Source organism: Sitophilus oryzae, unplaced genomic scaffold, assembly GCF_002938485.1.
Source record: "Sitophilus oryzae breed Bouriz unplaced genomic scaffold, Soryzae_2.0 scaffold_1393_pilon_pilon, whole genome shotgun sequence".
NCBI lineage: Eukaryota > Metazoa > Arthropoda > Insecta > Coleoptera > Curculionidae > Sitophilus > Sitophilus oryzae.
In genome coordinates this window covers 3297304-3369392 of record NW_022146052.1, presented here as the reverse complement: position 1 = coordinate 3369392, position 72089 = coordinate 3297304, and the positions used below count along the sequence as shown (strand labels likewise).

Below are 72089 nucleotides of genomic sequence, written 5' to 3'. Positions count from 1 at the left end.
TCAAAGCCACCCAATGATTTTTCTCTCGTGTAGAAAAGAGTAGAAAAGCCATATGAAATAATACTGCGTGTATCTGCGAAACCATAAAAAATTTTGAAATACCTTAAATACAAAACATGTTTTTGTATTTAAGGTATTTCAAAATTTTTTAGAGTTAAAAAACATTTTTTAACTCTCCATTTAATAAATAAATAATATACAGTACGTCTGTCCGTTCTGTAGCTACGGGGTATCCGTGAGAGGGGAAACGATATTCTCTCGATGTTTTTCGTAAAAAATACATCAATAAAAACTCGACAAATTTGCCAGTAGCCAATAAAATGAGTGGGCGGAGCGATTCGCGGTGATGTACTCGTCAAGTCGACGTATAAAATATATTGCTGTTTATTTAAATGTTTTTTGTCCGCATTCCTTTCATAGACACAGATCCAGCAGACGTACTGTACACGGTGTTCCGTTTAAAAAAATAAAAAAAAAACATTTTATATTTCAGAGAGTTTGGCGTAGAATTTTGAACACCCTATATGATTTAATTCAGAGTATCATTTTCTATGAAATAAAGTAAAAATAAATCGAAGGTGCCATTGAAAAATCAAAAGTTGTAGTCATTTCAGGGTGAAACAGGAAGTGATCAAAAATAATTGAATATGTCAATCAATCCTAATTTTATGTCGTATGCTAACATATCAAATTTCGTTTTTTTATCTGAAAAAATAAAAAAGTTATAGGGGGTGAGCCACTTTTGAGACGCACCGGTATATATAAATATGGTAAATGTATAATAATGATATCTAAAATTAATATGTTATTAAGATAAGCAATTCATTCAGTCGCACTATACTTTAGGGTAAAATTAGTAGTTATTATAAAGTATCAATTGACAGTAGTATTTATTAATTATATTTGTACTTTTTTTCTAGTAAACCTAGAAATTATATCATTTAGTATAATGGCTACAATATAGATACAGATGACTTTATTTTATCGTTTTTTTCTTTATCTATATCTGTATATAAGTTGCCTAATACTGATTTAAATAATGTATGAGTTAAATTAAATAATTAAAAAATAGATAACTTTTTTACTTTTAATTGTCATAGATGCGAACATACGCGTCGATTTGGGAAGGGTGATTTATTCAAGAATATCTCAAAAAGACACCCTAGATCATATTTTATAAGATTATATTGACTTAAATCAAGACCTTAAATATAATATGTATTTTATAACTATTTATTAAAATAGCATTATTAATAATAATAATATAATTATTTTAATAATTCTTAAAGTATTTGGAAGAAGTTTGTGTTGAAATCTTGCTTTTTAAATAAATGCAAATATTTTCAGGGGTGGTATATAGACCCCAGGAACACGTCTATGAGGTTTTTTTCGCAAAAAAATATGTTAGAAATCGTGCATTTTCTTTTAAATTGCCCTGTATATTTTTCGAAGACTTTTTAGAACTGCCTGTTCACCGCAAATTTTCCCACGGTATAATTTCTTAATCTCTGATATTACCATAGTTACGGCTTTACTCTATAGGTCTGTTCTCAGAAGAATCCCTGACTAGTCAGCGCGTTTATTATTGGTTGAAATGAAAAATGAAAAAAAAATGTTTCTACGCATTTTAACCAATGAAAAACGTGCTGACTAGTCAGGGATTCTTCTGAGAACAGACCTTATGGTTACAGCACTAAAAGGGGTGCAATTACAGAAAGAATCCGGTGGCTCTCAAAATTTTTTCAAAAAAATATTTTTTTTTTAAATTTTCAAACTTAAATAACTCGGTTATTTTGGACTTATCTGAAAAATGGTAAGGAAAAAATATGTTTTATTTATCGAGATCTATACCAGCCCCGAAAATATTTGCACTTATTTAAGACTCACCCTGTATATGGTTGGATAGAGGATGGATGGCGCTATTCCGTGGTATTGTTTTACTTCTTAGTGCGTGGCCCCACATGAGGCGATCATACTGTATCGGTCCTTGAAAAAACAAGCTGCGAGAGCGCTGAAGTCGTGATTACTAAGTCCCGCTTAAGGTGGGCTGGGTATGTATGCAGGATGCAAGAAAACCGCCTACCGAAATCTCTTCTTTACTGTGAGCTAGTAGACGGTAAGAAGAAACCGGGTGGACAACTAAAAAAGTACGAGGATATTTTCCATGAAAATTTAAAGGGGATGAGCATGTAGAATCAGTTGGAGGAAGCAGAGCACAATAGAACGCAATGGAGAAGAATCTAAAACTCAGTTAATAACAACAACCAAAAAGTATAGAGGCAACAAACTAATGAGATGTTTGAATGTCCGGAGTGCTGAAGAGAGATAACCTCACGTATCGCGGTTTTCAGTCACAGAAAAGCTCCTGAAAGAAAGCGTCTTGCGTAACCATCTTCTAATGCGTGTCAAATACTCGTCAGCGGATAATGGCAGTGGGTAGAATGTAGAATAATGTTTAGGAGGGGAGTTAATCACCACGACCTTTCAGATCTATTGTGTATTCCCCTTTCTTGAGTTATAGCTCATCATACAGTCTCAGGGCTTTAACAAAAGCCAGTATCCGAGACGGCTCCACAGAGGCCAGCTCTCCATCCTCGACATCAGCCGTCCAAAGTTCATGGCACAGAACGGTCGTCGTCTCGGCGCACTCAGTGATAAGGTTTTCTGGTGTTTCCTCATTTTCCCCACAGAATCTGCATTCGCCGTTGTTTCTCAGCTCAGTTGTTTCTCAGAAGAGACAGTGTCCTGTTAGAAACCCCGCGACAATTCGAAGATTGTTTTTACTTAAATCAAGGAAAATCCTTGATTTTTCTCGGTCGTAAGTTCTGAGGAACTTTTTAGAGTGGCTTAGACCGTTGGAGGACACCCATTCCAGGTTACGGATGGACTCTTCCAGATTCTTCAGTTCCGCTTTCTTGGTTCCCGCTTGGAAAACAGAACGGTTCTGGTCCAGTTAGTGGGAGTGTTCGCTCCTTTTCTAGCTAGATCATTTGCTTTTTCACTGCTTTCTATCCCTTGGTGAGCAAGCACCCAGAGTAGGAGGACTTTATTTTCTTTGCCTAATTTGCTGAGCTTCTCTAGGCATTCTTTGACCAACTTCGAATTGATGGTTACTGACTTGCGTTTAGTGCTGCTTGACTATCGGATAGGATGGCAATTTCCTGTTTTCGGTAGTTCCTATCTAAGATAAATTGTACGCATCTTTCGATAGCGTAGATTTCATGACAGTCAGTAAGTTTGATATTTATTTAAGTAAAAAAATTATGGAGAATTCGAATTATGAAATGATTCGACGTCTATGGACAGTTTTATCAAAATTGCTTGTCTTTTAACAGTACTTTTCTTGTCAATTAATTAATATTGTTTAACGACAAAAAAATGCCGCGGAACAATTAGAGTGAAAGTTCAAAAGATTTGCAGTACCTAACCTAACCTACCGTTAATTTGAATTTAATAGTTCGTGCCGTGAGTAAAAAATGCTTAGTGCAAAAATTAGAAAAACGCGGAACTGTTTTGTTGGTATTGGTAATGCATTCTGTCCGCATGGAATAAGAGTTTTGCAATGGATAATGAGATATATTATCATAAAACATTGAGTAATCCTTATACTGAACAACTTACGTTTTTTTCACGAGTGGCATATTTCTGTGATTTTTAGGATTTATTAATTTTCATTTAAAAAACATATATATACCGGGTGTTCTAATATTCCGTGAACATGGAAGTTTTACGAGTTTCTGAAATCAAAATACGTTCATTGGACACAATCAATGACTAGAGAATACAAGGACATGTAACGGCCATATACGGGCTCCAGCAAAATTTGTGACCTTTAGACCTTTTTTTGGACATAACGAATGAATCATCAGCTGTTCATCAGCGACAATTTTAGCGATTTTTAATAGTTGGTTGTGTGTAGTGAACTTTGTATAAACTTTATTACAATGGCAATTTGTTCAGCTTTCAAGTGTAAAAGGCGCAATGATAAAAAAGATCCAGGAGTTACGTTCTATAGGGAAATAAACAGTCCACTACACCTTTTTGGCGTTTTTTTTTTTTATTGAATTCGATAATTATTTTTCTGATAATATATGTACTTGATATGTGCTATACGTCGATACTAGTTTTGTACCTTTTGTTAACATTTTAATACGTTTTTTCGTAATTAATTAGTATGATACCACAGGATACACCAGAGGCGTAGGGAAAATATTTACCAAAAATATAAATATCGCTTCAAGCGGCTATGTTAAGAAAAATATGTGCCACGGTACTGTTTGGAAGAATGGTCACAGTTTGGTCTCGGTTGCTATTTGTCCTTTATTCTTTAGTCATTGGACATAATTTACCTTTATACAGATGCCCCCTAACGGACAAACTAAGTACTTTTGTATATACAGGGTGTTTCAAAAAATATGTGCCATTTTTCGTGGGGAGATTCCCCACGTAAAAATAAGATTTAATAATATAAATAAATGAAATTTTGAGGGTAAAAGTTACTATAAGTGCTACATATTTTAATGCTTAAAAAGTGTCGATAAATTCAACATGGACGTGCATATGGGTTATCGCTGAAATATTTAAAAAAAAAACATGTGCGCCATTGACTTTTTGTCTTTTGATATCAAAATTGTATAGGCCGTTTAATGCCAGTTAAAAGTTATTTCTTGATATTTTGTCGAATTCGACCTTCTTAATGAGATAAACGCAATAATAGCAAATAAAATAAAAATAAAATTAATAAAATATATATTTTACCTAAGTTATTGTTAAATATTATTACTATTAGTTCAACCCACTGCAATTTCTAATAAAAAAAATAATGGTATTTGAGATAATTACAAAAAAACTTATTTTAAAAAGTTTTAACACCCTGTAACTCTAAAAGTATGCATTTCTATATCCATGTTTATAGGAATTCTTTGTCATATTTCTTGATAAGGTATCAATGAGTACTTATTTAAAACTTTTGCAAGTTAATAATACTAAATTTTTTAAAATTTCTATTCTATTTTCTTTGATCCATATCTCTAGATCAAAGCAAATTAATGAAATTGCGTTTATCTCATCAAGGAGGCCGAAATCGACAAAATATCAAGAGACAACTTTTAATCGGCATTAAACTGCTTACACTATTTCGCTATCAAAATAAAAGTCAGTAGCGTACATGCTTTTTTCAGAAAAAATATTCCAGTGTTTACCCATATGCACGTTCCTGGTGAATATGTCTACACTTTTTTAGCTTTAAAATATGTCACATTTATAGTATATATATATATACTCAAAATTTCATTCGAAACGCTAAAAGTACTTGGAAGAAAATTATAATAAATTGAAAAAATATTAAGACTTTAACACCCTGTAGCTGCGAAATAAAGCAGAATCGGACCTATGTTGATATGAAAAATAAATCTTATTTTTACGTGAGGAATCTGTCCACGAGAGATGGCACACGTTTTTTGAAACACTATGTTTAGAGGTAAATTGTGTGCAATTAACTTATTTTGATTCAAGAAACACGTAGTCGTTCTATGTCTATAGAATATTGGAACTCCCTCTATATTTTGCACGGGTGCTTTGTAAAAAAATCTCCAAATTTTTTTCTCAAAAACTATGCTATGATGTAGCGTTTTTTTTTACAAGAGACAAAAATGTAGTAAATATATATTTTAAGGAAAACAAATTGGCGCCGGGAGGCACGTATAGCCGCTCGTACTAAAATATGTTAATAAAAAGTTGGTAGGTAGTGTCCTCTAACGGATAAACAAAGTACTTTTGTCTGAAATGTAAAAATAATTAAGCATGTACAAAATATATTACTATGTTAAGCAAGTACAAAATTTCCACTCTTAAATTGCAACATCGTATATGAAAGGTTTTGAGATTGTTACTGTTACTTAAGATCATAAAGATTTAAAACAGAATTCAAATATTACAGATATTTTACGTGTTGGTATTTAATCTGTAATTATAATCATTGAGAAATTCTTGCATGAACCTTTGCAAAGGAAGCTATAAATGTTCGAATAGAGATAATATTGCCGGTAAAAATTAAACAAACTCGAAGCTATATGACGGAAACGCAAGACATTGTTCTACGCGAACAAAAACTCTACTTTCACGCAAAATACCTCGACGCTATTACATCAGGCTCGGTTTTTAGCAAACTGTCTATATGTACAGGGTGTCCCATTTTGGTTGAAAGCATACACGGCATCTCCGTTATTCGTGAAGATAGAAGGGTGCGGTTTGCAAACTAACCAAAATAACCTAACCAAACCTGTGCCACTTTTTTGTCAAACGGAAGATGCCGTAAACAAAATTTTCATAGCCCTCTTCGTTTCTGAGCTACAGGGTCTTTTTGAAAATTTTGCAATTTGGGACACCCCCTGTATCTCTGTTATTGTAAAAGGTATTGAAACGGTGAAAACTGTTTATTGTAGAACTCTTTACGTAGAATACAGTGGCGTAGTCTGTTATTCTACGAAAAGAATATTTTTAAAAATATGAACTAAAGTTAGGTTTTCTTAAATGGAACACTCTGTATATTTATAAATTATATGATCTGGCTTGCTATAAGCTTCTCAAAAATATATAACATTCTATATTTATTTTCACTATTTAATGCAATATTTTTAAAAAAAAATATTAAAATATCATATTTATTAGTAGGCTATTAGTGGTATTGATAATAAAAGAAACTAAAGAATTATTAAAAGTATACTGCTATCTGCCTCTTGTTCGATTTTGAAAGCCACTAGTAAATTCTTTATATATTAGGGAAACTTAAATCTCTACCGCTATCTGTAAATTTTGGAAGCTATCCTATTGGAACTTTTAAATATTCATTTAGCTAATTAACGTGAAATATATTTTCAACAAGATGAGGCTCCCCCTCACAACTTAACTTAACGAAAATATTAGAATTTTGTTAAATTATTATTTCTCAAATCATTGAATTGGAACCAATGTACCCATGTGATGGCATCCTTGATTCCCGGATTTGTCCGTTCTCCATTTCTGATTTTGGGAATTTTTGAAATATGAAATATATCGTGGCAAGTAATAAAAAAACATCCCGTTATAAAAAAAAGAAAAATATATTCAGGGATTAAGTGGTAACAGTTCAAAAGAAAAATATATCAAGTCCAAATAAAATTTTAATATGCGTATGACTATTTTAGTAAACACCATTTTGATTTTTTGTTATTTATCACGGCCTAATAATAAGAAAATGATATATTTTAAATATATCAGTAAATAGTGAAAATAAATATAGAGTGATATATATTTTTGAGAAGCTCATAGCAAGACGGTTTATATGACTTATAAATATACACGGTGTTTCATTTGAAAAAACATAACTTTAGTTCACATTTCCAAAAATATATTTTTAGTAGAAAAACAGACTACGCCACTGTATTCTACGTAAAAAGTTCTACAAGAATCAGTTTTTACGTTCTCGATATCATCCATAATAAGGGAGATACGGGGCCTGTCACAAATAGAAAAATTTTCGAAAAGACTTGTAGCTCAGAAACAAAGAGGGCTATGAATATTTTGTTTACGGCATCTTCCGTTTGACTAAAAAGTGGCACAGGTTTGTGCAAACCGCACCCTTCTATCTTTAATGCTTTTATAATAATGGATATACCGTATGATTTCAACCAAAATGGGACACCCTGTACAGGGTGTCTATCTTGTCCAATAATTTGCGAAACAATGATGTGCAAAATATCTCCAATCTAGATATTGTAGTTCTCTAGAAACTTTTAATGCCTTGTCAACCTGAAACAGTCTGTATATTTATTGATTAATTCTCTATGAATGATATGAATAAAATTAAAAGTACTAAAATCAAAAATCCCAAGTAACCAAGATAAGCTAGGATTGAGTGGACACGGTGGACTTGTTTTGATTAATAAATGCCACTTTCTTTTGCTGTCTTTTTTTATAGAAACAAATGTTTCTTCTCGTTTCAAATTTGATCAAGCAAATCGTACATACATACTTTGTCTTAAGTAGTTTATTATAATCTATAGTGTGCTAGGTGTAAAATTTTCCACACTTGCATATCAGAGAGCATTGACTTGGATTTAGTTTTTGTCAATATAAGTACTCAATACAAATACCAAACAATCGAAAAAAAATATCTTAAGCTTAGAAATATATCTAGTAAAACTGTATATGGCAACATAGGTAGTACATTAAATTTAAAACAAAGAAAACCCAGAAAATATCAAGTGGTTCTCAAAATTTAAGCAAAAAAATCATTTGTTTTTTTTTGTAAATTTTCAAAGTAAAATAACCCGTTTATTTTGGATTTATTTGAAAAATTGTAAAGAGAAAATATGTTTCTTTTATCGAGATCTACCAGCCCTGAAAATATTTATTTATGACTCACCCTGTATAGATCGGAGCTTTTTTGCTTATCATTGTTTCACAGTGAGATTTTTCGATTAAACGTTTTTCAAAATGGTGTCACTTTAAAACTTAGCTATAGAAACATGATATATTAAAAAACAGGAAATAAAAATAACTTTTATCCAACAACCACTACTTATACGGACATTACTGACATGTATACATGCATATAAAATAAATAACACACGCGTGAGTTTTTGAAGTTATAACAAACTAGTGTGTTATGAGTTGGTTAATAATTTCTTGCGGAAGATCTTCCTGAATCATTTTTCTTTAAAATCTGACTTGCTGGTTGATAATTCACTATTTTATCGTTAAAAAATCGGGATTTATCTAAATGACGTCTTAATGTCAGTGCTATTTATTATTAACAAAAAAAAAACGCACATCTATATTGCATAGTAACATAAACTCACCCTGATAATTTATTAATTCGCAACAATGAAAGTAGAACTGGTAGATCCTTTTAAATCAATTATTCTTTAGAGATTGGACATGAAACAGTTCTGCTTTTGGATAAAATTTTGTATGGCATTCACGTGTTTATAACATATAAGTTACTTGTGAAAATTAGTTAAACATTTCCCAGCGTGACTTATAACTAGTACCATAAATAACTATTTGCAAACAAAAAGTAAATTTTTATTAAAAAAAAACAAATAATTCTGATAGCTTTTCATGAATAATTAATTCAATGACAGATACAGCCAACGACATACAAATTTTTCGAAATTTTATTTTTGGGTCTGAAATTTTGAAATAATTTTCAAATTATAAAACAAAACAATTTTCAAGATCAATATGGCGATATCTCATGAATATTAGTAAATTTAGAAACCAATTTAGAAATAAGTAATCTGTCTGGCTTAAAGTGACGTAAAATCATAGTTATAAGTACTTGTTTTAAATTTCTATGAGCAAACATGACATAGCAAAAATGTGTTCTCCTGGCTCTTAAAAAACCCGCAAAAAATTATCTATATCACTTATTGTCGATTGTGCAAATATACACAAATACTTCAGAGATAAGTGAAAAAAAAATATGGAACACAATACATAGTATTGAAAAATTTAGTAGTATTGTTATACCATTTTTAAATCATTCAACATGCTTTGTTGAATGATTTAGTTGCCTTCGTCAAAACGAGTAAACAAAGTGCCCATTCAATAAACAAAAAAATAAATAGGCCTATTACTATGAAAGGATAAAATATAATATGCAATATTAATAGAATACTTATTTTTAATCAACTAGTGATTACATTTTTATGAACATCTAAAATTATAATTATGTACCTTTAAAAAGTTTTGTATAGCCTAAATAGCCCAAGTTATTTTCAAACTAGCAAATCCGGTACGTATAACTATGCTAACTACCGTAGTTAAACTTATCAAATAGTTTTATTAGCTTGAATAATACATTATAATACAATTTAGACCTTCTGAAGATATCAAAATATTTACTTTTTATTTTTATTTTTAGAATTTTTACAAATTATACTTCCTAATACTCGCTATTTAAACCCGTGTATTTATATATACTAGTTGTTTACGATATTCTCCGATGGTGGCAGCACCGGCGGAGAATGCACCAATCCTATACGAAAATAACGCACAAGTGCGGTGGTAATTCTCACAATTTGTGTCGGAGAATATTCAGATTGTACTGGTTCAAATTTAAACGAATCATTATTACAAATTGTAGCACTACTAACTATATTTTTCAACAGAATTTATACTATTTTAAACTGAGTTGGAGAAGAATAATAACTTAGCTAGGTAATACAACAATAATAATTGTGTATCATGTTTACCAGTGGCGGCTCGTGGTTATTATTGTAGGGAGGTCAATATCTAAAAATATTGCGTCGATTTTTCTAAAGACGCGACCAAATTTAATTGGTTTCTTACAAGGTACTTGTACGTTTGGTTAAAGGAAAATAAATCTAAAAATAAATACAAATTATTTTAAAATGAAACCTACCCTTACATATTTAAACAGGTGGTCTAGTGCCATTTCACTAAAAATCCAGTCAATGTTCTTTACGGTAGGATTTAAAAGACACTTAAATAATAATGTCACAAAAATATAAATACACATGTATATACAGATTTCTAAAAGTTTTATTTCACATTTTTTTTATATTTTAAGTCAATTCTTTCTCTAAACGTTTTTCGAAATTTAACCAATTGTTTTCTTTTAACCGCACGATTTTACAAACTAAATACCATAATGTTGTCTATTTGAAAATATCTATTCCAGAATCAGTCGACGAGAGTTCATCATTTATCCAGAACCAGAAAATTATGAATTATTATATGCATCTCAAACTCTCGGCTACGGCAAAGCTACGGCTACTAAAACTAATTTTTGTTTCTATATTAAAAAATTAAATATTGATTTATATTGACTAAACCAAACATTATACGCGATACGCGATAAACGATACAAAAACCTAGGTTGTTTTATAATTTGAGTTTTTATAAACACCCAAACTGCCCAAACAGCGTAGTTTTTCCAGTGATATGACTGAAATCCCGTAATATATTTATATAGAAATAATGGACTCGATATTTCTTAATTAACTATATTGATTCTCAACTAATAAACAATATTACAAATTACAATAATAACACGCTGGTTTCTAGACAAAGACAAAAACCGCACTTTTTATATCGTCTGTCAGTAAACTACCAAATACAAGTGTATATAAAGTTGCCTACCTACAAATCCTTTTATGAGTGACGCAGTCAATGGTCAATATAAACTATCAAAGATATTTAAACTTAAAACGAGTTTAAATATCTTTGTAAACTATATATTGTTGCGTTTTTTAATAAAACATTACGACTGCGAACGGCAGCTTTTCATCGGAGAGCAGTCGTGGATAAGGTATTTTACTAGAGGGAAAACTAATCAATAACAATAAACAAAAAAATATAGATATTGGGCGCCAGGCATGTACAGAGAAAGAAAACACATTTGTGTATTACTTAAAACTAATAACTATATTTATTCATAATGTTCTTTGCTGGTACATGACATTGTAGAGTTCTAGTAAATATAGTGGTTGTATGTCAAAGAAAGTGGTGTTAAGAATTGTACTAATTATCTATGAAAACAACTATGATAAAATACAAGACATGTAAAGTTAAAGAAAATATATGAAATGTAGCATTACTTTAATTAAGTTGATATATTTTATATGATGTTAAATCGAAGATGTTGCAACCCGTAGATTCTAGAATCTATGTTTGGTTATTCATCTGTTAAAATAGTGCAATAATAATATCTATGAAAGTAATACTATTAGAAGAAGTAATGTAATGAAACCTATGAACTACATCATATTTTCAATACTAAATTGACATGAAGGTTCTTGACGAACTAACCACTAAATATAGTCTGTACGATATTATTCAAGGTGTATGTTATTGTTTAAGACTTAAAATATGTTAAATGTTGAATGTAAACTAAAACTTAAATCTAAACTTAGCTGTTTGTTCTTAAAGCAATCCTGTTTCAAAGGGTAGCAGCGTGAGGTGGGCTCGCATCTCTGTACTCGGCTATCCAATACAACAAAAGGGGCCAGAATGAGGACACCTTGAATTAATACAGCCGTAACTACTGACTAGTTTATAGATGGGAACGAAGCAGCATGGGGCTCAAGCCACATCCACGCTGGGGCGCTCTATACATAAGGTAAACCATCCCTACATGGGACACTCGTCCACAGGACATCCGTACATAGGGCATCCAACTATAGGAAAACGGTACAGGGGCACACTACCCGTACACTGGAACACTACTAGGACCTTGGATAATGCCCGTACCTTGGACCATAACCTTGGAATCAATGCATATATATGGGACACCTGCCCATACCTTGGAAATAGTCCGTACCTTGGAATCAATACACATATATGGGACACCTGCCCATACCTTGGACATAGTCCGTCCATAAGACCCTAAAAATACGAAACTCTTGTTTAAAACCAAACAAGGTCTAATAAACACAATAAACCTACCTCGAATTACTTCCGAGGGCTCAATAATAAACAAAGAAACTGTCCTTTCTTCAATGTAACATTCTGGAGGACAACAACAAAAGTACACCAACGTGTCGGCAAAATACAAATACGAGTTAAGGTGGGCCAATCCAAAACTTTACCCTAAAAATACTCAATAATCTAATAAAGATAATAACTCATCTTTACCTGTAGTCGACTTGACAACGTTAGAACTACGCCAAGCGCCTCAACCAAATTATCCGGCCTGAACGAGACGGAATCGGGTGACGATACGCCAGACATCATATATTATATATCACACATATAACGAACTAAAAACGTTACAATATCTATCGCACCATATATTATATTATTATATTTTCTATCATCATTATATTATTATATTTTCTATACGTAGTATACCTTACCTTGTGGGCGTCACGAGCCGCGGTACTTGATGTTTAATACGTGTAAAACATAGCGGGAACGTAGGACAAAAGGAAATTTTGACCGGCAGTAGAGAAAATGGGTAAAATAAAATGTTTTCAAGAGAAAATTGGATAGATTGGGAATAGTTTTGAATATTTTAGGATGAAAAAAGGTAATTTACAAAAAGTGTAATATAAATAAGTTTTCTAATTTTCTCCTGATTTTTTTGGGGGGGTATTGACCATTTGGCCTGATGGTTAAGCCGCCACTGGATAATTGTATAATAAAACAATAAACAACAAGGGCTTTAAATGCTTAATATAATTTAGAGGGCAAGTAAAACAGGATAAAGATGTGCAAATGTTAAAACAGCAAATAACAATAGTAAATCATTCAATTTAATTCGAATGAATGGCAATAGACTAATTATTAGAATAATAAGGAAGTATTTTGTTAAACAAATTTGAGTGTGATGAAGACGTGCTTTTGTAGCGAATTGTTATCTAACTATCGATAATAATGATTCTTTCTGGTTTGGATTATCCCAAATTCAAATTAATTTAAGTAGAGCGATTCAAGTTTATTTTTCTGCATTATACACACATGGCCAAAATTATTGCAAATATTGTTTAAAAATATACGAAAAGGAATTTAAAGACTCTTTTTTTATACATAGCTTTGATAATCTGTAATAAACATTTTTTTGTTAAAATGGATATGGTATACAATGTTTATCGTTCAGACCCAATATTGTAGTAGTACCCAGACCCAGTATTGTAGTATTGTAGCTTTCTAGTAGCTATTAAAAATGAGTTAGCTCGCCTTGAAGGAGTAAATGTTTCAAGAAAGTCCATAGCAAGAAGACTCCATGACAGAGGATTACATTTAAGGAGGCCTCTGCGTGTTCCGAAGCTTAATTTACAGCACAAAATTACGCGACTACAATGGGCTGAGGAGATGAGAGCAAATGGACCTAATTGGATGGGAATGGAAATTTCGTCATGTTTAGTGATGAAACAAGAATAGGCCTAGTGTCAGACTCGCGACGAACTTTGGTCTGGAGAGCATCTGGAAGACGAGCACGCTTGATTCAGCTCAACCCCGTATCCCGTTTTAAGGGGGAAGCAGCATTATGGTATGGGCAGGTATAATGCACAGAGTTCGAACTCCTCTTCTGGCACAATGACAGGTGCCTCATATCTTAGAGACGTTTTAGTGCCTATTGTGCGTCCATTTCGAGGGGCAGTAGGGGATGAATTTGCTTACATGGACGATAATGCTCCTCCCCATCGCACTTTAGCGGTTCGCGAATTTTGTGAGGAAGAGGGTATAAGAAAACTGTGGTGGCCACCGATGTCTCCAGATATGAATGTGATCGAGCATGCTGGGGACATGCTAAAAGGCCATATTGCCAAAAGAAATGATCACCCCGTACCTTAAATGAATTGAAAATTGCTGCGCGCGAAAAATGGGAAGCCATTCCTAAACATCTTCTGGACAACTGAATTGAGAGCATGCCATGTCGTCTCACAGCTTGCATTGAGGCTCGAGGAGGCAATACAAAAAAATAGATATATTAGTTGTGAGAAATAATTAAAATTGTTTTCAATATTTTCTGTTTAAAATGAAATTTGTTTTTATTGATTATCACTCATTATGAAGTTATAAAGTTATAACAGCCTATAGTTGCACTTAGATCTTTAATTTTATATTAGTTAGTTGTGTAGTAAGCCAAGATGTCCAAAAATATAAAATAAAAAGAATCATATTAGGTCCAAAATAAAATAAAAATATCGTTATATGCAATAATTTGGCCATGTGTGTAGTTCCTTGTCAATTAGATTGCTTAAACCAAGCTGGTTATTTTCATTTTCGGTAGTTCCTGGAACTTTTCTGAATTCACTAACATGCGGAAAGCGAAATGTTTTTTGTTTTCAAAACAAAATGTATTATTTATCAAGGAGGTGAGTTTAGTACGCTTATATAAGGTACCTAAATGTGTATTGATGCCTGTTGTGCATTATATGGCTTCTCAAATCCAATTGCAAATAGTACCTAATACACTTCACTAGTAGAGATACGATTTTTTAAATCTGTAATTGTTTAGTCTTTTTTAATAATAATAATAATTGTTCTAGGAATACATTATGACAGAAAAAAAGGACAAATACCCGTCCACATTTACTATAGATAACTTTAGTTCCACGTAAGTACATTATGAATTATTATTAAATATGCTAATATTATATTTAAAATTAGTAAACCACTTTAAACGCAAATGATATAAATCTTTTAATTGGTGTTATTATAAATGTGCGTCCGCACTTCAAGATTATATACCGGGTGCGTCTCAAAAGTGGCCCACCTTTACAACTTTTTTATTTTTTCAGATAAAAAAACGAGATTTGGTATGTTAGTATAGGACATAAATTAGAATAACTAATGTATTCAATTGTTTTTGGTCACTTCCTGTTTCACCGGAAATGACTCGAACTTTTGATTTTTAAATGGCACCATCGGTATATTTCAACTTTATTCGATAGAAAATGACACTATGAGTAGAAGGACATATCATATGTCAACTTTTGACATTTTTGCTTTAAACGAATTGTATTTTAAATTTCAATCTAGAGTGCCATGGCTGTGTTAAAAACACTAATTTTTAATCAAGGAGCCTTGCAAAAATAGATTTGATCGTCTAATATTTTTCGTGTCTTGTCCTGGCCGGTTAAAAGAGCCCAAATTTTTAATCATCTGTCAATTTTTTCAAATGGAACGAGTCGTTAGCATATTTAGGAAAAGCGTTTTTTTACGTATAATTTGGTACCACACACTTGGTATTTCGAGTCAAATTGTCGTTATGAATCGCATGTTGCAATTTCAAATAAACGATATTCAAAAATGTTAAAAGTTGACATATAGTATGTCATTCTATTCAGAGTGTCATTTTCTATCGAATAAAGTAAAAAATATCGAGGGTTCCATTTAAAAATCAAAAGTTGTAGTCATTTCCGGTGAAACGGAAAGTGACCGAAAACAGTTGAATACGTCAATGACTCCTAATTTATATCATATACTAGCATGCCATATCTTGTTTACTTAACTAAAAAAAAATAAATAAAAAAGTTTTAGGGGTGAGCCACTTTTGGGACGCACCCGGTATATAAAAATATAATCAACTTTTGAATTTTTACGCACTTGATTATTTTCACCTTGTATTTAAAAGTAACTCAGTTGTTCATACGATTTAATTACGAAGAAATTAATTAGGTAGTTGTTTTTTAAGTTGTTTAAAAAACAGTTTTCATCATTTTTAGGGTTCCGTACCCAAAGGGTAAACCGGGAACCCTATTACTAAAGCTGCGTATAAATATGCCGAGACGAGTGCGAGAGACACCCGAGACGAGTCAACCTCAAGCGGATTTGAGGTTGACTCGTCATATTGGGACGGGGTCTGAGCTTCGAGCGGAGCCTATGCCCAGCCGGACGGCGTTGTCTGCGTTTTTTCCGGAGCCTTTGGCGAACCATCAAAAGGAGTGGGGCGTCTATTTAACCAGTGGCGTATACACCGCGGCTCCGCGGAATAATTGCCTCGAGTCTCAAGGGGCTCGGATTCCACATCCCATTTTTATATAAAAATAAATATTCTTTCCTTTATTTGTAATAATGTTAATAATGCATCCTAACTAGAAAGATGCAATTTTGTCTTCTCTAAAATAGTATAGGTAAGTTAGCCAAAGTAGGTAAATCTCATATACAAAGATTTATTAGTGATTTCTTTTATAAAAACATGAAAATTTTATGAAAAATGAATAAACGTAATGAACTTTTCGTCGAGTTATTAACGGCTCAAACGTAAATTATGCGGTATTTCTGCTGAACGGAATTAAAGATGTAAAACAAGCTTCTTTACATAGGATACATAGGATACATATAGGATACATAGAAGATAGGAGAGGCAAATCGAGTGTGTTGAAAAAGGTGGCCATGCTCTCAGAAGTTCCTTACGGTACTCTCAGAAATAAAGGGAATCGACAAAGAAAGGAACGATTCGATATAGAAAAATCCAGAAATTTGAACTATCCAGACTACTAAGAAACTTAATTTATGGCAAATATGAAAATAATAAATTTCCCACCATAGAAATAATTAAAAAAAAACTTTCCGAGCTTTAAAAAAACCCTGTTCAGAAAGCACATCACGGCGAAATTTTAAAAAACTGGGAATTAGATTTAAAATTATATACATAATAATATTTTAAAAATTATTAATAAGCGTTCTGCAATGATGGAAAGCCATAGAATAATAATGTGGCGAATTGTGTGTGTGAATACCTTGAAAAAATATACAACTTTAGAAATGAAGAAATGCAGATACTATATTATTTACAATATATGTTCCAGGTTAGTTATTGGCATTTAAATGTAGATTTTTAAATTAATAATTTAAATCTTAATTACTTAAATTTCTAATTTTTTAAATAAATAAAGTCGAATTAGGTCTTATCTTACAGCGCTTTCAAATGGAACGGAGCGTCCGCGACTTCGAGCAAGTACCATGAGCTTATATGAACAATTTCATCTGGGTCGCGTATGCTCCGTCCGGATGAGCTATCTTGAAAAAACATCCGTGCGGACACTCTGCGCGTACGGTCCGCTCCGGAAGCGCTGTTACTCTATTTAAAAATTTTATAGATATACAAACCACATACAAAATATATTATTGAATAAAATAATTAAAGACTCAAAAAAACGGCAGTGGCAGAAGGCTCCGCCGCCGCCGCTGCCGTGCCGTTATCTTCAGGTATCTCAGTCGGCGTTCTCCAGTTTTTTTTTAATGTAAACAGTCCGAATATAATTTAAATTTATCATGAATTCCTTTAATTTATCTAGCTTGTTTTTTTTACCTATTTTGAAATTAAACAAACATATACAGGGTGTTTCAAAAAACATGTTCCATCTCTCGTGGGAAGTTCCTCACGTAAAAATAAGATTTATTTTTATATCCAACCAATCCAATTCTGCTTTGATTCGTAGCTACAGGGGGTTAAAATAGGGTTCCCAACCGTCCTCTATTCCAGAAACAATCCTCTTTTTGATCCGATTGTCCTCTTTTTCTCTCACGTATTGAAAACTTTGTTACATACCAACTTCAAAATCTAAAAATATTCGTTTATCGCCACAATGCTTTAAAGAATTGTTAATCTGTGTCTTTTATGTAATTTTATGTTTATTTACTGTTAGTTTATGTCTTGAAAAAGTTTTTGTTGACAATGGTTTGCTTTATTTTAATAAGTTTTGAGTATAAATATTTTTGTGTATTTTAAATATTTATCGCATACCGTTTATATAACTTTTGGTAAATTCTCGACATTTGAGCGACGTTTCAAAAAATGTTTCGCCTATGCCTTTTTTTTATCCTCTCGCCCCTATTTTTTATTTTCAAATTTGCCAACCCTAGGTTATGTTTTATCATTTTCTTCCAAGTGCTTTTAGTAATTTGAGATCGTTTGATGACTGATTTAGTTCTGATCCGGGTAGTTTTTTGTATAAAACAGTGCCACCATCGTCGATTTTTTTCGTTAAATGCGAATAAGAAAATATCCTGATTATATTCTGGCCTTATCCCTTATTATTTTTATTTACAAGCGATCTTAAGTTTATAACATATACATATATTTTATTTAATTGTTAACATTAGGGTAGTTTTACCAATTGTGTATGTGTGGAATTCCACTGATATGTGTTTTAAGTTGTTTGTTAAATTTTTAAAATTTTTTGATTGTATTTTGCTCTCTTAACTTTGTAGTGTCCTGAACATGCAAATAAATTTTGCGAAACGTCGACAAATTTAAAACAAAGGACTTCTGTTGATTTCTTTCGATCCTAATCCAATTAAAAAACACAGTATACTTAAATTTATTAATTAATTTTTTAAAATATTGAATGGTATCGAATAATACTTTAATATATTTATCAATATTTTAAAGTATCGATACTTTATATTCAATACAACCGATACCAAAATATCGATACTGCCTCAGTATCGCATAGCCCTATGAGGAATTTTGTGGGTTCGCCAAAGGCTCCACTGACAATGGATAGCCGCGAGACAACGCCGTTCGACTGGGCAGGGACTCTGCTCGAGGCTAAATCGCTCGGCTCGAGGCTATAATATGACGAATTCCGCTTGAGGTTGACTCGTCTCGTCCTCGTCTCGGCATATTAGTATGCCTTTTGGAAAGAATTTGCTATAGCCTCGTTTCATACTCGTTTCGGGTTTGTCTCGTACTTGCCTCGGCATATTTATACGCGGCTTAAGACTTCGTCCGTCGTCCGTCCGTCCGTCACAAAGGTCTATCTTATAAACCGTTATAGCTAGACAGTTGAAATTTTTACAGATAATGTATATATTATGTTGCCGCTATAAGAACAAATATTAAAAACTGAATTAAATAAATGTTTATAAATAAAAAAGTACTTTTACTAGACAATATCTTTTAAGTAAGAATTTTAATTTAACATAGAATCTTTCAAGTCCTCTGTGGCCGCGTGGTTAAAGCGTTAGGACTTTACGCTGCTATGACGTTGGAGCCGTAGTAAGGCAGGTTCGAATCCTAGTCAAGGCGACTTCATTTTAATCATTTTTTTTTAGTTTTTACATATTTATTTTTACTTTTTACATATTTATTATTGATTAATACAATTTTTAGTAATGTGTTTCTTCATTTTTTTAAATTACTTATACGCGCATTCAAAATTTCAGCCAAATCGGAAAAAAAGATTATAATAATATAGTGTCTAATGTTGTATAGATAATGAATGGTACGGAACCCTTCGTGCGCGAGTCCGACTTGCACTTGACCAATTTTTATATTTCCAATGTCAATAAATAAGAAAAACAGAACAGTTATATCAAAGGTCGAGTAGCTATATAGTACCCTTGATTATAAATAACCTAGCTAAGACTATTGTCGTGAGAGGAATTTAAAAGATATTCCTATATTTTCAGAGCCACATTAGCCAACAATGACCAAATCAAAGTTCCTATTGAGAATGGAAACATTCAAAAAATGGACCACAAAGTTTATAATCCCTACGAGCATAGAACTATGGAACACGCTAACAGGTAATATAAAAATAAAAATAATTACTAATAAACTTTAATTAAAACTAGTTAAAATCTAAGCAAATCAAACGAGTTTTTAACAACCAGGAAAAGTCCCTTAGTTTCCCTTAAGTATTTCAGTGTGTATATTAATTTATAAGCGATATACCAATTAAACCTTTAGTTACGTAATCGAGGGCGCGATTTTTAAATTTATTGTTGCCAACTATGGACATATTCGTCGCTGGCCTGACTAACTGAAATTTAAATTTCCCGCTGGGGATTCAGGTGGTAGCTCTGCTGTAAAAACATTTATTTATTTACTTCCAGACATTGTCGTTCGTTTTGACACTTTAGTTTTGTATTACGAGTTTTTAGTTTAAATAAATTGTGTTGTGATATTTTAAGCTTAAAAATATTTACTAGCAGACCTTGCAGTCGAACATTATAGAACCTCTTTTAGTGCGAAGTATACAAGATAGCTTAATAGCCAATGCAAAAAACTCATTGCAACCTTCTTAGAATATTTTGAACGGGAAAGCGGTAGTAATGGCCCTTTATGTCTCTTAATAATCCAGTAAAATTGTATCGCCGTATAGAGAGTGAAAAAAGAAAATTCCGGGCAAACTGATTTTTTCAGAGTTTGTCAGCGACTGTCTTTTGAGTGTAAAATTAACAAAATCGGAAATTTTCCCCTTGCGGTTTTTGAGCAATAGGGGTGGATTTTTTTAAAGCTGTACTACAACATAATAATTAGACGCAAATTGTACATAAGAACATTCTCTATAAGTTCGCCTAATGAGTTTATTATTTCCAGACTTAGCGGCATGAGCCCTTTGGGGTGGTTTTCAAAAAGTTTGTTTTACAGCAAATTGACCCGTATGAAAGTTGTTCATAATCATGGACAAGCAACTTTTCCTCATAAATTTTTTTTTGTAGCTTCATTATTTTTGGAAATATATAGCGTCCAGTTCATGAACAAATTGGGGTAGTTTTCAATGTTACTCTTTTTTCAGCAAATTCACCCTAGGAAACTCGTTCAAAATAAGAGTACATATACCTTTGCCTTATAAACCTTGCCATATACCTTTGCCTTATTGCCTTGAACTGTTTTTGTAACTTGACTATTTTTGGAGATAGCGCCCAGATCATGAACAAGTGGTGGTAGCTTTAAATGTCTTTTTTTTCTCAGGAAATTCACAAGTGCTATTGGAAAATGGATTGTGAAACATGAATTCCATGCTTCGTTTTGGGGAAATAAATACATATCATAGGGAAGTTTGCATGTAATTTTAATATGAACACCTTTAAGTTGGTAAATTTGTAGAACTAAACAAAAATTATGAAACTACCCCAATTTGTTCATGAACTGGACGCTATCTCCAAAAATAATAAAGCTAAAAAAATCACGAGGAAAAGTTGCTTGTCCATTTATTGTGAACAACTTTCATACGGGTCAATTTGCTGTAAAACAAACTTTTTGAAAACCACCCCAAAGGGCTCATGAAACGGCCGCTAAGTCCGGAAATAATAAACTTAAAAAAATCATTAGGCGAACTTATAGAGAATGTTCTTATGTACAATTTGCGTCTAATTATTTTGTTGTAGTACAGTTTAAAAAAAACACCCGTATTGCTCAAAAACCGCAAGGGGAAAATTTCCGATTTTGTTTATTTTACACTCAGAAGACAGTCGCTGACAAACTCTGAAAAAACCAGCTTGCCCGTAATTTTTTTTTCCAATGACAATTTTATTGGATTATAAGTGCTGTTAAGGAGGTGAGTTTTGTTGATGTAAATAATACCTGTTTATATATTCATAATTAATTTATTTTTATTTTCTAAAATATTTTGATTGAAAGCAAATGTGTAAAAGTGGGCGATGCTGTGCTGGTCAAGCTTAATCACGTGACAAAAATAATTGGTTATACTAGGGTACTACATTTCTGGTCTTGGGTGCATATTTTTGTGTGTACGAAGAGTACGGTCAACACGCTTAGCAAAATAAGATGTACTGAATAAAGACAGAAGGCAAAGTATTTTCCCAAACGCATGTAATCTAGCGTCAGATTAAGTGGTCATGGAATAAATAATTCGTATTTTTGCTCTCTCCGACTTACTAGATTGCCATAGCGATTCACTCCTATACATGTAAACGCCGACCCAAGGTTTCGCTTGCCAGCATGGTATAGTGTAAACGCGTCTTTATACCAAGCCATCATAGTTGAAGGTCTTGTTTTAAGAAATTTCAATAAAAACCTTTTTTTATCTATTGCTACTCTAGGCTATGTAAATACACCGATACTACACCGTCTTTTGTTTATTGATCAAGATAAGTGACTTTGTAATTTTGGTTCCTACTTAATACATAATAGTTTTTTTTCCTTCTCAAAAAATAAGGATTTTCGACCTTGCAAGAGTCGTAATTATGTCTCATATAAGTTGTTATTTCATTCTATAATTTTGTTTATAATTTTGTACTTTTCTATACCTTCCTATTTCAGAATAATTCATGTAAGTTCCTACAGAAAATAAGCAGAAAAAACTTGCCCACTATAGACTCAGTCTACTAAAATGTTCTAAATCATTTTTGGCGCGCACATTAGTGGAAAATTTTAGTTTCAAGTTTGATTATTTTGACTGTCTGACTAGACCATGTTATTGTTTTAAATTCGGTTTAACTGAGTAATAGCGGAGATATTAAGACTTAAATTGAAGAAAATAAAAATGCAAATGATGGTTATCTTATACCCAGACTTAGTAAATTGGCCTTCATCTTATTATTGGTTAAATGGACAATTTTGAAGATTGGGACATTTAAGATGGGGTGCTTATATAACAGAGTATAATTAAGTTTTGGTGGAGATATAATCTCGGACTTAATCGAAATGAATTTAATATCCAATAAATTTTGTAGTTTTTTCCATAGCAACTGTTAAAATTGCCTTATATATATCAAAAATAGTACTTTAACCGCAAGGGTAGATTAAATGATACTTTAACAGCGAGGATAGGTTAAAAACTTTATTTCTTCTCGCACGTTTTTTAATTGCTTCCATTTTTGAAAATTTTTGTATTCCTTTTCATAAGTTATTCGGGATTTAAATGGAAGTAGTTTGGATATGGCGTTTGTCGCCTCAGGCTGAATATCTGTTGGTAATTTACTTATTTCGTTTTGAGCCATTCCTGGCTGCAATTCAATCAGCAATTGATACGAAAGAGAATTAAAAAATTGAGTCAATATTTTTTAATTCTCTTAGCTGACAACTAAAGAGACAGCTCTATTTATTTGTCAAATTACATAGAAACCAACGCCAACCCAGCACAATATTTTTTCTACTCGTAATAAATTCCTTGAAATAATAATTTCTGAATATTTTTTAAAACGTAACTGGCTATGGAAAAATATTGCTTATATTATCGACGATAAAATTGCATTATCAGGTGTCCCGACATTAATTCACTCAGCGATTTCATCGCTGCCGAATTATCGTCGGGACACGATATGCAATTTTATCGTCGTATAAAATATCTATTTTTTGCTTAAACCAAAATTAACCGAGATAGGATAGCCTGAAGATAGGGATGATAGTAGAAATTAAAAAAGTTGTTGAAAATTCATATACACATGTATTTAACATTTTTTATTCAATTTGCTTGGAACATTATAAATTTCAATTAAGATTTTTTAAATTCAACCGCGAGAGGGGGTGAAAAATATAAATAAGCTGCTTTTTTAGAACTCACCTTAGAATTTTTATTGTCTACTAGCGTGTACCAGCGACTTCGTTCGCGTCGAATTAATCATTTGTAATGGGGATGGTAAAGCAAAGCAAGAATTTCCATTAACATAATAAACTGGATAAAATTTTCTCACATTTATGTCAGCATGACAAAAACAATATGGCGATATTATTATATACCGAGTGATCGAGAAAAAACGGCGTCAGTGATGGCTATGGAATGAAGATCGCTGTCATTTTTATGTAAATTTATATGGGAAATGTCGGTGATGTTCATTTCCCAGCCAACTGACGCCGTTTTTTTTCGATCATACGGTATATATATATATATATATATATATATATATATATATATATATATATATATATATATATATATATATATATATAGCAGTTAAACGATATATATATATATATATATATATATATACATATATATATATATTATTAGATAGTAGTGTTAGTTCAGCCATATAATGGAGCTTATTATATATATATATAGGGCAGAAAGATAGTTATATATATATATAGCATATATATGTATATATATATATATATATATATATATATAATAGCTTCTGCATATAAAGCGTTTAACGCATTGGGAGTAAGGTACAGCTTGCTATACTAGAGTCGTTCGGTATACAAGGAAGGTAATGTGGCTAGCACTACGCTTCAACCGCCTATTACCTCAGGATTGTGAATCCCAAGTACTCATTTAAGGCTGAGTCGACCTAGGTACCCAAACTATTTTTATTTTAATAAAAATAGTCGGCTGATGAAATGCCGGGTGTGGGAATCGAACCCACACCTTGAGATTGGTAGACGAGAGCCTGTACCTCTACGCCACCGGACACCTTGATATTATTATATAACTTGGTAATATTTGAGGGGTAGTTTCATCTTGTTGGAATATGACTTTCGAAAAATCCGTTTGCCAAAAATAAGGTTTTCACGTCAAGCAGTTTAAGCAGAATCGTGGTTAAGAAATTACCCAACTTTTTGGAACACCCTGTATGTTTTTTTTAAAAAAGTTCAAAATATGTAAAAAACCAAATAAATTATGCTTGTCCAACCGTTTTCCCGAAAGACTAACCGTTTATTAAATAACAAATATTGTAATATTTGAGGGGCGTTTTCACCCTCTTGGAATTTGAGATTCGAGAAACCCCTCCTTATCGAATCTCTACACTCCACAGTCAATCCGTTTGCCTAAAATCAGCTTTAAACGTCAAGCAGAAGTAGAATCGTGATTACTCAATGGTGATATTTTAGGAAACACCTTGTATAAATTTATAAAAAATCTTAAAATATGTAAAACAACAAAATAAAATATACGTGTTTAAGAGTTTTTTCCGAAAAACTCACCTGTTTTTAAATAAAAAACATTTTAATATTTGAGGGATAGTTTCACCCTCTTAGAATTCGAGTTTCGAAAAATCCCTTCTTATCGAAACTCTACACCTTAAAGTCAATCTGTTTTCCAAAAATCAGCTTTTTACGTCAAGCGCTTTAAGCAGGATCGTGATTAATCAATGACCAGATTTTTCGAAACACCCTGTATACATTTTTAAAAAATATTAAAATATGTAAAAAAACAAAATAAAATATACGTGTTTAAGCGTTTTTCCGGAAACTTGACCGTTTTTTAAATAAAAAATATTGTAATATTTGAGGGGTGGTTTCACCCTCTAGGAACTGGAATTTCGAAAAATCCCTTCATATCGAACCTCTACACCCTAGAATCAACCTGTATGCCAAAATTGAGCTTCTTACGTTGAATGATTTGAGCAGGATCGTGATTAATCAGTATGTCAGTCACTTAAGGATTTTATATACAGGGTGGCCCATCGAAAACGTTCCGCAAGGCATAACGGCGAGGGTATTTATTTTTTCAAAAAATCCAAAAACACGTCAATTTTGTTTGTGAGGGGGACAACTTTTGCGGATTATAGTACAAGCCGACCAAGCCAAGGCTTGTAGCGCCAAATCTGAAAGGGCGCCACATTTCCCAGTCAAAAGACAAAGTGCACCTCAGTTATTTACGGCCATTATAGGAAAATTAAAAGAATTACAAATTGATGTAATGGATTGTAGAGGACAAAGTTAACGACAATGCTGCTAACATGTCTGGCTGCTATACAAGCAAAAATTAAAGAAATCAATCCATTGGCGACGTACGTTCCATGTGCAGCCCATTTCACTGAATCTAGTAGGTATATCCTCAGTTGACTTTTGTGTAACTCCTGATTATTTTTGGCGTGAAACGGGAATTATACAACTTTTTTTCGGTATCAACACTAAGATGGTCTTTCCTTGAGTCCAAGTTTTCTATTAAAATTTCAGTCACCCGCTGGAGTGCACGAGCAGATGCTAGTAAAGCTTTATACATCATACCATAAAATATCTGAGGTTTTGCTTATCAATAGCTGAGATGAACTTCAAAAATCTTCGACAAGATCGGAAGCAAAAAAATTTAAGAGATAAATTAATGCGATTTGAAGTTGCAATAATGACTTGTTTTTGGCATAAAATATTGGAAAGATTTAATCAAACAAGCAAAGCTCTTTAAGCAGTTGACATTGATTTATTAAATTAGTGCTTGGATTATATGAATTCTTTACAAGGGTATTTTAACTAATATACGAGAATTTAACTAATACGAGATCAGTATGAATCTTTTCTGACTGAAGCTGCTACTTTATTCTAAAATAGTATTTTCCAATATGATATATCCAGGAAACGAAAAAGAAAAGTACCTTTTAACGAAGCAAAAAGTGACACAGATTTTACAGAGGGAAAAACAAAATTTCCAATAACTGTATTTTTTCCCTTAATAGATTTTATATACAGGGTGGCCCATCGAAAACGTTCCGCAAGGCATAACGGCGAGGGTATTTATTTTTTCAAAAAATCCATAAACACGTCAATTTTGTTTGTGAGGGGGACAACTTTTGCTCCAAAAATGATTGCAAAATATTCAACCCTCTAAGCGGGGGTGTCATCCCCCCAAGTTTTTTTCAAATGGAAAGGGGGGTCAAGGTGGCACCGCAATCGAAGCTTTCTATTCTCTATTTCCCAGCTTCGTTTTTTGAAAATCGCTCGAGTCATTGAGAAAATATGAAGGATTGAAGTTTAAAAAGTTTATTTAAGCATTTATCAGAGTAAATGATAATTAAGGATAAATTCGACCAATTTGCTGTTTTTTCTTATTATTTCTAGATGTTTACGCATTTTTTCACTTGCCACAACGTTGAACGATCAGGTGCGGTAGTTGCTAGATAGCTGTTCTGTGACTTGTACGTTGAAGTTCTTCTCAATATCGTTAAACTGACACACAATAGAATTTCCAAAAATACCAGCCCACACGTTCAATTTCTGAGGGTTTTATGTGTGCACCTCGTGAAAAACCCTGGGGTTGTCCTCAGCCCAGTACCGACCGTTGTGCCGATTAACTACACCGTTCAAAAAGAAAGTACACTCATCCGAAAAACACACATTAAATAGGAAATTATTATCATTCGCCACTCGTTCACCATAGCTTCACAAAATTGTGGGGCAACGATCAAAATCGCTTCGTTGAGTTCTTGTACCAACTGAATTTTTGAACAGGGTGGAACTTGTTTTTTAATATCCTTTGGAAACTTGTACGATTCCACGCCGGTCTCATTCGCTAATTTTCTTGTACTCAGAATACTGTCATTGGCAACTTGGCCCAATACGAATACTCCATAGCTTCATTTACTACAGGATTTTTCCTCTGCCTTTTTATTCATAACGGAACCAGATTCGCAAAAATTTTGCTACTAGCTGGCGAACAATTTTTGCCATAAAGGTGTTTGTCAGGATGGCGTTCATTGAATATCTGCGCAAACCGATTGCAACACATCTAGAAATAATAAGAAAAACAGCAAATTGGTCGAAGGAATTTATCCTTATCATTTACTCTGATAAATGTTTAAAAAACTTTTCAAATTTCAATCCTTCATATTTTCCCAACGACTCGACCGATCTTCAAAAACGAAGCAGGAAAGTATAGAGAATAGAAAGCCCTTTTCATTCCGGTACCCCTTGACCATCCTTTGATTGACCCCCCTCGGATGACACCCCCGCTTAGAGGGTTGAAGATTTTGCAATAATTTTTGGGGCAAAAGTTGTCCCTCTCACAAACAAAATTAACGTGTTTTTGAATTTTCTGAAAAAAAATTACCCTGGCCGTTATGCCTTGCGGAACGTTTTCGATGGGCCACCCTGTATTAGTATAGATCAGTGAGTCACAGTGAGAAATTAAAGAAATTTGACAAGCGATAATTCATAAACTACGAGGTGTAACTACTATATATATTGGCAATATAGTCTCTTGATTAGTAAAAATTAATATTCTTGCTTTATCCACAACGAAATTACAGGGTGCTCATAAAAATTCTTTAGCAAACCGACAAAACGATATTTAACTATACTTTGCATTGTTTCATCTTTTCTGTTAAGTAGTTTATTAATATTTTATTAATTAATATTGATTGTTTTTTCAGTTTCTCCGGAGCGCTTACACATCTGTTAAAAAGTTCTCTTGGCACGGGAATTTTAGCCATTCCACGAGCATTTAGAAACGCTGGTCTTCTAGTTGGTCTATTCGGAACCTTACTCATAGGATTTCTATGTACTCACACCATACATATATTGGTAAGTTCTACATTATACAGGGTGTCCCAGGAATAAGTGCAAGTATTTTAACTGGGAGTATAGTTCAACCCCAGAAATACGCCTATAACGTTTTTTTCTCGAAAAAAAAATTTGAAAATTCGAAATTTTTGAAAAAAAATTTTTTTTTAGTTTTTAGTTAAAAAAACATAATTTCTTGATAATATGGCAATATAGGTAGTAGATTAAATTGACAAGAAAAAAAATCCAGAAAAGATCCAGTGGTTCTCAAAATTTTAGCAAAAAAATATATTTTTTTTTAATTTTTCAAAGTAAAATAACTCCGTTATTTTGGACTTATTTGAAAAACGACAAAGAGAAAATATGTTTCTTTTTTCGAGATCTACAACCCCTTAAAATACTTGCACTTATTTCTGGGACACCCTGTATATACTATAAGAGAGAATTCTATTCTTTTAATTTTTTTTAATCTTATGTCCCCGGATCGTGGTTATAAGAGGAACAATTTTTTATTATTAACATTTTGAGAAAAATGCATTCTTTATAAAAAAAAATGTGTGCACTATGTGCGCATATTCAGAAGCGGATTATAGTACAAGCCGACCAAGCCAAGGCTTGTAGCGCCAAATCTGAAAGGGCGCCACATTTCCCAGTCAAAAGACAAAGTGCACCTCAGTTATTTACGGCCATTATAGGAAAATTAAAAGAATTACAAATTGATGTAATGGATTGTAGAGGACAAAGTTAACGACAATGCTGCTAACATGTCTGGCTGCTATACAAGCAAAAATTAAAGAAATCAATCCATTGGCGACGTACGTTCCATGTGCAGCCCATTCACTGAATCTAGTAGGTATATCCTCAGTTGACTTTTGTGTAACTCCGATTATTTTTTGGCGTGAAACGGGAATTATACAACTTTTTTTCGGTATCAACACTAAGATGGTCTTTCCTTGAGTCCAAGTTTTCTATTAAAAATTTATCAGTCACCCGCTGGAGTGCACGAGCAGATGCTAGTAAAGCTTTATACACGTCATACCATAAAATATCTGAGGTTTTGCTATCAATAGCTGAGGATGAACTTCAAAAATCTTCGACAAGATCGGAAGCAAAAAATTTAAGAGATAAATTAATGCGATTTGAAGTTGCAATAATGACTTGTTTTTGGCATAAAATATTGGAAAGATTTAATCAAACAAGCAAAGCTCTTTAAGCAGTTGACATTGATTTACAATTAGTGCTTGGATTATATGAATCTTTACAAGGGTATTTAACTAATATACGAGAATTTAACTAATACGAGATCAGTATGAATCTTTTCTGACTGAAGCTGCTACTTTATTCTAAAATAGTATTTTCCAATATGATATATCCAGGAAACGAAAAAGAAAAGTACCTTTTAACGAAGCAAAAAGTGACACAGATTTTACAGAGGGAAAAACAAAATTTCCAATAACTGTATTTTTTCCCTTAATAGATAAATTAATAAATGAACTCATAAAAAGGAAAGATGCGTACCAAGAAGTAGAGAAAGAGTTTGGTTTTCTTACCAATCTAGCCTGCTTAAGTGATGAAGATCTTAAGCAAGGTTGCTTGAAATTGACCAATACCTATAAAAATGATCTGGATATAGCTACTGAAAACGAAATCCTCCAAGTTAAACATATTTCGAATCATCCGCTGGACCCAAGAAACTTACTAAAATCACTTAAGAAAGAAAATCTAGCTGGAATATTACCAAACATAACAATAGCATTAAGGCTGTTTATATCCAAGGCAGAACCAATTGATCAGGAGAGAGATCGTTTTGGACTCTTAAGAGGGTTAAGAATTATTTGAGATCCAAGTTAGGTCATTCTAAACTTAGTGACCTTAATGTCCATAGAATCAGATTTACTTAAAAATTTGGACGCAATAGAAATAATACAGGTTTTTGCAGAAAATAAATCCAGAAAAAAATTTTTTTTATAAGATTATTTTGTTTTTTAATACTTATACATAGCTTAGTATTTACGTTATTAGGGTAAGAAAAAGCATGTTTTTTAGATTTTACACGTTTATTTTTTTATATTTATGTTTATCTAGAATAGATAATATCTAAACTCGATCCTTTCTTGTCGTTGAGAAATAAAATGTTTTTTGTTGTTTGAGAATAAAATGTTTTGCACTTTTACTTTTTCATATTAGGGTCATTTGAATAATGAAAAAAAATAGATAGGGGCGCCAAAACATTCCAGGGCTTCGGGCGGTTTCAAGTATTAATACGCCTCTGCGCATATTTGAAGTGAAACTTCTCACTAATAGTTATTACATTGAAGGACATGTTTGAAAAGGTGTAACTTGAAATGTCCAAACAGTAACAAATTTAAACATATAGTTTTTACACGTAAAAAATAGCTTTTTTGAGTGTAACAAATAGTTTTTTACGTGTAGAATGTAGAATGTAGCATGTTTAGGAGGGGAGTTAATCACCGCGATCTTATAGATCTATTGTGTGTTCCCCTTTCTTGAGTTATAACGAGTTATATCTCATCATACAGTCTCAGGGCTTTAACAAAAGCCAGTATCTGAGACGGCTCCTCAGAGGCCAGCTCTCCATCCTCGAGATCAGACGTACCAAAGTTCATGGCACGAATGGTCGTCGTCTCGGCGCACTCAGCGATAAGGTGTTCTGGTATTTCCCCATTTTCCCTACAGAATCTGCATTCGCCGTTGTTTCTCAGCTTTAGCCTACTGAGGTGTTCGTTGAGGAGACAGTGTCCTGTTAGAAACCCCGTGACAATCCGAAGATTGTTTTTACTTAAATCAAGGAAAACCTTTGATTTTTCTCGGTCGTAAGTTCTGAGGAACTTTTTCGAATTTCTTGTCGTTGGAGGACACCCATTCCAAGTTACGGATGTAGTCTTCCAGATTCTTCAGTTCCGCTTTCAGTTGGTACCCATTTGGAAAACAGAACGGTTCTGGTCTAGTTAGTGGAGAGTTATCTCCTTTCCTAGCTAGATCATTTGCTTTTTCACTGCTTTCTATCCCTTGGTGAGCAGGCACCCAGAGTAGGAGGACTTTATTTTCTTTGCCTAATTTCTTGAGCTTCTCTAGGCATTCTTTGACCAACTTCGAATTGATGGTTACTGAGTTGATCGCGCTAAGTGCGGCGTGACTATCGGATAGGATGGCAATTTCCTGTTTCGATAGTTCCTATCTAAGATAAATTGTACGCATCTTTGGATAGCGTAAATTTCTGCCTGAAGGATACTGGGGTAGGTGCCCATAGGTTCGGAGTATTTAGTTTTCAGCCCAAATACTCCTATCCCTGTCCTTGCTTTGGTTTTGGAAGCATCAGTATACCACGTGATGGTATGGTCTTTTATATGCTGAGTAAGCGTTTCTTTCTTCCAATCCTTTTTATTACTCAATTCTACAGTGAGGTGTTTCTCAAAGTTGTAAATTCTTGGTATGTCATCCATTGGGAGTTGGAGAAGTGGAATTTTCTTTTTGAGGGTGTTCCAAGCCCCTGACCTGAAAATTCTCCCAGCACTGTTTCAGTTAATGATCATTCTAATCATTGTCGCATTGGCATAACTACCAACGACAAGGTTGTTAGGTCTAGAATGACCTCCATTGCTGCTGTTGGACATGTTCTCATGGCACCTGTGATGCAGTACATGCCAGTCTCTATACTTTGCACAGGTTTTGCCTTCCTGTACGTTGCTCTAGTTTTGTATACCAAGCAACTGCTCCATAAGTAATCATGGGCTTACTATCATGGTATACATTCAGCGCAAAATGTTAGGGGCGCAGCCCCACCTATTTCCCGCCGGTTTTCTGCATATCATGAGAGCCTTTTTACGTGCAACAAATAGTTTAATCATTTTAGAACAAGCAAATCCTTTTATAAGAATGCTTGAATTTGTCTCAAAATGTTGATATTAAAAAAGTTTTTCCTCTTGTAAAGATGATTCGGGGACCAAGTGAATGTGTGTAATTATTAAAAAAAAACTATAGGAAGTTTTATATACTTCAAAAATAACTCATCATGAATTTAAAAAGTGTTTTTTAAAATTTCCTAGAATGTTCAGATATAATGCGGCATATCCAAGCTATATCTAATGTCTACTATTATTTTATTTTAGATACGCTAAAGGGATAATTGAATTGACCGGTAAATTTTTAGAACATTTAAAATGAAATAATACATTTAACTGAAAAACTACTCGCGGTAATAATTAGATTTTTATGGTTCAAAAATTATGTCAAGGATGCAAACATTCTTTGGTACAGATGAGTTTCAAACGAGATCTAAGTTTAACAAAATAAAATTATATTATTAAATAGTAGAATATAATTAAATTGTTTTATTTGTTTTTTATATTCTAATTTATAATTTAACAGGGTATGTGGAGATATATTTTTAAAATAAATAGGAAAACATTCAATAGAATTATAGTACCTTATTTTTCTAGAAGCTGAAATGAGAATTTTGATATAATATCTTAAGTCATCTCTTTAATAGCAAAATAAAACACTAAATCACCACAATACACCAAAAAACATTTACTTTTTACACTGACGCGTTTCGCTAACCATGTTAGCATCATCAGCAGATTATAAACAGTACAATCTACAAGTTGAGCGTCAATATACTCGAGCACCGAGTGGGCGTGGCAAAATCTAGCCAACCGAGTCAGAGCCCACTTAGCGTAACAGTTAGATTTCCGCCACTAGAGTTGTAGGAACAAAGAACTTGAAGGAATTCGACCGTTGTCTCTGTTCATACTATCTTTACATTTATTAATTCTGATGCTTTCATATGCATCTAATTGCCTGTAATTTGAGACTTGTTTAATTAATTTTTGAGACTTGTTAAAATTAATTAAACAAGTCTCAAATTACAGGCAATTAGATGCATATGAAAGCATCAGAATTAATAAATGTAAAGATAGTATGAACAGAGACAACGGTCCAATTCCTTCAAGTTCTTTGTTCCTACTACTCTAGTGGCGAAAATCTAACTGTTACGCTCAGTGGGCTCTGACTCGGTTGGCTAGATTTTGCCACGCCCGCTCGGTGCCCACTGATCGAGTATATAAACGCTCAACTTGTAGATTGTACTTTAATTTATAATCATCTGCTGATGATGCTAACATGGTTAGCGAAACGCGCGTCCAGTGTAAAAGTGAAAGTGTTTTGGTGTATTGTGGTGATTTAGTGTTTTTATTTTGCTGTGTAACACCAAAGGTTCCAACCCTCAACTGTAATTTTCTTTAATAACTTAAGTCATTTTACAAAAGACTTAAATCTTTTAAAATATTTAAGTTTTTATAAATTTTATAATTTGCAACAAAATTTGTAATAACATCAAAATCAGTCAAAGTCGCAGTTTTTGAGAAAATGTGGAGAACTCCAAACTCCCATCGGACGCGACCCCAGGTGGTGGATAGGGGAAATAACCGCGGACCAAAATTGGAAAAATTGCTTTACTTTGAAACTTAAAGAACTGCCTACCAACTTTTTATTAACATATTTTAGTATGGGCGGCTATACGTGCCACCCGGTGGCATTTAAGCAAAATGTACCATTATATAGTCCATAATGTGATTTTCCCTGCTCTCATTGGTTGAGCCTAACGCTGGTGCGTTTTGCCAACCGTGACTAAAACGTGGTACGTTCTGTCATACTCTGTTCAGCAGATTACACACAAACATGTTATAAACGCCATTATTAAAATCTCTGATTTTTAGGAATGACCACAGAATTATCCTATTTAATATTTGATCGTCTTTTTAGGACCAGCGTGAAATGTTAAGAAAACGCCTATTTTATAAAAATATTAGTCTGACCCTTCTGAAAAATTGTTTGTTTGATTTCCGTGTGTCGTGGCATCTCTGTAACACAGACAGGCAGGGTTCGGAAAACTACATGTTACTTTTAAAAACTACATAATCTACATTACATGTAGTTAATGTAGTTTATGTAACCTATGTATGTAACTTTCAAATATCAAAGGTTTGAGGTGAGGTTATAATAAGTTGAAGCTTTAAAAACACATAATGTATTTAAGAAAACAGAAGAAATATGGCTTTAAATATAATATTTACATCATATTATCTCTATTACCCCTCATACAAAGGAAAATTATTCATAATATCAATACATAGTTTATTAACGTAGTTTTCATGTAGTTAATTAACGGGAAAAGACGTAGTTTTTGAAGAAAAACTACACATAGTTAATCACGTAAATTACGTCTTAATTAACTACTTCCGAACCCTGCAGACAGGTACATGTGGGAAGTAATGTACATAATTTAAAATTATTTTGAAATGTACAAGGTGTGTTAGAACTAAGATCCATACCAAAGTTATATTTTTTTCTTATGGAACACCAGGTATTTTATTTCATTTTTGGATTTTTGAACATAAAATAAGGCATTTATTATAAGGGTTTAATATGTTTAAATGATTTGGGTTTTGAGATATTTAAAGATATTTAAATAAGCATACTATGATAAAAAAGTTTGTCAACACCTTGTATATTACTTTTCAGAATTAATTCTTGTGCTGACTTTCAAGCCAGAGAAATAAACCTTTAAAAACATTTGATTGCTTCCTTAAATGTATACAGAGGTATCAAAAATTGCGTCATACATAGAAATAACGAAGTTTTTATGTAAAATAAATATTTAAAATAGACCAGCAATTTTTGATACCCTTGTATACATTTAAGAAAGCAATACATTGTTTTAGTAAAGTTAATTTCCCTGGCTTCAAAGTCACCACAAGAATAAACTCTGAAAGGTAATGTACAGGGTGTTGACAAACTTTTTTTATTAGAGCATGCATATTTAAATGTCTTTAAATATCTCAAAAACCAAAGCATCTAAACATATTAAACCTTATGCCTTATTTTATGCCCAAGAATCCAAAAATGAAATAAAATACCGGGTGTTACATAAGAAAAAAACTTTGGTATGGATCTTAGTACTAACACACCCTGTACATTTCAAAATAATTTTAAATTATGCTGTTGTAATGACTACAAGTGTCTACATCTTTCCGTTTAACCAATCGAGGCGAATGAGGTGCGCTACCCTGTATAATAATGGTCGATCTTCTTTGAAAACTGCGTGATTTTTGTCCCAAAGCCATCCAAGCCAAAGCCCAAATCTCCATATAGCCTATCCAATACGGAAAGAACAAAATAAAAGTTCGCCGTACAATCCAGGCAACTGAATTTAGTCGCGAAAATTCTGAAATCCATGCGTCGCAATCTTCTGCTGTTTTTAGTTCAGCATAAATAATGATACCTTAAGAGTCCATTTGCGCTACACCGCTCGGGTCGGTCTCAGGGGTCGGGTAGAGCGGGTGTGCTGTGGAAGGCGGTCCGTTCACGATCCCCCACCGCCTGATTTTTGGTCGGACGCATTCAGTGTAAATCACATCTGAATATTTCCCATATTGAGAGCAGCGTATAACGGCGGCGTGTTTTGGCGAAGTTGTCATATCAATCCGTCAATTCTTTTTTATTTTTCTCAGGGCAATTGAAAAGGTTAATGCCATTCGATCTCAGGCATAATACACCACGTTTTAGTAAAGTTTAGCAACATGTACCTACGTTTGGAATGCGTCACGCTAACGTGGCAAAATGTATCGCATTTTAGTCATGTTTGGCAAAACGCACCAGCGTTTAGTCTCGACCAATGAGAGCAGGGAAAATCACATTATAGACTAAATAATGGAACATTTTGCTTAAATGCCTCCCGGTGCCAATTTTTGTGCTTCCAAAGACGAGAAGAGACTTCGAAAAACGTTTTGCATTGTTTTTCCGGTAGTGAAAGTTGTTTATTAGAAAATCACTGCTGACAAGTTGGTCTCCGTTGGATTAACGCAGTAGTGGTTACAAAAAATAACTATTTTATTTTGTAAATTTTTAGTGTACAAGTGGCGAAACACCCATAGGACTTTTTTGTCGAGATGAATCCGCCATAGAGATATCTATAGACATTTTGTCTACAGATGACTAAAAACGTATTTTTTAACATACAACACAATGTATATTTTTCTATCATTACAAGTAATAGATCAACGTTATCATTATAACTAATCTTTTACTGTAGTATTTTTCACTTTATTTTGGTTCGAAACGCACGATATAATTCATGAATTAATTAAAATTGCTGTTCTTGTCACGGTTTTCAAGTTGAAAGCAGATCAAGGTTTCAGTATTATTTTAATTTATGTATTTGTACAAACCCACGCGGTATGGACCTTAATAATTCAAATAAAACATTTTTCTGATATATCCTCTAAAGTTTAAACCCAAATGAACATCGAGAAAGGATTTCATTTTGCGACCTTCAGATGAGTCACATATTTGATGCCCATTACTTGGTGCGTTTATTTTCTTATGGAAATAGAAACACCTGGTCTTTAAGATATTTGAATAAATTATATAATGTGTAAATGCCCAGAGGGGTAATTTTAGCGTTTCCTTTTATTCTCATAATTCTCATTATGTTGAACAAGAGTTGGATGCTATTCTTTTTAGATACTGTGCTTGTATGTATTTAACAGTATTACTTTTTTAATAATAAAATATGAAATTAAATACACACATGGCCGAAATTATTGCATATATCGCTTAAAAATATACGGAAACGAATTTAAAGAATCTTTTTTCTACATAGCTTTGATAATCTGTAATAAACATTTTTTTGTTAAAATGGATATGGTAAACAATGTTTATCGTTCAGACCCAATATTATTACAGATTCTTGCACATTTCGATTTATGGTGTCTTGGGTTTCAGAAGAAATTTTACCATTGTTTTTGCCTTAAAATGCCTATATAGAAACAATATTTCACAGTTTAATAGAGTCAGAATAGTCACACTGTCTCAACAGTACAAGTTGCAATAGCTGAAATTGTAGGAGTTAACCAAAGCGATGTTTCGCGAATATTAAAAAAAATCAGGGAAACAAACGAGGTTACAGACCGGCCTGGAAGAGGTAGAAAGAGAGTTACTACTGCTGTACAAGACCGTCAAATATCCCTAATTGTACGACGTAATCCCCTGTTTTCTAGTACTGCTATTAAAAATGAGTTCGCCTTGAAGGAGTAAATGTTTTAAGAAAGACAATAGCAAGAAGACTTCATGACAGAGGATTAAATTTAAGGAGGCCTCTACGTGTTCCGAAGTTTAATTTACAGCACAAAATTGCGCGACTACAAACACAGAGCAAATGTACCTAACTGGAATTTCGTCATGTTTAGTGATGAAACAAGAATAGTCCTAGTGTCAGACTCGCGACCAACTTTGGTCTGGAGAGCATCTGGAAGACGAGCACGCTTGAGCATCGCAGCTCAACCCCGTGTCAAGGGGGAAGCATTATGGTATAGGCAGGTATAATGCACGGAGCTCGAACTCCTCTTGTTTTTATTGATGGCACAATGACAGGTGCCTCATATCTTAGAGACGTTTTAGAGTCTATTGTGCGTTCATTTCGAGGGGCAGTGGGGATGAATTTGTTTACATGGATGATAATGATCCTCTCCATCGCACTTTAGCGGTTCGCGAATTTTGTGAGGAAGAGGGTATAAGAAAACTGTGGTAGCCACCGATGTCTCCAGATATGAATGTGATCCAGCATGTTTGGGACATGCTAAAACGCCATGTTGTCAAATGGAATTATTCCCCCAGTACCTTAAATGAATTCAAAATTGCTGTGCGCGAAACCTGGGAAGCCCACCTGGGAAGCCATTCTTCAACATCTTCTGGAAAACTTAATTGAGAGCATGCCACGTCGTCTCACAGCTTGCATTGAGGCTCGAGGAGGCAATACAGACTATTAGTTGTGAGAAAAAATTAAAATTGTTTTCAATATTTTCTGTTTAAAATGAAATTTGTTTTTGTTGATTTTCACTCATTATGAAATAAAATTGTCCAAAAATATGTCCAAAAATATAAAAAGAATCATATTAGGTCCAAAATAAAATAAAAATATCGTTATATGCAATAATTTTGGCCATATGTGTATATCATAGATTGTGTGTTCAACAGAGAACAGTTTTCGGTATTTATTTTGTCAGCAAACACCCATAGAATTATTCGGTATGTTATTCTAAACAAATTTCATATACAGGGTGGTGTTCCTAAATGACATGCTAATATTTAAGGGCGTTGTTCTTGGACCTATTCCAAGAGAAAAGCTTCATATGGATGCCCTAAACATCTTAATTTCTGAGGTACAGGGTGGTAAATTTAAAAAAAAAACTTTTTTTCATAATAACTCTGATTTTATTAGGTACAGATATCTTTATGAAACTTGATACACGTCTTTTATGCATCAAAATACTTTTTTGGTGTACAAAAATTTTTATTTATCTCAATCAGTGCCGTAGATACGGGTTTTATATTGAGTATTTTTAGAGAAAAGTGGTACACCACTGACTTCTCTCAAAATAAAAATTATTTTCAAAATCTCCATTCATCTAAATATTTTTTACTTCTCGATTTTTTACTTCTCGTCCGACGCATAGTTTTTGCTTAAAAAATTTAAAGTCAGTTTATTTCAGTGTCAAATCGCTGAAAATAATGATGTGGTGACCAGTGGCGGATACAGAGGGGGGAGTCATGGGGCCCGGGCCCCCCCTAAAATCTGTAAATTATGTTAAATATTAGGCTTTTTTTGTTAAAAATGGCGTCCTAAAAGCATATTCTATATTACTTTTTATTTTGGGCCCCCCCTAAAATAAATTCCTGTATCCGCCCCTGGTGGTGACTGTTGTGTGGAAATCATTTCTGCATTGGCTGGAAGGAAATTAAGAAACAAAACAATTTTTTTGTATATCAAAATAAGCTATTTTGATGCATGGAAGACGTGTATCAAATATACCATCAGAGGTACTTTGAAAAAAAAATTAGAAAATTTTGCCATCCTGTATCTTAAAAGTTAAGATGTTTAGGACATATATTTATACTAGCGTGTACCAGCGACTTCGTTCGCGTCGAATTAATAATTTGTAATGGTGATGATAAAGCAAAGCAAGAATTTCCATTAACTTACTACAAACTGGATAAAATTTTCTCACATTTATGGCAGCATGAGAAAAAACAATATGGCGATATTATTATATAACTTGGTAATATTTGGGGGGTAGTTTCATCTCGTTGAAATTTGACTTTCGAAAAATCCGTTTGCCAAAAATAAGCTTTTTACGTCCAGCAGTTTAAGCAGAATCGTGGTTAAGAAATTACCCAACTTTTTGGAACACCCTGTATGATTTTTTAAAAAATTTCAAAATATGTAAAAAAACCAAATAAATTATGCTGGTCCAAGCGTTTTCCCGAAAGACTAACTGTTTTTAAAATAACAAATATTGTAATACTTGAGGGGCGTTTCATCCTCTTGGAATTTGAGATTCGAGAAACCCCTCCTTACCGAACCTCTACACCCCACAGTTAATCTGTTTGTCAAAAATCAGCTTTAAATGTCCAGCAGTTTAAGCATAATCGTGATTAATCAATGGTCATATTTTATGAAACACCCTGTATAAATTTATAAAAAATCTTAAAATATGTAAAACAACAAAATAAAATATACGTGTTTAAGAGTTTTTCCGAAAAACTCACCGGTTTTTTAATAAAAAATATTTTAATATTTGAGGGATAGTTTCACCCCCGTAGAATTCGAGTTTCGAAAAATCCCTTCTTAGCGAACCTTTACACCCTAAAGTCAATCTGCTTTCCAAAAATCAGCTTTTTACGTCAAGCGCTTTAAGCAGGATCGTGATTAATCAATGACCAGATTTTTCGAAACACCCTGTATACATTTTTAAAAAATCTTAAAATATGTAAAAAAACAAAATTAAATATACGTGTTTAAGCGTTTTTTCGGAAACTTGACCATTTTTTAAATAAAAATATTGTAATATTTGAGGGGTAGTTTCACCCTCTTGGAACTGGAATTTCGAAAAATCCCTTCTTATCGAACCTCTACATCCTAGAATCAACCTGTATGCAAAAATTGAGCTTCTTACGTTGAGTGGTTTGAGCAGGATCGTGATTAATCAGTAGGTCAGTCACTTAAGGATTTTATGTAGTATAGATGAAGTTTTTCTCTTAGATAAGTCTAAGAATCACCTCCTTAAATATTAGCCATTAAGAAAGTCATTAAGGAACACCCTGTATACATATGTATGGGGGAGGATTTTCCGATGGATTGCAAATATACTGTAATGAAATGTCTGGCAGGTGAAAAATTGAATAAAAATTATTTAAACCATTGCCCTTATTTATGCAGTCCTAAAAAATTGTTTGACGATAGTTTATATTATAATTACACCTGTAAATGGTACTCTGGCTAATGTGCAACATCCCGAAAGCCTTGCCAGACTCGTCTAACGCTCGTTAGGCACGCTAAACTCAGAAACTACTCATTTAACTACCTGACTCGTGAGTCTGGCGGGGCTTTAGTGATTGTAAATGACAGCCAGACGTGTATTTTCTATGGCCGTGATTCTTAAAGTTAAATAAATTAATATGTTGAAATTTCAATTCTTACAATATTTTCGAATCAAGAGAAAATAGTAACTTTAATATAATGTGCAGGGAATTAATCTGCTGTTAATATTCCGTATATGGTTTAAACAAGAATTTCGTTTTACAATTTGAAATCGTTGTTATAGGTCAAGGCTTCTCACAAAGTATGCACAAGAGGTAAAATTCCTAGTTTAGGATTTGCAGACACAGCGGAAGAAGCATTCAAACAAGGACCTAAACCTTTAAGGCCGTGGGCTAGATTTGCCAAGTAAGTAGACTATATAGTGATGTATTAAGAGTCCATTTCATTAGTCCGAAAAAGTAGCAAAATAAGCGTTCGGCATTTAATAAAATAATAAAACTGGCTAGGTATTTTTACACAAATGAAGAAGGAAATTAAAGATAAAGGATGATACTATATCCGTGTTGTAGCACATTTTTCGACAACTTCTTTATTTTTAAGATTTTTGATGGTCAAACATCAACAAAATATTCCTTGGGTTTGGACTACATTTTCTCGAAAATAAAGACATAATTTAAAATTCTGTTACAATACGGAAAGAAATTGAAGTTTTGTGATTACAGTGATATATAATTTATATGGTTTTGTAACAAATTGATCGCTATTTTATGGCAAATGCCGAAGCTCTGCAAACCTTAATCAAAGCACGTGTATTCCGAATTTGGGGTGTGGCTTGGACACGACAGGATCGGGCTAAGCCTTAGGCAGATTTCTGAAATAAAATATATATTTCCTTCGGCCACACACCCGCTTTACCCGACTCCTGAAAGCGACCCGAAAGTACCCGGCGCCAAATAAGTCCATGGTTGGCAACAATATATTTAAAAATCACGCTTTGTTTGCTTCACAATTTTCTTTCATTGTAAACTCTTTTTGAGAAGGAAAATCCCATAGAAATATTCCAAATTATGTAACTTTTTTTCTAAGAATTTAGCTTAAATACAATAATATATCAATTTATAGTAAACAAAAATAATTTCTAGGTTAATGACATGTCTAAAACTAGATACTTAGACTAAAAACATTACATGATGTAAAAGTAACCGCTAATCCTTTGAACTAAACTAGTATTAATATCATTTTAATTGTGTCAATTAACAAAACGTTTGTGGGTGTGTGTGTGTGTGTGTGCCTTTTAGTTTTAGCATTCATTTTCCGCTGTTAAATCTACTAAAACTAGAACTACGGGATATTAGTCACACCTGTTGGAGTATCTTAAGAGTCTATTACGCTGTACTTACGGGTCGCTCTCAGGGGTCGGGTAAAGCGGGTGTGTGGCTGAAGGAGATATATATTTCAGAAATCTGCCTAAGGGCTTAGCCCGATCCTGTCGTGTTAAGCCACACCCAAAATTCCAAACACACGTGCTTTGATTAAGGCTTGATTAAGGTTTGCAGAGCTTCAGCATTTACCATAAAACAACGAGCAAGTTGTTACAAAACCATTTAATTATGTATCACTGTAATTTGAAAACTACAATCTATTTCTGTATTATAACGGAATTTTAAATTATGTCTTTATTTTCGAGAAAATTTAGTCCAAACATAAGGAATATTTTGTTGATGTTTGACCATCAAAGTCTTCAAAATAAAGAAGTTGTCTAAAAATGTGCTGGATAACACGGATATAGTATAAATCCTTGATCTTTAATTTCCTTCTTCGTTTGTGTAAAAATACCTAGCCAGTTTTACATAAAACCATAGTAGAAGGAAAAGAGTAGTTGCACTCTCCCAAATATTTTCTGCCAGTTTTTACAATCTGTTTAATATCGGCAGATTGCAGAGCGTTTCAGTTGAGTTTCGTCCGTCGACCTGTGAGTTTCGAGCGTTGCGTCCCAGCACAGAGACGGATTGACAAATAATGAGTTCCTTACTGTGTGTTGCTATTGGTTGTAGTAATTATTCAATAAATTGTGCTTTGAGTTTTTTTGAGAGTTATTTGTGATCATGTTTGTGTTCAGGTTAATTTTCTTATGACTGATTACTATTTAATAATTTGATATTATTTTCATTTAAACCTCAATTTTTATCGATTTTATTTTTGACAACCATCTCCTTGCTGTTTAACGAACTGCACCATAATTGAACAAAACTTTGCAAGTACCGAAAAAAAATTGGAAATCCCGGTTCCTTAGAGGCATGGTCCCGAAATTACCGGTTCCGAAAAACAGCTCTGGTTCCGGAAACGCTATAACGTACCATAACCGTGAATCGCCCTATACAGGGTAAAATAAGTGGAAATGTTTTTAGGGATAGTCTATTTTGCCCTGCAATATGAGGATTTTTCTGCGCATTTTTTTTTGAAAGTATTTTTTTAGTTTTTAGTTAAAAAACATAATTTCTTGATAATATGGTAACTAGGGTTCTGAACCGTAAATTCCCGGTTCTTTTGAGATATCAAAAAACCGGGACTCGAAATTATTAATTCCCGGTCCTTTCGATACCTTCGGGACTCGGTAACAATGAAAAAATTATTTTTTTATTACGTGAGAAAGTAGTCATGCTATTTCTCATTGTTCTTGCTTCTTTTCTCTTTTGAAATTTCTGTAATGCTTATTAGCAATTATTGAAGTTTAAATATGATATTTTAGTATTTAGTACAATGTTTCGTTGAATGTATTAGTTATCCAATGAAAATCACCTAACCAATATCTTACTATAAAACAAACACATTAATGTTAAAATTAAAGTTGTTTTAAATTTAAAAAAATGGTAGAAAATCTTTGAAATAAATAATAATATAAAAATATGTCATTATATATTTTTTCCGCATTTCTTCCCATCAGAAGATTATCAGATACAGAAGAATTGTTACTTACACGAAATGTGAAAATATTTCGTTTTCAAGCAAATTTTTACTCGATGATTTTTTTATTTAACTCATTTTTTTTATTTTATTTTATTGTGAACTCATATTTTCCTAAATACATCTCTGTGAATCTATGGCGAGTGCCACGACTATACTTTGTCTAGTTAGAGACCACGACTATACAGCTACGTCAGTGGTCACGGGACGCGAGAACAAGGTCATATATAGTGGCAGAAAAAGAACAAAGGATTTGACAAGGAGTAAAGCTACTAGTTTGCTTATACTATGATAAAACGTTAAATGCCGAACGCTTATTTTGCTACATTTTCGGACTAGTGAAATGGACTCTTAATAGGCATATTAATATCAAAAAAATCGCACGCATGGAAATGTTTCAGCACATATTAACATTTAGCGATATTAAGTGTCGACATTACAGACATTACAGTCTTAAGGAAGTAGCATACTATGCAACAGTTTGCATCATTGATTTACCTTTCACTATGCCCGGCATTAATTTTTATATCGCAATATTTCTTGTAGTACCTACGAGTACTTGTAAGTGATCGTTAAGCCGATATACAATTAATCGTACTATAAAAACTAATCTACTCCATTTTATTTTAATTTTATCTATACAAAACTTTGTAATTACTTTTTTAACGTTTATTTTCAAATTTTATTACGAGGTAGTACCTAATAAGTAAATACAGAGTGAGTCTTAAATAAGTGCAAATATTTTCAGGGCTGGTAGATCTCGTTAAAAGAAACATATTTCCTCTTTACCGTTTTTTAAATGAATCCAAAATAACCGAGTTATTTTACTTTGAAAATTTCCAAAAAAAAATGTTTTTTGATTAAATTTTGAGAACTACTGTTGTAAATTTAATCTACTACCGATGTTATACAGGGTGGTCCGAATTGTATTACGGAAACTTCGGCAGCATATTCTGCAGATAAAAATAAGTAAAAATGTTCGTATAAATGTATGTCCTAAAATGCTTAGTTTCGGAGATACAGGGTGTAGAAGTTTCATTTTTATTTCGATTTTTTCTAAATAATTTCTGAAATAACGTCAATATTTGGAGGAAAATTGGGGTCTGGGAGTTTTTTGACATGAGAAATTTGATTTTGATGTCAATATGAATCCTACTAGTAGAGGGCGCCCCCTACAACTGTTTTGAAGCGTAATAACTTTTTGTCCGTACCTGTACAAAACTACCGAGCGAAAGAATATACATCTCTGTGACTTTTTACTTAAAAAATATCTCTTTGTAAAAATCGCTACGAGCAACCGTTCTTAAGATATTTAGAATGGAAACAGTCAATACATGTCATTATTGAGGAAAAATAAACACGTTATGTTAGATAGTTATTTCACTGAAATAATAAATTTGGGAAATTTTTATTTTTTTTTAAATTAATCATAAATTCTTCTGCAAAAAATGATGGTAAAACAGTTTCTGTTGAACTTTTGGCACAAAAACATTTCAAATTTATGATTTCAGTCTAATAACTATTTAGTCAACATGTTTAATTTATGTCAATGATGACAGGTATTGATAATTTCGATTCCAAATATACTCAGTGAAAAAATATACATTTCCGTGATTTTCTACGTAAAAAATGTCTCTTAGTAAAAATCGCTACGAGCAACCGTTCCAAAGATATTTACAATGGAAATAGTCAATACATGTCATTATTGACTAAAAATAAACATGTTGAGTAGATAGTTATTTGACTGAAATGAGAAATTTGGGAACTTTTTATTTTTTTAAACTAATCATAAATTTTTCTTCGAAAAAATGATCATAAAACAGTTTCTGTTGAACTTTTGTCACAAAAAGATTGCAAATTTATGATTTTAGTCTAATAACTAATTAGTCAACATGTTTAATTTATGTCAATTGGTAATTTCGATTCCAAATATTTCGAGAACCATTACTCGTAGCGATTTTTACCAAGAGACCTTTTTTACGTAAAAAACATCGTAAATGTATATTTTTTTATTCAGTAGTTTTATACAGGTACGGACGAAAAGTTATTACTCTTCAAACCAGTTAAAAATATGTAGTTGGCGCCCTCTACTACTAGGAGTCATATTGACATCAAAATCAAATTTCTCATGTCAAAAAACTTTTATGTCATCCAAATATTGACGTTACTTCAGAAATTATTTGGAAAAAATCGAAATAAAAATGAAACTTCAACACTCTGTATCTCCGAAACTAAGCATTTTAGGACATATATTTGTACGAACTTTTTTACTTATTTTTATCTGCAGAATATGCTGCCGAAGTTTCCGGAATACAGTTCGGACCACCCTGTATATTATCAATGTTTTTAACTAACAAATAAAAAAACACAAAAATTCCAAATTTTTATTTTTTTTTCGCAGAAAACTTCATGATCGTGTTTCTGGGGTCGAAATATACTACCCCTAAAAATATTTGCACTTATGTACGACTCACCCTGTATAATTTAGATATTTAAAATGTCTATAGTCACTAGTGATGAGCACTGAGACTGATCTTGGTCTTTTTTTGGTGCCAGACCAAGACCAAAAGACCGACCACTGGAAGGTGGTTTTTGTAAAAAAATGGCGGAAATGAATATTTTTTCCCTCAGCAGGCTGCTGAAGTAAATATTGATACTCTGTTTAATAATAATAATTATTCGATAATAAAAACTTGCATAAAGTTAGCCGGCATCTGCCTGGTTAATCATTTTTTGCGAAGATCTTCCTGAATCGTTTTTCTTTAAAGTCTGACTTGCTGGTTGATAATTCACTATTTTATCGTTAAAAAATCGCGATTTATCTAAATGGCGTCTTCATGTCAGTGCTATTGATTATTTACAAAAAAAAAACAAAAACGCACATCTATATTGCATAGTAACATAAACGCACCCTGATAATTTATTAATTCGCAACAATGAAAGTAGAACTACTAGTAGATCCTTTTAAATCAATTATACTTTAGAGATTGGACATGAAACAGTTCTGCTGTTGGATAAAATTTTGTATGGCACTCGCATGTTATAACATATAAGTCACTTGAGAAAATTAGCCCTCTCAGCCTAGGCCTCGGGAGTTAAACATTTCCCAGGGTGGCTTATACGTAAGATAACACACTAGTACCATAAATAACAATTTTTATCAGCTGTGTTTGGCGTTTTTGAAAATATATAAGTGTATTATAATCGCTTAAAAATGTGGTAAACCTACGATAACTAAATTAGCATATTCATAAAAATCCCACTTAACTTTGTCGCAACAACAATACCCGATATTAAGGTACCTGAACAATATGTTACATTTAACAATGCCTAATCTAAACAAAACTTGCATTCCTCACGCTTTACATCATTGACCGTAGATGAATTAACGTTTTTGAAATGACAATGATGATTTGATGAGCCAATGCTTCACGCTTTGAACCGTAAAAATATTCAAAACACAAGGCTGAGAGTTTAAATGAAATAACTAATTAAAAATTGGTCATATTTAGTAATTTTAAAGTAAGTGAATCATAGGAACTGGATTAAATATTAATCGAAAATTGTTTTTTAACATAAAAAAAGTATATGACTCATCTGTGATTTTTAAATAGGTTTCAATGATTGTTTTATCAAATAGCAGTATCATTCTTCAAAACTGAAGTACTTATGTAGAGTAGTAATGGGTGTCTTAAATACATAAAAGCAAATATTTTCAGGGCTAGTAGTTCTCGATGAAAGAAACATATTTTCTCTTTACCATTTTTCAAAAAAGTCCAAAATAACCCAGTTATTTTATTTTAAAATTTTCAAAAAAATTATTTTTTGCTTTTAATTTTGAGAGCCACTGGATCTTTTCTGTTTGTTTTTCTTGTAAATTAAATCTACTACCTATACAGGGTGTCCCAGAAATAAGTGCAAGTATTTTAAGGAGTGGTAGATTTCGATAAAAGAAATATAATTTCTCTTTATCGTTTTTCCAATAAGTCCAAAATAATGGAGTTATTGTACTTTGGAGTGGAGTTATTGTACGTATTTTTTGCTAAAATTTTGAGAACCACTGAATCTTTTCTGGATTTTCTTACTTGTAAATTTAATCTAATACCATATTATCAAAAAATTATGGTTTTTAACTAAAAACTAAAAAAAAATCCACAAAAAATTTCAAAAAATTTCGAATTTTTAATTTTTTTTCGCGAAAAAAACTCATAGGCGTGTTTCTGGAGTTGAACTATACTACCAGTTAATATATTTGCACTTATTTCTAGGACACCCTGTATATGTATAGCCATATTATCAAGAAATTGTGTTTTTAACTAAAAACTAAAAAAAAATCCCTGATCGTCAAATTTTTTTTTCGCGAAACAAAAAATCATAGTCGTGTTTCAGGGGTCTAAGTATACTGCCCTAGAAATATTTGCACTTACTTAAGACTCACCCTGTATAACAAAAATATAAACTTTTCAACATTGACGAATACGGATGTAAAATTCTTTTGTTGTAAATAAGCATTATACAAAAGGTTACAGAATACCTATATAATTAAAAAAAAATAACTTTTTAAATGATAATAATTTTTTCAACGAAGCTTAATAATTATAGAAAATCTTGTGATGTTAGTAATTAGTACTTTTAGATATACATATAAAGATGATTTTTTAATATAAAAATAAAATGTAGATACATACAGGGTGTCAAAACAATAGTATACCGAAACGATAAAAATAAAAGAAAATATCCCTATAAACATATGCCCTAGAAGTTTCTAGAGAATTTATAGTTTATTAGTAGATCTATTGTTTTACAACACTTGACGTTTAAAGTCATAGGCTACTATTAAAATCAAGAAAAATATACGCTTTAAAACTAAATCTGAAATAACTGATAACTTAAAAACGATTTATTTTAGGTATAGGAATATGTATAGCCAAAAAGAGTCACGAATTTAAAAGCTTTTTGCATTTGAAAAAAATGATTTATGATAATTTTTTAATCGTTCAATTACATGACAGCTATGGCCATTATTATATGACATTCGGACAATTTAATTTTTGAAATAGATAGTGACATGTTTTCTTTTTATGATACAGTGGCTGTGGTAATCACTAATTTTGACGTTTAGGCTATACACATATTTTTGACAGGCAATTTTTTTCGTCCAAAAATTTTAAATATTTTTTTTTCTCAAAAAACGGATAACGTGTTTAAAATCAAAATTCATAAAATTTTACGGAGAATTTAAGTATGTAATAAAAAATGGGGACACCCATTCAAAATAAGAAAGTTGCTGTCAACTTCCGGTAGTTCCGGAAGTGCAGCCATATTGAAAATATTTGTAATCGATAGATCTCGTTGTAAAACAATTCTGTGCAAAAAATCTCCGATCTAGATATTGTAGTTCTCTAGAAACTTCTAATGCACGCTCAGCCTGGAACACCCTGTATATGTATGCATTTTAGCATTAAAAAATACGTCAAAAAAATTACAATCCACATAAGTTGCAGTCAAGTATCTACTGATACAAGCAATTTGAAATGTTCATGTTGTAATCGAGGATACTACGCTCATTGACTGGACATTTAAAGGTTGCTGTTGAATTATTCAAACACAGTGCAAGTATTCTAGCCATTATTTAAGGTCAAAAAACACTACCCATTATGGCAAATATTTACAAGTCATTGGACATTTTGAGTTTATAATTCCTGTAAGCCTAGTATAGTAAAGAATTAATACAGGTTTATTTATAATTCATAAACTTATACAGTGTAACGTTTTTAGTTCGTTACATGTCTTTTTTATATATAATATATGATCTCTGGCCTATCATCACCGGATTCCTTCTCGTTCAGGCCGGATAGTTTATTTGACGCGTAATTTTTACGTTCCCTAGTCGCCAACCCTGTTATCGTTCGACACAACCCTGTTACTATTCTGTGGAGGCGCGCGCTGTCAACATCGCTTCTGTCAACTGTCTCCGTGCTTAACCTCACTTTGTTTTGCTCTCTCTGTTGTATCCCAGCTTTTAGAAATGGTGATTATTTAAATCTTGCTGTATAGTTTGAATCAGCTGCTATTTCGAGGCTACAGGTAAAGAGAGTTATTACCTTTTATAGATTCGATATTATTATTGAATATTTTTAGGGTAGAGTTACGGATGTCCTAACTTGTATTTGTGTTTTGCTGGCACGTTGGCGTCCCTTTTCTTTTGTCCTCCAGAACGTCAAATGGAAGAAAGGACATGTTGTTTATTGTTTATTGAGCCCTCGGAAGTATTTCGAGGTGGGTTTATTTTGTTTATTGGACCTTGTTTGGTTTTAAACAAGAGTTTCATATTTTTAGGGTCCAAGGTACGGACTATGTCCAAGGTACGGACTGTGTCCAAGTACGGACTGTGTCCAAGATACGGACTGTGTCCAAGGTACGGACTATTTCCAAGATACGGACTGTGTCCAAGGTACGGACTGTGTCCAAGGTACGGACTGTGTCCAAGGTACGGACTGTGTCCAAGGTACGGGTAGTGCCTTATGTACAGACATTCTCTTATGTACAGATGTCCTGTGGACGAGTGTCCCCAGTAAGAACGATTTTTTCTTACATCTAAGTGCCACAGCGTGGATGTAGCTTCAGTCCCATGCTGTTTCACTCCCATTTCTAAGCCTAGTCAGTAGCTACGGCTGTAGTGATTCACGGTGTCCTCAATCTGGCCCCTTTTGTTGTTTTGGCCAACAGGATGGCCGACAGACAGTACAGAGATGCTCGACCACCTCACGCTGCTACTGTTTGAAGCAAGGTTACATAAAAGAACAGCTAAGTGTATATTTAAGTTCTAGTTTTACATTTAACATCTAAAACATATTCAGTCTTAAACAATAACGTACATCTTAAGTAATATCGTACAGACTATGTTCAGTGGTTAGATTGTTAAGAACATTCATGTCGATATAATCTTTAAAATATAATTTAGATCTTAGGTTTCATTGCATTACGTCTTGTAATAGTATTACTTTCTATAGATATTATTATTGAGCTATATTAACAGATGGAATAACGAGACATAGATTCTAGAATCTACAGGTTGCAACACATCAGATTTAACACCGCATAAAATTTAACAATTTAAATAAAGTAATGCTACTTTTCTTATATTTTCTATAACGTTACACGCATTGTATTTTTTCATAGTCTTTTCATAGAACATATTTAATATTATTTACATACATAGTTTTACTCAACAAATAACCACTATAATAATTATTAAAATTGTACAATGCCATTTACCATCAGAATTCATCATGAATAAATATAGTCATTAGTTTTAAGTATTATACAACTGTGTATTCTTTCTCTGTACATGCCTGGCGCCCAATATCTATTTTTTTGTTTATTGTTCTTAATTAGTTTTCTTTCCAGTGAAATACCTTATCCACGACTGCTCTCCGATGAAAAGCTGCCGTTCGCAGTGGTAGTTGTTTAATAAACGCTACAACAGGGTTATTCAAAAAACATGTGCCATCTCTCGTGGGGAGATTCCTCACGAAAATATATACCTCTATTTTTTTATATCAACGTAGGTCTGATTCTGCTTTGTTTCGTAGTTATGGGGTGTTAAACTCTTAATTCTTTTTCGATTTATTATAATTTTCTTCCAAGTACTTTAGCGATTCGAATGAAATTTTGAGGGTTAGGTTAGGTTTCTATAAGTGCGATATATTTTAATGCTAAAAAAGTGTCGACATATTCACCAGGGACGTGCATATGTGTTATTACTGGAATATTTTTATAAAAAAGTATGTACGACACTGCCTTTTTATTTTAGAGCTTTACATTTAATTAAGGCTGTATTATTTTTATTTTTTAGCGTTTGTTTGACTATATTTTTAAAAGTCTCTCCAATTTACATTAAAAAGTCCAGCTTTGTTTTATTATAGTTATATTTGAAACAATGGTTTTATGCTAGTATTACAATGATGTAATAAAATACATGTGCGTCAAACATAAATTAAAATCCTTGAATAAAATATTAGCCCCGGTACTTTAATAATCCTTCAGAAGTATGTATTGTAAGCGAGTAACTATTGCCAACTATATAATAGTACTTGGAAAAGCTTTTGCATTAACACACAAATTGAGTAGGTGTTTGTAATGTATAACTTATTGATTTTATTGCCGATTACTCGTATAAAGAAGGATGAAAAATATACAGGATGTCCCAGAAAAAAAATGAAAGTATATTAAAGGCTGGTAGATCTGGCCAAAAGACACATATTTTCTCTTTATCATTTTAAAATTAATTAAAAATAACCGAGTTATTTAACTTTAAAAATTTAAAAGAAATAATGGCAACATTTTGAGAGCCGCCGGCATCGTTGATAATCTATCCCAAATACCCTTAATACCAAACCGGATCCCAGCTTGTTCGACTCCAAGGGTTGCCACGTCGACTAGAAAGAAGCACTATAAACAAATTTCCGGAAAAGGACCAAGCGACACTCAAAAGTTTTTAAATATTTTTCGGAAAATGTCAAGAAAAATATAAAATTTTCAACATTGGCGTGTTTCTGGTGTCGAACTATACTACTAGGTAAAATATTTGCACTTTTTTCTGGGACACCCTGTATAATATAAATATAAATATATTTCTATAATAGATTATAAGTAATTTTGTACGTATGTTTTAACTTTAATTATAAATATTAGAAAAATATAGTCGTAAATTTGAATTGATTCAGAATTTAAAGTTTATTTTTTTTTGTTTCAGAAATTTTGTTGAAATTGCATTGGTATTGACCTATTATTGTGGAAACGCTGTATACATCGTCTTCATTTCTGTGTCAATGACAAAAGTAGGTAGTAAGTTTATCTGAGAGAGATTACTGATACACATTAATACATATTTATCTTTTGCATTTTTATTTTTTATATTTGTATTTGAAAACGGATGACGTGAAACCTAACGTTTAGTTTTATTAAAAAGATTAATTATTTTTAAATTTTTTCAGTTATTTTCATACTACTATCCCGACACGGCATCATGGGATCAGTACTTCAAGTTGATGATTCTAGTTCCTTTAATCTTGTGCTGCCAAATCAGGGAACTGAAGCACATGGTACCATTTTCATTCATAGCTAACAGTATGATGGTTGTCGCTTTTAGTATAACATTGTACTATATTTTTTCGAACATGTCATCGGTAAAATTATCCGATAGAAATCTTTATACGAATTGGGAAGGTAAATAAAAAAAATAATAAAATAAAAAAATTAATAAAAAAATAAAATAAAAATAAAAAAAATTAATAAAAAAATAAAATAAAAATTAATAAAACAAATAAAACAAAATATAAAAAAAATTAAAATAAAAATAAATAATAATAATAATAGGTAAATAATTGTTTAATTTTAGGTATACCATCATTCTTCAGTACGGTATTATTTGCGATGGAAGGGATTGGTACCATAATGCCTGTCGAGAATTCAATGAAAAAGCCGAGGTTTCTGGGATGCAATGGAGTACTAAATTCGGCAATGATAGTGGTGGTATCATTGTACACTTGCATCGGGTTCTTTGGATATTATAAGTTTGGTGAAGAAACTAGTGCAACTATAACAGGCAATCTCCCATCCAATGAAATGTTAGTATATTTCTCTCTGTCCTGTAATTGGCCGGCCGTGCGGTGATGCCACTTCTACCGATTTTTCGGTAGATCTACCGATTTGGCAGTTCATCTACCGATCTACTGAAAAGATCATATTTTCTACCGATTTTTATTTTTTGGAATATGTTAGCGGTACAATTTGTAGAAAAGGGTATAGCCGGATTAATCTAGGAAATCTGCCCCCGCGGCTTTTTTAACTCGCACTCAGGGGATTGATTTGGTGTCGAATCAAAATAATTCACCTAAATTTTTAGCACTTTAACTGAAACGGTTTTCGAGACTTTCAAAAAAAAAATTTTTTTTTCAATTTTATTTTTATTTTTATAGTAAAATTCAAAGTAATTAATAATGTTTTTTTTTCTAATACTTAGAAGTCTAAGATATTATGAAAAAATAATATGATCATGAGTCTTAAACGAAAATCCCATTTTTAGCGGAGGAAAGAAAATTAAAATCTTCATTTTTTAACCTTTCTGAAATATGTCACTCACTTAAAATCGTCAGAAAATGTCTTTTTTATACTCCTATACACTCAGGAATTTTTTAGAATTTTTTGAAATGGTGGAACATATGAAAACTCATTTTTTTAAATCTATTTTAACTAACTTATATTTTTGTTTAGTTTAAAAAAGTGCGTAGAAAAGTATTGTATTTTTTCATTAAAAATATATATAATAATAAAAAATCTAGGGTAACCTCTGTATAGATGTCTCGGGCAACAGGGGCGGATACAGGATTTTATTTTAGGGGGGTCCAAATAAAAAAATTATGTAGAATATGCTTTTTAAGGCGCCATTTTTAACCCAAAAGGCTAATATTTAACCCAACTTAGAGCTCTACTACGTAGAGCTTGTGCTCTTTTAGGAATAAAGGGATCAAAAGTCTGAAATTTCTAAAAATGAGTCTTATTAGTAATAGATAACTTAATAAAATATCTATTTATCTAGTGAATTAGACTTCATTATAAAATATAATCCATAACAGAACCATAAAAATAGCTTATTTGCAAATTACCTGTGTACTAAACATGGAAATATGTGCCATCAATTAACCTATGAGACATGAATATATATTACTTCATGAAGTATTTTAATATTCATGAAGTCAAGTTCGATTTCATTTCAATGCTCAACTAAACTGGAATCTGTTTTATTCAAATTATAATAATTATATACCTACATAATAATTTAACCTAGGTAAAACATGGTTAATGACAATAAACACATATCCGAATTATAAACAATTTTTCAGTATTAATCAGGCATTATACATTTATACGTGTCATACCTGAAAATATTAGCTTTTTACATCAAATATCTTATCGCGATGACAAATAATACCGTATGATCGAAAAAAAAAACGGCGTCAAAGACGATGATAATTTTGACGAGAACAATCTCTAGACGTTATTTACTCTAAAAATTGACTTATCAAAAATTAACACTAATTATGGAAAGATTAAACAACCGATAGAACATTATACAGGTTGTTTCAAAAAACATGTGCCATCTTCGTTTGGAGATTCCTCACGTAAAAATAAGATTTATTTTTTATATCAACATAAAATATGTCCGAATCTGATGCTTTTTTTGTAGCTAGAGGGTGTTAATAAGTCTTAATATTTTTTCGATTTATTATAATTTTTTTTAAGTACTTTTAGCGTTTCTAATGAAATTTCGAGGGTAAAAGTTACTATAAATGCGACATATTTTAAAGCTAAAAAAGTGTACCATTTTCACCCGGGACGTTCGTATTTATCACTGGAATATTTTTCAAAAAAAAAGTGTGCCACTGACTTTTTTTATTTTGATATCAAAATTGTGTACGCCGTTTAATGCGAATTAAAAGTTATCTATGGATATTTTGTCGAATTCGGCCTCCTTGATGAGATAAACGCTATTTTATTAATCACAATTTTAATAAAATTAAAATATAATATATACCTATTAATTAATACAATTTATTATTAAATATTATTACTATCAGTATTAGCACAAGTATTAGTTGAAGCTATAGCAATTTCAAATAAAAAATAATGGTATTTAAAAGAATTAGAACAGACCTAATTTTGAAAAATGTTAACATCCTGTAACTCTAAAACTATGCATTTCCATGCCCATGTTTATAGAAACTTTTTTTCTTTTTTTTTTGAGGGGGAATCAATGGGTACTTATTTAAAACTTTCGCAAGTTAATGATATTAACATTTTTTATAGGATGCTATTAGACTTGGATCAAGACATCTCATCACGGAGGCCGAAATTAACAAAATCTCAAGAGACTAATATAATAATTTTGCTTCACTATTTCGCTAACAAGAGAAAAAAAGTCAGTGGCGTACATGCTTTTCTTAAAAAATATTACAGTGATAACCCATATGAAGGGTACAGGGGAAAACGGGCTAAGTCAATTTTTAGCGAAATTGAGATATTGATGTCATCTGATAGAAAATATGTTAAATTTTGTTCTAAAGATAGCTTCCATGGCAAGAACGCGATAAGTCAGAAGATATTAAACAAGAAAAATATCCCGTACAGGGGAATAACGTGACAAGTCCATGCGGTACCGAGCAAAAACGGGCTAAGTCGTGTTTTACGCGCCTATTCGATAACGTTCTGGTCGCCATTTTAATCGTTTTGCCAATTTGCAGAGTTTTAAAAAGTTTTGTGGAAAGGAAGCTCAGGAGTATTTTACCTCACTATTATTACTAGCTGTATAATAAGTTTTTTTTTGTTTTAGACCTGCCCAAATTGTCCAAGCCAGTATTTCAGTGGCGGTATTCTTCACATTTATGCTTCAGTTTTACGTGCCTATGGAGATAACGTGGACCAGAATCAAAGACAGGATACCTGAAAATAGACATAATATATCACAAATTCTTTTAAGGACTGTTTTGGTTATTTTCGTTACAGGTAAATCCAAAACTTATTCAAGTGATTCTTAAATTTTACATACGGTAATCGCAAAACATTTTCCGATGCACGTCATTAATCATTAATCATATCGAAATTGACACTAAAACCTATAAACCTGACTAAATGAAATTTTGGCAAAAATGTTTAAATTTGTTGTATAATTTAAGATCCGAGCAGCTCTTCATCTTACTTTATAGAGAAAATGATTGCAACAGATATTTTATTTAGATTAAAGCTGCAAAAAATAGTTTAAAACGATTTTTTTACCGTCATGTTGGTCATATTGTCTTATTAAATGACAATTATCATAATGTTAGTCATTATTTTGTATAATATCGTGTTGTTGTTGAATCTTTGTGAGCAATTCTCGTTTTTTTGCCTATTTTCATATATTTTTAAAAAAATTGTACTTTTAAGCACCGACAGTTCTTTTAAGTACTAAATCTTCGAGTTTTTGTATTGCATTTCTTGAAATTGTGCGTTGAATATATACTGAAGCATTTAAACAGTCAAAGTAAAGAGCTTGTAGCTTTCCTGATAACTATTTCCCAAGCAGCATTTGAACGTCGGGACAACGTTGTGTCACGCGACCAAACGTCGGGGCGCAACGTCGGCACAACCTCGTGCCAACCCTAGTCTGCACTAGTTTGGAGAATAATTTTTGGGTCGAAACGACGTTGGATACCGACGTTGGCTAGAAGCCTAATTTAGTACAAACTGCAACGTTTAAAACTAATATGGCGTCTAAGTCGCGTTTATCCTAAATTGGGATAATTATAGTAAAAATATTATTTTTATGATTTAGTTAGAGACGTATGTCAGATGGCAGTGAAGGAAAACAAAACAAAAGTATTTAAGTGTGGAGGATGTTTTGAAGATCATAATTATTGAAACACTTTAACCGACTCTGTAACTCGTTACCCAAGGCAAAAAAGTTAAACGCAAGCAACTTTATTGATAAATGTATTGTTTCTACTTTGAAAAATACTAATGGGCCTTAAAATTAAAGAGTTTTTAAAAAATTTTCTTGAATTTTTTTTTTTTAGTAAATGAGAATAATTTATTCGCAGTCGAAAAAATTGTTTCCGCGTGTTTTTAGGGTCAAATATTTTCAAGTTAATGTATTCAAAAAGCAGGAATTGCTATTTTAGGAACGAAACATTTTCTATTTTAACAACATGGCGGCTTTCACTTTGTTGTTTTGGAGATTAAGATGGAGTAGTTCGAGTAGTCGCATACTGGACTAATAAAGTCGCAGTTCGGCCTTAACAGGTAATATACTAGTCGCAAGATTGCCTAATTTAGTCATCCAACAGTCTAACTTGTGCCGCCCCCTCTATAATCTAAATAAACGAGGGAGTGGATAAACTATCGGTAATATATGTCGATGTATATTTAAATTCTAGTTTTATATGTACCTTTCTTATGTCCCATTTTAATTAAGTTTTTTATAAAACAAAAACAGCACTGAACTGTCTGACTGAACAGAACAATGAAGTGAAAATTTAAGATTTAAGGTTATGGTTCAACACAGTTGCAAAAAGGTAGTGATTCGACGTCCTACCAACGTAAGAATAAGGAAATCTAAACAACGTTGGAATTAGTAAAACAGATGACGTTTGCATAACGTTGGAATAGGTCCTGAAACTGACGTCAAGTCGGAAAACTCTTATATTGTCCAACGTTGTAACTACGTTGTCCGAATCACCTAAAGATCACTTAAGCAAAAAGGTTACAAGACAACGTTTATTCGACGTCGCAGAAGCTTCTACCTTGCTGTAGTACTAGTCCAACGTCGGCACAACGTTATAAAAACGTTTAAATTTATTTTACTACCCAAGGTAGGGAGCTAACTATTTTTTGTAACTAATCCAACGTTGTGTTTAGTAAACATGTGGTCGCAAGTCGTGAAAATGCTACTTGGGTGTGAACGAAAATGTAACAATAAAGGTCTTTTATTACACTTGACTGCTGTCAGGGAAATAAATTTGATTGGTAAGCACATTATACCACTTTAAAAGTTATTTCTACTTATTTCGATTTGTAGCGAGTGAATTTTCCAATTTTACGTTAAGATTTATCTCATAAATCCATCACAGTTTGGCAGCGCTGTCGCTATCGCTTGTCACACAAAGTTGATCACGTGCATTGAAAATTGTTTTGCGATTACTTTAGATCATCAAATAAATTTTGGGAAAAAAATAATCTTGATTTATTTTTTAAGTTAATTTTAAGTGAATTTCATAAATGATCGGTTTAGTACACGTATGTATATTATACAAGGTGAGCCTTAAATTAGTGCAAATATTCCTTAATCTTTTTATTCAAATTTTATATCAATCATATAGCTAATAAAAAAATAGTGTAATTTTAAAACTACATTAAATAAAAAAATTAATGATATATTTTCTTTTCATCGTTACAGGTATAGCTGCTGCTGGTGGAGAACACTTGGGTACACTAATTGATCTTGTTGGAGCAGTGTTCTTCTCTACTTTAGGACTATTTGTGCCGGCCTTTATTGAAATTATAGTTGATTGGGATGAAGGCTGGGGAAAGTACCAATGGAGGCTTGTAAAAGATATCCTAATTATGTTTATTGCGATATTCGGTTTAGTTTCTGGCAGTTATTATGCTGTTGCTGAAATGGAATAAGTTGTATATAATGTTTATATAAACTTGTGAGAGAATTAGAGTATTATCAAAGTGATACATTTGGTGCTGCACGGATAAAAATATTTTCTTGAATCAGCGGCAAAATTCTTGTTCCAAGAGCCTTGAGACTTTCATATATACTACAGTTCATACCAAATAAACTTTTAGTCACGTGATTAAGCTTGTTGCCAGTTTTATATATTTTCTTTTAATCAAAATATTTTAGGAAACAAAAAAAAATAATTATGAATATATATAAACAATTATTATTTACATCAACAAAACTCGCACCTTCTTAACTGCACTTAAGGGACATAAAGAGCCAATACTACCGCTTTCCCGTTCAAAATATTCTAATAAAGTTGCGATGAGTTTTTTACGGTTATATTAAGCTATCTTGTACACTTTGCACTAAAAGAGGTTCTAAAAAGAACAATGTTCGACTGCAAGGTCTGCTAGTAAACATTTTTAAGCTTAAAGTATCATGACACTACTTATATAAACCAAAAACTCGTAATACAAAGCTAAAGCGCCAAAATGAATGACAATGTCAGGAAATAAATCAATAAAGCAGAGCTACCACCTGCATCCCCAGCGCGAAATTTAAATTCCAGTTAGTCAGCACGGCGCCGAATATCTCCATGGTTGGCAACAATTAATAACCGGTTGACAGACAGAGAGACAATATAAAAAGGAGCATACAGTGTTGCCGGTATTTACGTTTGTAGGAAAAAGTGTGTAGAAAAAAAACTTTATGTATACTGCTGAAAATGCAGCTGTAGAAAAATTAGTAATTAATTGTGAGAAATCAAGTTAACAACCCTAGATGCAACATTTTTCAGAAACACCTAATTGTGCAGTTTGAGATTTTCATGCAAAATCCGGCAATACTGCATTGAAGAAATGTATCCACCCAACTTTTATCTCTTTTTAATACATTTGATTTTACCCCAAGCAGCATTTGGACGTCGGGACAACGTTCTGTCACGCGACCAAACGTCGGGGCGCAACGTCGGCACAACCTCCTGCCAACCCTAGTCTGCACTAGTTTGGAGAATAATTTTTGGGTCGAAACGACGTTGGATACCGACGTTGGCTAGAAGCCTAATTTAGTACAAACTGCAACGTTGTTTAAAATCCTAATTCACAGAAATACAAAACTAATATGGCGTCTAAGTCGCGTTTTATCCTAAATTGGGATAATTATAGTAAAAATATTATTTTTATGATTTAGTTAGAGACATGTGTCAGATGGCAGTGAAGGAAAACAAAACAAAAGTATGGGCCAAAAGTAATGGGCCTTAAAATTAAAGAAATTTTAAAAATTTTCTTGAATTTTTTTTTAGTAAAATGAGAATAATTTATTCGCAGTCGAAAAAATTGTTTCCGCGTGTTTTTTAGGGTCAAATATTTCAAGTTAATGTATTCAAAAAGCAGGAATTGCTATTTTAGGAACGAAACATTTTCTTATTTAACAACATGGCGGCTTTCACTTTGTTGTTTTGGAGATTAAGATGGAGTAGTTCGAGTAGTCGCTTACTGGACTAATAAAGTCGCAGTTCGGCCTTAACAGGTAGTATACTAGTCGCAAGATTGCCTAATATAGTCATCCTAGAATCTAGCTTGTGCCGCCCTCTATAATCTAAATAAACGAGGGAGTGGATAAACATCGGTAATATATGTCGATGTATATTTAAATTTAGTTTTATATGTACCTTTCTTATGTCCCATTTTAATTAAGTTTTTTTTATAACAACAAAAACAGCACTGAACTGTCTGACTGAACAGAACAATGAAGTGAAAATTTAAGATTTAAGGTTATGGTTCAATACAGTTGCAAAAGGTAGTGACTCGACGTCCACTACCAACGTAAGAATAAGGAAATCTAAACAACGTTGGAATTAGTAAAACAGACGACGTTTGCATAACGTTGGAATAGGTCCTGAAACTGACGTCGGTAAACTCTATATTGTTCAACGTTGTAACTACGTTCTCCGAATCACCTAAAGATCACTTAAGCATAAAAGGTTACAAGACAACGTTTATTCGACGTCGCAGAAGCTTCTACTTTGGTGTTGTACTAGTCCAACGTCGGCACAACGTTATAAAAACGTTTAAATTTATTTTAATACCCAAGGTAGGGAGCTAACTATTTTTTGTAACTAATCCAACGTTGTGTTTAGTAAACATGTGGTCGCAAGTCGTGAAAATGCTACTTGGGTATGTATATACATGTTATATAGATTATTAGTAGAACCTTTAAGAAACTGCAAAGGAATATTTTATTCGTTTACAGCATCGCAGCCCTTGTATTAAAAAATAAAAAAATCGGATACTGGAACATACGTATTGTTACGAGCAAAAAGAACTTGGACATGGAAAGTCATGTCAAACGTGTGTATCTGTCAATTTTTAATTACCGATAATTAGTACCACCTCAAAAAAAACACATAAAATCTGGGAATCTTTAAAACGACAACTAAATAGTTCAGCTCCTCTATCCTGCATATACGCTGCTATCTGCTATAGGAGCCCCGCGAAGAGGCGACGCGACGGACGGCGCGGCGATACGTTGCGCTCCGACTTGCTTAATAAAAAAATCGCTGATACCAAACGATACATATTAGGAAAAAAGTAATATTACCAAAAACTTTTGTAATGTTTTGGCTTCATTTGCTTCGCTGGATGTACATAAAAAAAGTTAAAAATAAAAAAGTTTCTCGATTGGTGAAAATTGTTAGTAGTGGGAACTATCGAATGAATTCTATCGAAACATTCGATAGTTGCAATTCATTCGAATAATTCGATAGCTAGTAAAAAACATTCGTTGAAAACTATTCGAATAAAAATTATCGAATAGATGCGTCATCTGCCTTGAAATATCGTATTCTAGTAATTCGGCAGCAAAAACCATTCATTTATTAAATTCATTCATTTATGAAATTCATTTATTCGTCAGGATCGATTATAATAAAATATTAACTGGATTTTAGTTGTCGCCCGACGACGTAGGTTTCTTTCCGAGAAACCCGACAGCGGTCGGTGGCAATGCTATGAAAGAAGCCGGCATCTTTGATTTTTGCGGAGTCATATAAAGATAAGGGACACATTATTTTTTTATATGAGGTGCTAGTATTTACCACAGAAAATACATTATGAAGGGCGCTGTTGCCATATATTGGAATTAGTTGATATTAGCAAAGAATATTATTGTTTGGCTTTAGTTAGTTAGGGATAGTATGTCTATATATTTTGCATTTTTTTATTAATATTCTGTTGTTACACTGCAATAATACTTGTTATTTTTGATGTAGGAAAATGATTTTTAATATTTTTAAGCAAAGACTGGTTTATATTAAAATAATAATTTGTTATACCTATTAACAACAAAATTTAAAATAATTTAATATAAACATTTTTTTACATAGTAGCAAAATATAAACAACAAATTAGATGTCAAAATTATTTATATTAGATCCTATTTAAAAATAATATAGTCTTTAAATTTTTTGGCAACATTGGTTTATTAAATAATAATAATTACAGAACTAATTTTGTTATATTAACAACAAACTTTTTAAAATCATGAAATATAAACATTTATTAATTTTCTAAGCATGCAGTGTAATGGAAGGAAAATATAAATAAAAAATTAGAAATCAAAATTATTTATATTAGGTACTTTATACTACTATTTAAAAATAATATTTACTTTTACTGGCATTTACTTTAAAAAATAAATGAAATATTTCTTCGCAAAAAACTACATGTAAGAGAATTAGCATAAACAAAATACAAACATCGTTAACTTCTTTTTTTAAATTGGCACGTGTAAAACTTTCAATTTAATTTTCACACCCATAGTTTGAGTTCGATAACCATTTACTTAACCACATTACTTAAATATGATTATTAAGTTCAACTAATTCATATTATTAAAACATCTAAAATACAAATATGTATTTTTTAAAATTAATTCTAAGTTCATCTCATCTCTCTTAAAAATTGCTACTTCTCAAAAATTTCCCATTAAAAAATAGACCATATATACCATATAAAATAAAATAATTGAAAGATCGGGCTACGGAAAATCATACAAATTTTTGAAAAAATTTTGACACCTGCACACGCACACAATCGTCAATTAAAAAAAAAACTACTATTTTAGTATTTTTAAATATTTTAATAAACGCAAAAATAGCACAGTATTTATAAGGTGAAGTTATAAAAATTTGGAAGAACTAATAATGCACTGACGTACACAAAAATCAAAAAAAAAACGAATACTAAATTTCATTTATCAAAAGCATTCGATAGTTGTGGCTCAACGATAACCATTTAGTTGCACGGCGAGGTTGTCACATATGCTTTAGTATACAAATGAATGAATGATTTTATTCGAATAAAACCATTCGATAGTTGAAATCATTCATTCAGTAACCATTCGATAGTCTAATTCATTCGATAGTTCCCATCGCTAAAAATTGTAATACATAAAATTATTTTTTTTTTGGTTTTTCTGATGTTTAAAACAATAAAAAAGCGAATTGCGTATAAACCACGTATACTGATAAAAGCGCTATGGTTTTTACTTTAATTTAAAAAAAAGAACGGCCCGATAGCACTTTTATTTCCCGAAATATGACACAGGAGACGTTGAGAAACATGATTCACAAATAAATGTTTTTTTTTTCAGTTTTTTGAAGATAAAAAATGCCTCGACCACGAAAAAATGTCGTAAAACTCGATTTCATATACCCTGTGATATTCTTGACAAAACTTACCATGTTAGACCTGGTTCTACGCCAACAAAAAAAAAAACGGCATGATAGGGCTTCGAAATCGCTGCCACTACAGTTTTTCTAAACACAGCACAAACGTGGTAGCTACTGTTTCATATCAATACCAATAGGTTACTTCATTTAAATACCGTATGATCGAAAAAAAACGGCGTCCAGTTGGCTTGGAAATGACGATCGATGACATTTCCCATTTAATTTTACATATAAAATGACAGCGATCTTCGTTAGCATAGCCATCGTTGACGCCGTTTTTATTCGATCATACGGTATATAAACTTAAAAATAAAATATATGAATTTTTGTTCTAGGCTCAAAGAGATTATTTAGATTCCCATATTCCTGAATTCAAGAGAATATTGCTATCGGTGTGATCAAAAAAACTATCGAGATTACTGTTTACTGTATTAAACAAAAATATTTTTTTCTAATTTATATTCCACCTGTTAACTTTTTACGTGATTGTATAAAAAAGTCGCTTTTAAAAAAACTGCTGTGATATTTATGTAGATACGGTGTAGAGCATCGTTGTTGGAAACAGAAAATGTTGAAAACACATATGTAGATACCAAATTTGAACAATTCTGAACAAGCCGATCTTAAATAATTTAGGAAAAATAGATATCTAAAATTAAATATAATACTATAATATTTTTTTACGTAGCAGTGTAGATAGGACAACAAATTACATTTGTGGACAACAAATTACATTTAACATAAATTTAAATTGGAATGCCTGTCATAATATATAATTGTTTTGGATCGCGACCGTTGTACGTGATCTGGCGTTGCTAAGAACAACCGCAAACAAAAACAAATAATTTTCTCTTGTCAAAGTCGGAACCTTGAAAAATTATAAAATCTTTCAAAATTTTAACCGGCCTCATTGAAAAAATACCGGAAAGTGTTTAAAGCGTCCATTCACAAAGTAACTATTGCTATCTTGTGAGAGTTTAATTTAAATTTTATTTTCTAAAACCCATGGTAATTGTGAAAAAGTGGCATTAAAAACTTAGAAATGCTGTGTTGTGTACTGTGAACTGTAAAAACCACCGCGGATCGTGGCATAACGTCGGTTTCCAATGTTTCATAGGTATTTCATACGTGTCCTTATATAAAATAAAGTTTGTTGTATGCAACACACGGTATTTTATCTATAAAATTAAAAGAAAATAATAATACATTTGAATAAATAAATATTTGGCGACATAATTCCGGAAAAAGCCGAACCGCTCCGAAATTATCAAAAGCTTTGGGTCGCGACCGTTCCAAGAATAGCGCCAAATAGTGTTTACATTGTCCTTATGGGCACTTTCCAATCTAAACTTGTTTCATTTATCTATATTAAGGTATGTTGGCATTTGCCTTGTTTTGCATTGTTACCTGTTTACTTTTTATTCAAGAATAGATGCAGTTTTTCTGAAATTAATTAAAATTGGCCTGCCCAAAACTGCATATACATATGTATTCTGACCTTATATATAAACATTTATAACTTTGCTGTAAAATGAATTGCTGCCAATATTTGGACAGTTTAAAATTAGCATGGGATTTCCTGTTTCCAAAAACGATGCATCACCCGTTATAAACCTTGGTGTAAAAATTTTATAAAATATCAAATAATGTAAAAGAAATGAAAAGTAGTGTATTGTTTCATAAAATAAGTGTGATCTTAAATAATTGTAAGATATTAGATATTATTTTAATTTAATTTATATTTTTATAATTTTATTGTTGATGTATAGTAAAACTTTTAAAATAAGTTAGAAACAATACTGTAAATCAGGGTTGGCATGATTTAAATCAAGTGATTTTTTTTATTTTAATCATTAAGTGATTTAAATAAAACAAAGAACTTTTTTAAAACTTTATAATATATCGAAAAATAACTATAAAAAATTAAAATAAAAATCTGTCCTGGAAAACTATAAAAACTATTTCTATAACAGATAACAGATTTATTATAATATTATCCTATATCTATTCATCAAATAAAATGTTAGATTGGCTATTGTAACGTTTAAATACTTTTAATAAATCGAAAAATAATTGTAAATGTTATAAAACTATTTTATATAAAAAATGGTTTGTACAACACATACATATACTTATTTCAAATAACTTTTTTTAATATTTTTGAAGTAATTTCGTGTGAATCCATTAGACCTCGAAACGGCAGAGAATTATTTTTAAACGCCCTCCGTGCCGTTCTTCACAGTCGAGGAGCTTGTCTCCGGCTGAGGAACCCGTGAGGTGGAGGCTGGAGGATCTGTCTCCATTTTCTCCACCTCTTTAACTTGATCTTTCCTTAGACTTGATACTGGTGTTGTCCCGTATCTATAATAGAGGATATGTCCCTCTTTCTCTATTGCCTCCTTGGATTTGAGGTCAATTGCTATTGTGAGGACCGATTTGAGGATTGAGGTCAATTCCTATTGTGAGTTCTTCTGATGTAAAACTATATCATAAAATAATTACATAATTATATTATGTAATTTTTTGAATCAAGATACCTTCTGCCTTCTCTAATTTATCTTCTAGTTCTTTCCAAATTTCTACTGACATTTCGGTCTGTAGTAAGTACTCTACATTTTGACATTAGATAATACTAATTTCATTCTTGGCTTAGGACTATTTTTGAACAATAGTGTATTGTTTTATTTGGAGTAAAAATTATACTTTTTTTGACTAGGCTGTACGTTTGACGAACCAACATAAAGCTAGTCCGACATTACAGGTAGGCACAAAAAGTACATTTTTGCTCTAAATAGCACATAAGTACTATTTTTTTAAACGTTACAAATAATTTTTTAATCAATTTCAAACATTGCAAATAAAAACTAATACCTGGCAGTTTAGTATCAGTTTTGTACTTTTATGTGCTTAGGCGTAAAAGTGCTTAACTTTTATGCCTATGAGTTAAAATGACAAAATTTAATACTTTTGTGACGTTTGAAAAAATATCCTTGGTGACTCATGTGAAAAAAAAATGACGCGCCGTAGAATTGTTAATGTTATCAATATCGGGCGAGTTACGAAGATTTAGCCATTTAGGATAGGACTTTAATTGGAAATAAGTCTTAAAATTATTTGGAAATCCCAATTAGGTAAATAATATTTTCTATGAAAATTAAAAAAAATCTGTTTTTTTATTTTTTTGCCAACCCTGCTGTAAGTTGTTGATTATTGATTTATACGAAAAGTGATAATGAAAAACATTTCAGATTATACAGGGTGGTCCGAAGTGTATTCCGGAAACTTTCGCCGCATATTCTGCAGATAAAAATAAGGAAAAACTTCGTATAAATGTATGTCCTAAAATGCTTACTTTCGGAGATACAGGATGTAAAAGTTTCATTTTTATTTTGATTTTTTGCAAATAATTTCTGAATAAAATTAACGTCAATATTTGGATGAAAATTGGTGTCTGGGAGTTTTTTGACATAAGAAATTAGATTTTGTTGTGTTAATATGACTCGTACTTATAAAGGGTGCCACCTACATTTTTTTAACTGGTTTGTGAATAATAACATTTTGTCCGTACCTGTATAAAACTACTAGGTAAAAAAATATACATTTACGACGTTTTTTATGTAAAAAAAGCTCTCTAGGTAAAAATCGCTAGGAGTAATGATTCTCAAGATATTTGGAATCGAAATTATCAATACCTGTCGTCATATAAATTATTAAACATGTTGACAAATAATTGTTAGACTGAAATCATAAATTTGAAATGTTTTTGTTCAAAAAATTCAACAGAAACTGTTTTATCAGTATTCTTTCGAAGAAAAATTTATGATTAATTTAAAAAAATAAAAAAAGTTAAAAAAAGAACTTTTTACTTATTTTTATCCGCAGAATATGCTGCCGAAGTTTCCGGAAGACTCTTCGAACCACCCTGTATAACAATTAGGTACCGTATGATCGAAAAAAACGGCGTCCAGTTGCCCGGGAAATGACGATCGTTGACATATCCCATATAAATTTAGAAACAGGGTGGCGCACCTCATTCGCCTCGGTTGATTATACGAAAACGGAAAGATGTAGAAACAAAATATTTTATGGGTATATGTGGGAAGACAATGTGCACAATTTAAAATTATTTTGAAATATACAGGGTGTTTCAGAACTAAGATCAATACCAAAGTTATATTTTTTCTTATGGAACACCCGGTATTTTATTTCATTTTTGGATTCTTGGGCCCAAAAAGAGGCATTTATTATAAGGGTTAAATATGTTTAACATCTTTAGTTTTTGAGATATTTAAAGATATTTAAATTTGCATGCTACAATAGAACAGACTATTAACACCCTGTACATTACTTTTCAGAATTAATTCTAATGCTGAGTTTAAAGGTAGAGAAATAAACTTTACTGAAAAATGGTATTGGTTCCTTAAATTTATACAGGGCTATCAAAAGTTGCTGATCTATTTTAAGGATATATTTTGTATAAAAACTTCGTTCAACACCCTGTATTTTTTGAATAAATCGTAGCAGATTCAAATGCTCTTGCAAACTACATTAGGGTTTCTCATACCTATCTAGCTCATATTTTGAATAAAAAGCGATTTTTAAATAAAATCGCAATCCAGATGGCTGGTGTCGCCATGGCAATTTTCTAGTGACAGTTAGTAACTATTTTCAAAGTCGACATTAGTTTATGGACATTATTATTTATAACAGTTTACTTAAATTTACCTACAATAATTTAATAAGTAAGTATTCATTATTTTTGATTAGCTTCTTGGCCTCAAGGGCTCTTATACTCAAAGATATCCAAGGAATCTTCCTGATAAGCGTTTCTTTGAAAAACTTTTTGTCCTATTGCCTATTGCGCAGATCGCAGAGCTGGTAGTGTGGTATATAAAAAAACCTATTAGGCAGAAACCTGTGGTTGGAAGTGAATAAAATAAATTTGCCGTAATTGGCTATTTTATAGAAAATCCATATATCTACAAGTCATCTTAAAGTAATTCATAAACTACTTCTTCGTTTTTCTTGATAGAATAATGTACACATATTTAATACATATTATTTATTAAACTATTGTAGGTAAATTAAATAAAAATAAACTGATACAAATTTAAATAAGTCCATAAACTAATTTCGATTTTGAAAATAGCTACTAACTGCCACTAGAAACTTGCCATGACAACACTAGCCACCTTGATTACAATTTTATTGAAAAATCGCTTTTTATTCAAAATCTGAGCCAGATAGGTATAGGAAACCCTAATATAGTTTGAAAGAGCATTTAAATTTGCTTCGACTTATTTAAAAAAATACATGTGTTGCATTTGAAATAACGAAGTTTTTATGTAAAATAAATAATTAAAATAGACCAGCAATTTTTGATACCCCTGTATACATTTAAGGAAGGAATAACATTTTTCTGTAAAGTCTATTTCTCTACCTTTAAACTCAGCATAAGAACTAATTCTGAATAGTAATGGATGTCTAAATAGTACAGGATGTTAATAATCTATTCTATTGTAGCATGCAAATTTAAATATCTTTAAATATCTCAAAAACCAAAGATTTTAAACATATTTAACCCTTATAATAAGTACCTTTTTTTGGGCCCAAGGATCCAAATATGAAATAAAATACCGGGTGTTCCATAAGAAAAAATATAACTTTGGTATGGATCTTAGTTCTGAAACACCCTGAACATTTCAAAATAATTTTAAATTGTGCCCACATTACCTCCCCACATATACCCATAAAATATTTTGATTCTACATCTTTCCGTTTTCGTCTAATCAACCGAGGCGAATGAGGTGCGCCACCCTGTATAAAATGACAGCGATCTTAATTTCATAGCCATCGCTGACGCCGTTTTTTTTTTCGATCATACGGTAGAAATTATTACATTCCAACTTGACTAGAAACTTTGGTTACAATATATTTGTTAAAAGATTGCCAACTTTGGTAAGCTTTTGTTAAATACATTTTATGAAATGTAAATAATCATTGTGACATAAACATACTTTATACCAGGCGTATTAAATTATTATTAGGTATTTATAAAGAAAATTCTATTTTTAAGATAAATTAAAAAATCTGTAAAATCATCCATATTAAAAAGGATTACAAAACGTTTTAATAAAATAATGTTTGTACTTTGCAGTTTCATTTCTTTTTAGCAGGTGCGATAATTATTCATAACCCCTTATAATACGTAGTCCTTTGTCAATTATTCTATATAATGATAAGAGTTAAGTTGAAGTTTAGATGAAAACGATAAATCGAAGGAAACAATAGCTCATTCGCTATGTAGTAGGCGTACGAGTATATTTTGCATCATTATTCTACAAGGTATTATCCTTTTCTTATATTTGTGTAACTGTTTTAATGTCACGTAGAATATTATACAGGGTCCGGTAATAGTGCGTCGGGCTATAATAATAAAGGAATTTTATTTAAGTGCAGACCTAAAGTATGTATTAGAATATATTTCAACTTCTACAGCGCATTTTAATTGTAGAAACTAAAAATGTAATAATATACAGGGTGTTCCATTTAAAAAAATACAACTTTGATATTTTTAATTTAAAATGTCCATTTTTTGTATTTACAGAAAACTATTTTATATTTTAAAAAGTTTAGCATACAATTTTGAACACCCTGTATGGTTTAAAATTACGATATTTATCGCAACGGGAAGTTCAGACCAACTATAGTAAATACCTAGTATAGTTTTGATTTCACGACATTTTTTGTATTTTTAATATCGAAAAATGACAAGGTTCGCGAATTGATAGCAATGTGCGAAGTGACACTTTTTTTCATTTCCCTACGTTACCATGACACGGTGCGCGAAGTAATGCGCGAAATGCCTATTTCGCACACTGCGTGTAAATTATATGGGATTTTGGAATTTTGATTTTTGTTAAATGAAGAATGTTAATTATTTATTTCGAAATATTCAAGAATAAACAAATAACAAATATCAAACTTAACACTAATGCATATTCTAGTTAATATTTACAATATTAACATTAATAGTACAACCAGTACACGAACCAATATTTAATCCCAAACTAGATAGTTCTGATTTTGCTTGAGATATGGGGGTTTTGGAACTTGAGACACTATCCAATTTTGATGTAGAGGTACTTGATCCCGGTATTTGACACTCTAAAATTTTATTTCATATTTGAATTTTATTGTTGATATTGAATTTTTATTGAAATTTGAATCCTCGACGTATCCCTCGGCCACTGTCGAAGTTTTTTTTTATAATAATCATAATTTTAGGGATATCTCGATTTTAATGTTTGTAGAAAAAATGTTGTTTGCAACTCGTGCGCGAACTATATTGGTGATCTCGACTAATTTTTCAACTCGGCTACGCCTCGTTAAGAAATTCAAGTATCGATCACTAAAGTACTCACTTCGCCCACTAGATACAAAAATAACTATTTTCATTTATTTATTAATACCTCTGAAATTATTTAAACATAGTTTAAATATTTAAGATTATGTAAAGTGATCAGAAAAGAAGACAAAAATGCAATAATATACAGGGTGTTCCGTTTTATAAAAAAACATCCCGATACACTTGCACTTTTTTGAGCCACCCTGTAGACTGTAGAAGTTAAAATATTTTCCTGAGATACATCCTAGTACATATGTACTTTAGGTTTGCACTTAAACACATTTTGTAAGTTTTTTTATTATAGAAGCTTCAGCTAATAAAATGTAAAATATTTCATATTTGTAATCGAATATCAGACTTGACCAACCATCAAAAATGTCTCGAAAAAGGCATATTAAAAATTACTTAAATATGTTAACTATATTTTAACTATTTCTAAGCGAGCACTTTGACAATGAAATGAAATTGGTGAATCCATTGCCTAATACAAAATTGAGGTCTATGATGGTAAAACTGGTTTTTTTGCCACTTTTGTTATACAACTCAAGTATTTTTCTTCTCTAGTCTAAGAAGCTTAGTCAATGCGTTATCAACAATCTGGGTGCTTAAAGATTTTTTGTATATCAGTGATAAAATTACTTTTATGCGTGTGTATGTACATAGGTGTTAGTAGTTCCCTATTGTAATATTAATTGCATTTGGTGATAATCTGTGGTAAAACAGTGAACAGAAAGTTTAACTTATTTGCAGACAAATTAGAAAGTTGATAATGGCAGAAGAGAAGAATGGTTCGACAGCGTCAATTAGCTGTTTTAGTTCCACGTAAGTCAAAAAATTAAAATATATTAAGTTGTTATTATTTATCATAATTTTTTATAAGCATTAAAAATTTAAACTATTTTTTGTTAATATACAGCGTGCTACAAATTCGAGGTACGAGTA

The 72089-nt window shown here is 32.0% G+C and overlaps 2 protein-coding genes across 2 annotated transcripts in view; both read left to right on the top strand.

The window, feature by feature from the left end:
* Positions 1-14916: 14916 nt before the first annotated feature.
* LOC115875654 (proton-coupled amino acid transporter-like protein pathetic) lies at positions 14917-59149 on the top strand. The gene is made up of 9 exons (XM_030891173.1): positions 14917-15070; positions 19876-19992; positions 28246-28396; positions 41059-41180; positions 52498-52582; positions 52739-52970; positions 53143-53371; positions 56134-56306; positions 58735-59149. Exons 1-9 carry the CDS (start codon positions 15012-15014, stop codon positions 58962-58964), a joined length of 1398 nt encoding a protein of 465 aa, XP_030747033.1. The 5' UTR covers positions 14917-15011; the 3' UTR covers positions 58965-59149.
* A 10840-nt stretch (positions 59150-69989) lies between these two features.
* LOC115875652 (proton-coupled amino acid transporter-like protein CG1139) overlaps positions 69990-72089 on the top strand; it is a 13946-nt gene continuing 11846 nt past the window's right edge. The window contains exons 1-2 of the mRNA XM_030891172.1: positions 69990-70084; positions 71898-71969. Coding sequence (XP_030747032.1) covers positions 71917-71969 — 53 coding nt within the window. The 5' untranslated portion in view covers positions 69990-70084; positions 71898-71916. The remainder of the gene's footprint in view (positions 70085-71897; positions 71970-72089) is intronic.

Excerpts from the sequence above, each read along its gene's own strand:
- LOC115875654 (XM_030891173.1), top strand. The coding sequence starts at position 15,012 with ATGACAGAAAAAAAGGACAAATACCCGTCCACATTTACTATAGATAAC. Across the intron at positions 52,583-52,738 it reads TTTCTGTGTCAATGACAAAA|TTATTTTCATACTACTATCC; the intron begins GTAGGTAGTAAG and ends AAATTTTTTCAG. Across the intron at positions 56,307-58,734 it reads TTTGGTTATTTTCGTTACAG|GTATAGCTGCTGCTGGTGGA; the intron begins GTAAATCCAAAA and ends TCATCGTTACAG.